Source organism: Marmota flaviventris, chromosome 3, assembly GCF_047511675.1.
Source record: "Marmota flaviventris isolate mMarFla1 chromosome 3, mMarFla1.hap1, whole genome shotgun sequence".
In the NCBI taxonomy this organism is placed as follows: Eukaryota; Metazoa; Chordata; class Mammalia; order Rodentia; family Sciuridae; genus Marmota; species Marmota flaviventris.
The window spans coordinates 46,517,541-46,589,629 of record NC_092500.1 but is presented as its reverse complement, the minus strand read 5'-3'; the positions used below and the strand labels follow the sequence as shown (position 1 = coordinate 46,589,629).

Sequence of the window (72,089 nt, the reverse complement as noted above, 5' to 3'; positions counted from 1 at the left end):
AGTTTGTTGTCTCAGTCCAGGTAAAGCAGTGTCTCAATAGATTAACTCACAGTCCAGGTAAATCACAGTCCAGGTAAGTTCTGCAGGCAGCTAGCTTAAATCACAGTCCAGGTAAGTTCTGCAGGCATCTAGCTTAAATCACAGTCCAGGTCAGTTCTGCAGGCAGCTAGCTTGATCTGAAGTTTCGTCCTTTTCTCAGCCGAAGTCTCGTCCGGTTTTTAGCAACACTGGAAATTCTTCCACCTTCGTCTTCACTGGCACTGGGACGAAGGCAGGAACTCCGGATGGCTAAAGAAAATCCTGTAGTATTCCACTAAGAAAACAACCTTTTGAACAATTTAGTACATTATCTCAAGGTTTTTTTTTACATTTGAAATAAGCCTTAATGGTGCTCATTACTCATCAGCTTCCAGGTGTGGGAGAACCATTGTAGCTTAGTTATTGGCATTGAAAATGACCAAACATCAGGGACACCAGTAGCGTCTTCTGCTGGCTGTAGAGCCTGGGCAGCCCCAGATGGCCCTGGGGAGTGTCCCGGACTCAAACTGCTACTGGGCACAGGGAGCAAGAGCCTGCGAGACTGTGCCTCCAGGTCAGGTCTAGATTTGGGCTCGCGGCAGTGGAAGAGCCAGCTGTCGCCACTTGGAAAATTCTTGCTGCGCCATGACCAGCTTCCACAATTGGCAGCCGTCTCGCCGCTTCACGCACCCTCCGGTAACGAAAAGTATTTAGTAATAGCCTTTTGCTGCAACTTTTTTCCTGATAATCCTTCTTCTTCTGAACTTTCTTTTTCTTTCTGACTAGAGTTCCTGGGCTTTTATCAACACATGCCCTAACTATTCTTGGTTCCACTGGGGTGCCTTCTTCCCTTAGTAATTTACTTCTCACCCCTTCCATATTTTCATCACAAAGACAATACAATACACTGAGACAAAACAAGACACAAACATACTGTATCAATCTTCTCCATTTTCTCGAAATGGTCATTTTTCCTCCCGTCCTATCTATGGACAGGCAGCTTTTTTTCGTCACTTACCCCCAAGTGTCCCGGGGCTCCCGGTACGGGCCACCATCTGCTGCAGTCCGGCTGCAGCAAAATAACCGGGGGGTGACGAATAACTTGTAAACGTTGATACAGCAGGAGTGGGAGCCGTTTATTGCAGGACAGGAGCAGTATTTATACATTCCGCACAGCTTATCTTAATTAGCATAAACTAGATACATCAGTCAACCAATAAGGAATCTCCACACTTAATGGCTTGTTTTTGTTACTTCTCAAACCACTCCCTCTGGCATTTTGCCAGGCACCATCCAGACTCGTTTACGAACTCTAACATTCCCCTGGCAAAATGCCAGGTGTTATTTTTGACTTGTTTACAGATTCTAACATCCTAGCTCTCATCACAGTGTTTTCACAAATTTCATTAGGTTTAGTCCTAGATATTTCATGTTTTTGATACTGCTGTAAAAGGTAGTTTACTATTTCATTCTATAGTAGTTGCTAGAATACAAAAAAATAAAATTACTGTTTATTATATTGTATTCATTAACCTTGATAAATTAATTTTATTAATTCTAATAGTTTATAGGTCCTATTTCTTTCTTTCTTTGTTTCTTTCTTTCCTTTTTTAGTAGCTTGATAAATGATTTCCAAGAAATGTGTTCTTTTTAATTGAGTAGTCAAATCTTCTCATAAAATTCTTTTTATCCCCTTAATAGCTAAAGGATCATTAATGCCATCTTCCTTTTTGTTCCTTATAGTGAAGTATTTTTCTCTCTTTTAACTTGATCAATACTGTTAGGAGGTTATAAATTTTGTTAATTCTTTCAAAATTCAACTTCTTTCTTGGTATTCTCTACTGAACACTACCTTTCTATTTTGTTGATTCTTTTCTTTTATCTTTTTTTATTGATTTAAAAAAATAAATGACAGTGGAATGTATTACAATTCTTATTACACATATACAGCACAATTTAGTTTATTACACATATACAGCACAATTTTTCATATCTCTGATTGTATATAAAGTATGTTGACACTAATTTGTGTCTTCATGCATGTACTTTGGATAATGATGTCTATCACATCCCACCATCCTTGCTAATCCCCTGCCACCTCCCTTTCCTTCCCACCCCTCTTCCCCATCTAGAATTCATCTATTCTTCCCATGCTCCCCCTCCCTACTCCACTATGAGTCAGCCTCCTTGTATCAGAGAAAACATTCAGCATTTGTTTTTTGGGGATTGGCTAACTTCACTTAGCACTATCTTTTCCAACGCCATCCATTTACCTGCAAATGCAATGATTTTATTCTCTTTTACTGTTGAGTAAACTGTGGAGCCAAACTTTTCTTTTATCTTTGATTTTTTTTTCTTTCTACTATAGGATTTGATTTTCTCTTTTTCTACAGCATATTGAAAGTGGAAAATTTCTCAGGAATTTGGCTGCATCTGATCAACTTTGACATATCATATTTTTATTTCCATTTTATTCAAAATATTTTCAACTGCTACATTAGTTTTCTGAATTATGAGTCATTTAGAATATTTTGCTTAATTTCCAAATATTCAGGAATTCTTTATGACTTTTGTTGTTGTTATTGATTTCTTGTTGAATTTCATTGTGATTAGAGAAGTTAACCAGTATGATTTCAATCTTTTAAAATTTATTAATATTTACTATGGATCCAAACATATGGTCTTTTTTGGCAAATGTTTCGTATTTGTCTGAAAAGAATGAGTATTCTGCAGTTGTTGGGGATGATGTTCTATAAATGTCAATTAAAGCAAGATGAGCAATAATGTTAGTCAAGTTTTCTATAAGTTTATTTTTTGTTGCATCTTTTGTTACTTAAAAATGTTTGTTAATATATATGCTCAACTTTGTGGTTTTATCTATACTTATTTTATGTTCTGCTGTTTTTTACTATTATAGGTACAAAGACATTTTGAATCCTTATGATATGTTGTTAAATTTTATTGTAAGACATAAAACAATAAAGAGAGAGAAGTGGGAAATTTTAATATAATAATGATATTAAAATATTTTTTTCCAAATTTATATATATATATGAAACAAGACCAAGCAAAATCCCAATGATACTCCTTTCTTGGAATTATAAAATTCATCTTATAATTCATACAAAAAGATTAAAAAACAAAAGCTAGATAAAACAATTTTGTGTAAGAATGTTGTGGGATTCTTACACAGAGACCGTACCAGGGCATTCAGCAGGAACAGCATTACAGGAACAGCATTACACTGACGCCAGCACTGGCCTGGCAAATTCGTATCCAAAGACTGAGCCCAGAATGCAGGAGGTGTTGTGGTATATACATCTTGTTAGTTCCTCTTTACTTGCTAGCTCTTTGTCTCCCCATAAGGTAATGTATCTTTTGATTAGACATTTTATTTCTATAGTATAGAGTTGCAACAGTGTTATAACAGAATTGTGGAATATGCACATTGATACTAATGGTGCCATGTTATTTTCCTTTGTTCTGAGAAAGTCTCTACCACAAAAATATAAAAAGAGAGGATTCATATTTTAATAATGTTATAATTACAAATACAGAAATTAAAACAGTAATACCATTATAGGAGAGCAATAAGAATCAAGTATATGAAAAAGTAAGCTTAGGAACATATCTATCTCATCTTTTTTCCATGTTACATTGCAAATTGGTAGGAAAATAATAGATTAATTATGAATGGCACTGGTACTTTTGGCTATTTATTTAAGAGGTGAAAACGTGTTTATTTTATGTACACACACTAAAAAAATACAATTGAACTAAAGATCTAGCTGAGATTCTGTGATTTATGGATTTGGAGAACTACAGACTAGATATTTTGAATTTAAATTTAATTTTTAAGAATCAACATAAGGGGCTAGGGTTGTGGCTCAGCAGTAGTAGAGTGCTCACCTAGAATGTGCAAGGCCCTGGGTTGGATCCTCAACACCAAATATAAATTAAAAAAAAAAATAAAGATATTGGCAACTACAACTAAAAAATAAATATTAAAATAAAAAAGAATAAACATGAGCCAGGCATAATGGCTCATGCCTGTAATCCCAACGACTCGGGAGACTGAGACAGGAGGATCGTGAGTTCAAAGCCAGCCTCAGCAATGGTGAGGCACTAAGCACGTCAGTGAGACCCTGTCTCTAAATAAATACAAAAAAGGGCTGGGGATGTGCCTTAGTGGTTGAGTGCCCCTGAGTTCAATTCCTGGTGCCAAAAAATAATAAACATAAATGTTAAAAATTATCTTGAAAGCTTTGTTAAACTGACCAACATCAACAACCAAAAAAAAAAAAAAAACAAGCAACACAGAGGGGAAAAATGATGGAATGCTAGAATCTGGTGATGCAATGAGCTCCAAAGCAAGCCTTAACCTGTGGGAGTTTGGCTGAATCCTAAGGACTTCGGGTTCTACTTGGATGGCTTCATGGACCAAAAAGGAGAGGAGATTGCCTAAAAGAATACTTCCACATTTAGTTAACATTCTAAAGGGCTTTACCCTTGATGTCAAAGTGAAGAAGAAGTAAACCCACTACCTTATTTCTACTAGTTATGTGAAAATACTTCCAACCCAGGACCACTTTAAATAAACAGAGAATGTTTCGGCCTTTCAGACCAGACAGACGACATACATTCAGACCTCCACATAACTAGTAGAAATACATAAAGCATCTTTGAGAAATTCAACTGCATTTCAGGCCCTTAAAGAGCTCAAAAATTAAATAATAAAATTGCAAGGACCCAAATCTTCACCATGTCGGTCTGGGATCTGACTTCCTTAACAAAACTCCTAAAGCACAAGAAGTAAAGTCAAGAATCAATAAATGAGATGGATTCAAACTAAAAAACTGCTTCTCAGCAAAGGAAACAATCAAAAATGTGAAGAGAGAGTCTACAGAATGGGAGAAAATTTTTACCACCTCACCTCAGAGAGCATTAATCTCCAGGATGTATAAATAACTAAAAAAACTTAACAGCAAAAGAAAATAATCAAGAATATAAGCAACAATAAATGTTGGCATGGATGTGGGGGAAAACGTACACTCATACATTGCTGATAGGACTGCAAATTGGTGCAACCATTATGGAAAGCAGTGTGAAAATTCCTCAGAAAACTTGGAGTGGAACCAACATTTGACCCAGTTATTTCACTTCTCAGTTTATACCCAAAGGACTTAAAATCAGTCTACTCCATTGACACAGCCACATCAATGTTTATAGCAGCTCAGTTCACAATATCTAAACTATTGTACCAGCCTAGATACCCTTCAACAGAAGAACGGATAAAGAAAATGTGGTGTGTGTGTGTGTGTGTGTGTGTGTGTGTATATATATATATATATATATATACACACACACACAATGGAATATTACTCAACCTTAAAGAAAAATGAAATTATGACATTTTCAGGTAAATGGACAGAGCTGGAGAATATTATGCTAAGTGAAATAAGCCAATTCCAAAGAAGCAAAGAAGGAATTTTTCTCTGATATGCGGATGGTAATTCACAATAAGTGGGCCAGCAGGACTAGGGAAGAATAGATGTACTTTGGATTAGACAGAGGTGAGTGAAAGGAGGGGTGGGGATTATAGGAATAGGAAGGATAGTAAAACGAATCAGATATTATAACCCTATGTACATATATGATTTCATGGTCAGAGTTTTTCTACATCATTTACAACCAGAAGAATGAGAAATTATACTCCATTTATGTACGATGTATCCAACGAAGCACATTCTACTGTCACGTATAACTAATTAGAAACATAAAATATAATAAAATTCCAAAGAAAAAAATCTAGTTATCAAAATACAAATCATTATTGGTGGGCAATGAACAAAACATGATTTTAAAAAGCAACTTATCAGGTTGGAGACAGGCATTCCTAAGTAGCTACCAGTTCCTCTCCTATTAAACTATCATTGTATTTCAGGAATGGCCAGGGTGGGGTGTGGATGGGAACCCTTGCTTACATTCCCAGTCCCTCAGGAGACTGAGGAAGGAGGATCTCGATTTCTAGGCCAGCCTGGGCAACTTAATACAATCCTATCTCAAAATAAGAAATAAACATTGTAACTCAGTGGTAAAGGGCCCCGGGTTTAATCTTCAGTACAACAACAACAAAAACTATTGTTTACATGAATGAGGAGGTGCGGATGTTTGTACAGATGTCCAATATAGCATATCAGTTATTCAAAAAAAAAAGGAGAAATAAGTGAGTTGTCCTTGGGGGAGTAAACTGTGGCCATTGAATTCAATGTCTTCTAACAGAATGAATTCGTTTTCCTTGAATATGTATCTCAAAGTCACAATGTGGAATTTTTCAAAAATTCATTGACAAAAGGATGTGGGTGGATTGACACCATTCACCTGTCTAAACCTCAAACTACATGGTTATGAATACATGTATTTAAAAACATAAGTGAGATCAATAACCTCTGGAGACAATTATTTCTGGGGAAGTAAGCAGGAGAGAAGTCGTGTGAGGCAGGGGAAATGAGACTGGAGCTCTGTGTGCAGTGCTTACATCTCTTCTTTTTTTTGTGTGTGTAAGGCAGATATTAATTGAATTATGCATTTTAATACTGGAAGGCTGTTTAACCCTATTTTCTTGTCTGTATGTTTGAAATGTTTTAATTGTACAATTTGAAACAAAATAATGTAAAGAATCAAAAACCCAACTCATGTTGATAAAAGATATCCATAATTAGTTGCCTTGCTGAATTTCACTGAGTAAAATTATAGGGAATTAAGAATATAATTAATGCCACATAATCATTTTTTAAATTCTCTTAATAAAGAATCCTAACTGGGAATGACTTTAAGGAGAAAAACTGAAATCTACTATCCAGTATGTTTCTCATTCACCACTGTAAATTCATTCAACTTTATATCAGCCTGTAATCTGGTATTATCATCCTTTAAAAATTATTTTCTCCAGGTGTATATTATGAAAATGTTCTAAAACTCACATTAAAAATTAAAATAGACATACAATAAACATGTTTTTGCCTTTAACCTAGAGGAAAGGTAAGAATGGTTCCAAAATATCATTTATATTTAATATCATCTAATAGTAATATATTCAATATTCAAATTTCCCTAACTGTGCCATAATGGGTTTTGTAGTTACTTCATTAGAATCAGGATACAGGTCTCATGCACTGCTTTTGTTGCCATTGCTGTTGTTTTTCTGTCTTTTAAAATCTTGAGCATCTTTCCTCTGTTTCTTTTTTTCCCTTCATGACCTTCTAAAGAGTCCAGGCCATCTGTATAGTAGAATGTTTGGCCCGACAGGGAAAAATTTAACAGCTGATTCTATTTTTACTTTAGCCTTGAGGATATGAGCATTTGACTCTTGATGTGATCTTCCTTTCAATGTTAACTCAGGAATTGTTGGTTCACCTATACCAGATCCAGATAAACGTGAATCCCATGGGAGAAAGACTGTGTGTAGTGTCCAGCACCTGTACTTCCTTTTCTAACCTATTTATCAAGGGATAAGAAACTGGTATGAAAAGATGTAACCACCCTGAAGAATTACCTGGGCTTGCACACCTTCCATTACCTGGGCTTGCACACCTCAAGTATATATGAAAGCTAGAGCTGTTGGTTTCCTAGAGCAGAGGCTGGTGGGAGCCAGCTCAGCCTCATCTCTGATGACCACACGTGTCTCAAATGCAGAGCAGCACATTGGAAGTTACAAGACCTTCACTATGTTATTGATATGCTGTTGTTGTTCACTATGTGTTGATATGTTGTTGATATTATATCCTTTTTTGTCCTGAACCTTCTCTTAAAGTTGAGTAAATTTGGTACTTGAGTGAGGTATACTGAGTATTGTGAGTCTGACTGTCGATGCGGAACAGTCATTATAGTACCACATTGTCCTTTTATCTGACTCCCCTCCCACCATAATTGTCATGTAACCTATTCCTCTATTCACTGAATAGTCTTTTTAAATATAGAGACGTGATGAGATTCTGATTGAGGAAATGCTTCCCCCTATGCCCTTTTTAGGTTTTTGGTCTCAGACTGTGAATTACATCTTTGGGGCGATCCTCAGGCCTCTGGATTTAGAATGAATTATACCATCAACTTTTCTGGTTCTCCAGGATATCATGGAATTCCCATAATGATATGAGCCAATTTCCATAATAACTCTCCTCCTATATGTCTATATATAGCCTATTGATTCTGTTTCTCTAGAAATTCCTAATACACTGTTGTTTATACATCAGTTTTAGCATTGATTTTATTGGGTTTTCCCATTAAGATATCAATCGTGAGGCTGACATATGCACTGAGAGAGTTCGCTTAGATTTTTTACTTTATTAGTTATTTTCTGTCTTGAGTATTTCATTTCATTCAAAGCATTTTTAGTATTTCTAGAGATAACTATATGATTCTCATTATTTCTCTTGTAGATTAAATATGTATATTTATGAGTGTATACAGTTTATGTGTAGATTAATATATGTGACAAAAATATATATAGATACACATTGTATATTTATAACTTTCACTTTATTACAAACACCCAAAAAATAATTGACCAAAATGAATATCAAAGTCAGGTCCTCTGAATCTAAAGCCAAAAGCAAACTTCTCCCTTTCCAGATGGAAAGCAAATGGTAGTTATAGACAACCAAAGAGTTTTTAAATAAAACTATATTTTTAAATGTAGCTTTAATAATAATTAAATAAATTCAGTGAATAATGTATGTTTTTGATAGGTAAATTTATATATGCATTTTATGTAATTTTATATGCACACTGGAAAATATATAGCAATGAAAATCAATTACATACAACTACCCTCAAGAGTATAGAATAATATGGATGCATTTTATAAGCATTAATGTTAAGTGAAAGAAGCCAGACATAAGTAGCAATGTTGTTAAATATAATTTACATAAAAGTGCCAATAAAAGGAGGAAAACCCCAAACCTGTTCTGTAAGAAGTCAGGTTTATAGTTACTATTCAGTGAAGCAGGTAGTGATTGTAAGAAAATATAAAGGGTCTTCTAAAGTCAAGTCACATTCTGTTTTTTGATCTGTGTTTAGTTTAGGTGTTTAGTTTCTGAAAATTCTGTATCTTTATACCTATTATACTAGTTATTGATGTTTTCTTGTCAAATTATACAGAATTTAGAGGCTTAAACATAATTAATTATTATATTAATTTTAGGTCCAGGAAATGGAGAGAGGTTTAGCTGGGTACTTCCCACTCAGGGTCTCTCAGGGATGGGGCTGCTGTCAACTGAAGACTGAACTGAGGCTGGAAGATCTGCTTCCAAGACGGTGCACTCATTAAGCTATTGGGAGAAAGCCTCATTCCCTCACTAGCTCTGGGCAAGGCCCTTAGTTCCTGACCCATCGCCATAGAGCTGCCTGAGTGTCCTCACAGCGAGGTGGCTGGCTTCCTCCAGAGCAAGTGGTTCAAGGACAAAGAGGAAAACACAATGCCTTTATGATTAGTTTGCAACTTACTGCCATTTCCACCACTTTTTATTCACTGAAGTAAATCGCTACATCTGACTCACCTCAGGAGGAGCAGAATTAAGCTTTACCTTTGAAGGTAGGAGTAGTAGAGAATTTGTGGACACATGTATATCATACTTCAATTAGAAGGTAAAATAATACAGTTATAAAACATTCTTTCAAATGAACATTATTATAGAAAAGTGTTTCTTCCCCATACTATTTCTTCAATGTCTAAGGAGTGTTAGTTTAGTTCTAAGCCTTACACACCTCACCCCAACACCAGCCTACCCTACTGCCCTCCCTGTCCTAGTCAAAGTGATTCACCTGGTAGTCAGTTGGGGATGAATAATTGAGAACTGCTTGGTTTCGCTTCTTCAATTCCTCCGTGGTCAGCATTTCTCTTGGAATAATTGTTCTATGGCAGGATTTTATAGTTTGAGGAGCAATATTTGAAGACATTTGATAGATGTGCTTTGAACACTGAGAAATAAAATTGGTAGTAGAATTTGTAGACCAAAATAACCTGTCAAGAGACAACTCACAGGGATTGGATTCATGACCATGAGCATGTGGGTAGGAAATGGCTCTCTTGTTGGTTGGTAAAATCTTCCTTTCACCTAAGGTTTTTATGATTGGGTGATTGACATTTTACTATTACAGCACTCTCTTGGCAAAGTGACTGCCGCTTATGGTTGTTTTGTCCACAGACATGTGGTTGTTTCATGGAGGCAGGACTATATATACGGGCAGTGTGATAGTCAGCTTTCTACTATTGTAAAAAACGAAACAAAAACAAATAGACAAAAAATAAACACTTGAAGTAATTTAAAAAGAGGAAAATTTTGTTTGAGCTTAGAGTTTTAAAAGTTTCAGTCTATGGTCGATTGACCCTAAGGCGTTTGGCCCTGTAGCAAAGCAGCATATCACTTTGGGACCATGTGGTAAAGGAAGCCTATTCTCCTCTCTAGCCAGGAATGAGAGAGAGAAGAAACCTGAGTCTCATAATCTCTCTGAGGGCATGCTCCAACTGTCCAAAAGACACCCCCAACCCAGGTCCCAGTTCTTAAAGATTCCACCACCTCCCAAAAGCACCACAGGTTGAGGACCAAGCATTTAACATGGAGTCCACTGGGCCACATGTATCCAAACCATAGTGGGCAGCTTCACTCAAATCATCTTTGGGCTGTGCAGGCTTCAGTAAAGGCATGAAAGAGAAACAGGAATAGGGGACAGGTGGTGGAGAGTTATAGTTCCAATACCAGGAAAGGTGTGCGCCACTAGACCATTCTAAGCAAATGTTAAAGGCTTTATTATTTAGACTGTTTCATCTTACTCCACAGGCACACCCAAAGCAAAGACTCAAGTCTAAGAAAGAGACAAACATTCCACATTAGATGTTGAAAGACAGAATGATTTCTGTTGCTTTAAATGAATCCCATATATACTCCAAGACACTGGAAAATAATAACTATAAGTTACCAGAGACAATCTCTAGAAAAGCAGCACTCAATAAGCTGCTCCAAATTCCACTCTGAAGTTAGAGCCAAGGAAGAACCTATGGAAAAACTAACCCTCCAATTGTGAGGTTTGCACACAGTTTCAAGAGTGAGAAAATATGTAACAGTGACTTGGTTTGCTTTGGAGTCACTATGTTAGTGTAGGTTGACATGCAGATATTCTAAGAGAACATGCCTTAGAATGGAATTCAGCAGCGCCAAAAAACAAAGGTAATAAAAAACAATAATGAGGTTTCGATGCTCCCCCGCCCCCTGCAAAAGTAGCAATTCTCAACCTCCGATATACATTGTAATCACAAATTAATTCAAAATCTCTAGAGTGGTATCCAGGTATTAATATTGTGATATTTCCTTGGGACAAAGTATGTGAAGAGCTAGCCTTGAGCCTGACCAATAATTGATATTTACTAAATAAATTTCCTCTCCTACATGGTGTAGTCTTTCACTTTATATAAGAAATTTAATTATCTTACCAACATTTTCACCCACAACAACAGGTAATCTTGTTACCATCCAGGGGTGCTGGGCTCATTGTCTCCATTCAGCAAAGAATTGAAGAATAAGACACAGAGATAGCAAGCAAGCAGCAGGTTTATTGCACAAGCGACAGAAATAGACTTCTCCAAAGAAAAGGGGCCCCAGAGGTGGGAATCCAGTGAGGGAGCTGGGGCCTGTTCTTTTTATAGTTTTTGGAATTTCCTCTTTTCCTTATCTCCTTCCCCTGTCCAGGCTGTCCTCACTATTATTGAATGGTGCCCGCTCTGTCCACACGTCTGTTTTTGTTTTTCTATTGGATCCTCCATTTAGGAGCATGAGTAGGAAGTGTCTGTCTCATTGGATCCCCTGCTTGTGTCCATGAGCACTTTCATTAACTGGGAAGCTGACTTCATCAGAAGACCCTCTCCATGTTTCTTTGTTCAGGCCCTGCCCCCACCTCCTCACTGGCCATCTTGCCTTGGCTGCCTAAACCCTTCTATATCTCTCTCAGTCCAACACTGCAATTTAATCTATGAACCTGAGAAAAGTATTATCCAAAGAGTCATTTTTCTTTGGAGACTTCATGGTCTCATAACCCTAACTACCTTTCCTTCATTTCCCCCTCTCCTGGCTGAGTATTTTGTTTCCCCATTCTTTAGCCTGGACAAGAATTGCTACCACTTGACCCTAAAGATACAGGATAATTACATGTAAGAGGAAGTTGAGTCGTAGGAAAAATAAAAGTCTACTTTACATTTCTCAAATATTTGATGTTTCCATGATATTTTTAGCCATTTTCTAGCTGGATGCTTCTCAGGGAAGAAAGTTGACTCTTCCTTCAGAAACTTGCTCATTCTATCTAAGGATTTTTATTTAGATCTTTAGATCTTTTGAAAAATGCTTTCCAACGTCAAGATCTTTGAGCTGCTGAGGGATAATTAAAGAGACAAAATATTGAAGAGTTAGCCACCGAGCCACACCCATGGCCTGATTTACAAGCCAGACTCCGGCTTCCAGACTCATGAGACTCTCCCACTCTTCATTCAATAAATACTGGCCACATTCTAATGCTCATTATGCACATTGGATTCTTATTTCTGAGTATTTAATAATTTATTTGACTTTCTTGTCTCCATATTAATCAGGGTTTTTATTTTGGTTACTAAAAAACATTTGATTGCCAATTATTATGGTTTTCTGTTATGAATATATTAGTGATTTCTTGCTTGTTTATCACATTCCTGATAACTTTCATCTCCAATTTTGACATGAACCTGTTTTCCAGATTCATTTGTTACTGCAGAGAACAACATGTTCTATTGGATTCACTTGAAATAGTGTCACAAATTACTCTTGTAAATATTGAGAGCCAGGTGCAAAGTCATGTTTCCCTCAGTTAGTTATTGCACTTGGCTTTGCCACAACTGTATTCAGTAGATGAGACTTATTTGGGTCTCACTGTGCCAGCAAAGCTGAGGGAGCTGACTTTCTGCTGGTCTTGATGGGTGCTGTTTAACATCATCACGATTCCTGATTACATCCCTTTTCACTTGCTGTGTGTCATTCTCTGCAGGGCTCAATTCTTGGCCCACTGTCCCTGTTCTCTTTTAGGTTCCATTACTTAACATGATAGCTGGATAGCAGCCTTGGAAAGAGATTCTAAGCTCAAGATTTATCATTCTGCAGAAGACCTATTGTCAAAACTTATTTCAAATCTCAGGGCTTTGAAGATAAAGTTGTTGATGACCTAAACTTTCTTTGAAGTGTAAAGAAGCTTCATAATCAAAACCAAACCTGATACATATGTTTTTAAATACAAATCCTCGGTGAAATTATTCTTATAATAGGGATGATGTTATACCTATTAACACTTATTGAGTACTAACTGTACTTATGTTCTAAATAATTTGCTTGTGTTGTCTCATTTAATCTCATAACAGCTCTATAGAGATTTATTTTTATTCTTGATTTTTGATAAGGCTCAGAGAAACTAAGTAATACGTCCAAGATCACTCAGCTACTAGATGGTGAAGCCATGATTTGAGTCCTACTAAATCTGATTCTAGATTCTATAGTTCTTAATCACCATTCATTGTATCAAAGAGAGATAAAATTGGTAACTAAACAAACTCATACTCTAATCTCATCTTTTGTAGTCAAGTTAATGGGTTGTAAGTGATACTTTATCAACTTTCAGTCATGGATGTAGCAATTTTAATGTCTTTTTAAAAAATCTAAACAGCATTTCTTCCTATTAATTCAGTAAGCATTGGTTGGACAAACATTTACCAATGAACATACTATGTATGAATAGACCACAAATGAAAAAAGCTATTTGTTCTTGTTTCAGATTGTTTCCAACCAGATGAAGGAGGCAGACATGGAAGAAAATATTTTAAATATAATGTGATAAACCTTCGGGATGGGGTAGACTAATGGTATGAGGGTGGGGGAAAGCAAACCACTTTGGATTTAAGGCAATATGTCACCAAATTCTCATTCATATAATGTTTCAGAGATTTAGCTACTCTAGAAAGAATCTAAAATTTTCTTAATCAAATCACTTATTCCCCCAAGAGATGCATTATAGCATAGTGGTTTAATAGTGTAACTTGTAGAGCCGGGTGCCTGAGTTTGAATCTTAACTCTAATTAATTTTTACCAACTTATTTAACCTCTCTGCATTTCAATTTCTTCATCTGAAAAATAATAATTTAATAATAGAATTGTTGTGAGAATTGAATGAGTTAATATATGTGAGTTCTTTAGAATAGTATCTGACATATATTAAGTAATAAATGTTTTAGTTATAATTTTTGTTATAAATAAATATATTGATCTTCAGTGGAAGAGATTCATAAGGATAGAATGGGTATTTCTCTTCAAATGGACCAGGTAATACGAATGATAATATATGCTTAGTGAGTTACTAATATATATGAGGTACCATGGTAGAGTCTGGGGCACAAATTCAATTCAGAAGCCCAAAATTACTCAGAGAGCTTATAATAAAATGCAGACCAAAAATACTAGCCAAAATATATTAGGATAAATGATGTTTAAATATGTTATAGGAAATGGCAGATGAATGAAAGAATTAACTTAGTCTCCTGATTATATCCCAAAATATTTAAGTTAGACCTTGAAGGAATCCAACCAAATGAATATGAAGGTCGTAAAGAGACAGAGAGTATAGCATGGAAACGATATGAAGAAATGATACAAGAGCAGAAAGCTGAAGGCTTTTGGATTTTTTATTAATATGCATTAATTGTACAAATTAATGGTTTTACTGTAACATTTTCACACATGCATGTAGCATACATTGTTCATGTTAAAGAATGGATTTGAAGAAGGAAAGCATAGGAAAGCTCATGAAGAGATTATTGAAGTACTAGGGGTATAACTCAATGGTAGAGCATTTACATATCCTGTGTGAGGCACTGGGTTCCATCCCAAGCACAGAAAAAAATTATTGCAATGATCCTGATCCTATCTCCTCAAAAGAGATTATGAAATATAAAAGCATATTAGTGACAGAGAAGCAAAGAAGGGCAGGTTTGAGAAGTGTATGCCAAGCTTTAATGTAAATTTAATATATCTAAATTAATAAAAGTATACAGTCTTAAACATAATGAGGATGAAACCTATATTTCTCTGAATTGGAAAAAATTCCATTTACATTGAATTATCAATTTGATGAGGATTTCCTTTTATTTTGTTTTTGTCAATTAATGAAATTTAGTATTTTTTTAATATTCTGGTTTGATCTTAGAAGGATGAAGGTAAAGAAGGAATTTATTCTTAAATCTGAATCTAATATCCTTCGAAAGAGTAAAATCTTCCATCATAATCACCTTTAGTACTAAAAGGTGAAATTAAAATCTAGATAACCATCATACAAAAATATTCATTTTTAAAGTGCTTTTAATTGTGCATTATAGTTATACATAATAGTGGGGCTCATTTTGACATACTCATACACGCATAGAATTTAACTTGCAGCATTTTAATCCCCAGTGCTTCCTCTTTCCCTCCCCTCCCCATATTCTCCTTCCTTTACTCTATTGGTCTTCTATATTTGTTTATTCTTTTTTTAAATTGATGCTTTACCTGTAAAGGTGGAATTCACCGTTGTACATTTATACTTATACATGGTGTTATTTTGTAAATTCATTTATTTCCTCCCTTTTCCATTTTTTCTCCCTTCCCTTCAATCTCCTTCCTCTACGCCACTGATCTTCCCTCTATGTTTGTGAGATCCAATCCTCCACCAAGTTATGGAACCAGTCCAGGTGCCTGTCAACAGATGAACGGATTAGGAAAAGGTGATGAGCTGGGGATGTGGCTCAAGCGGTAGCACGACTTGCCTGGCATGCGCGGGGCGTTGGGTTCAATCCTTAGCACCACATAAAAATAAAACAAAGATGTGTGTCCACCAAAAACTAAAAAATAAATATTAAAAAATTCTCTCTAAAAAAAAAAAGGTGGTGTGTCTCTCTCTCTCTCACACACACACACACACACACACACACACAATGGAGTTGTGCCATAGAGAAGAGTGAAATTATGGCATTTACCAATAAATGGAAGGAACTGGAGATTATCATCTAAGGCAGACTTAGAAAGTTAAGGGTCAAATGTTTTCTCTCATATGTAAAAACTACAGCAAAGTAAGGGAGAAAATAAATATTCTTATTTTTCAATTCCTAAAAAGGAAACTAAACACACTTCAGAAATTACTACACAGAGATTAACAAGTAATGGTAGGGAATCTAAAATATTTTCTTAATAAGATTTCTTATTTGAAGTAGAGGACACTCAAGTGACCTACAAAAGTCACAAAGTTCACATGCTGGTCCGTGAGTTCTGGCTCCTTCTAGTTCACCTTCCATAGTCATATGCATGGTGCTGTCTCCTGGGAAGGAATTGTTTCTATTCCTGTGTGATTCTCTATTCTTAGTTGTGGGGCACATTCCTGTGCATGGTAAGTTTGGCAGCATTTCTGGCTTGGCTCCACCAGGTACCAGTAATACCCACCTTGTAACAACCCAACCAAAAACTGTTTCCAGACATTATAAAATATTCCCAGCAGGACAAAAGACACCTTTTAGTCAACTATTCTAAAGCCTCTTTATCCCTAAAATGCCATGAATGTTACCCAAAAGAGGAATCATTCAAAAAATTTTGCACGATTTCTCATGAAAATTCTAAATCTCTTTTATACTTTCCACAATTTTCCTAACCATTTTCTCAAAAATTTCAACACCTATTTGCCTGTTTTCCTTTATGGTAAGTCTTCCCTCTGCTCCCTGTCTATCCCTTGTTATTCCCAGGTCTAGGAAACTGTGTTCCCAGGCTCTTTTGTCTTCTGGCTTCTAGCAGGGTGCAGCCATGGGAGTTCTGGAAAAAGATGCGAGTGGGGAAGAGGGAAGAAGCCAGGGCACTGCGCTCTCTCTCCTCTCTTCTTTTGGCAATATCTGCTAAGTTGCCATCCTGGCTCCTATTTCTACTAGGCAAGTCCTTCCTCTGAGGTCCCTGCCATGGCCCTATCTCCCACCAGGTGGCTCTGGATCCTGGGCTCTCATAGCACTTCAGATTCTCCAGATCTAAGGGTGGTAGTAACAACTTCCTACTTTGCTAATCTCTGGTTTACCTCACCAACCCATTTGGCTTCTCACTTTTTCCAACACCTGTGTAAGAAGTTGCTATAGAATGAGTTGTGTTTCCCTAAAATCCATATGTTGAAGCCCACCCCTATTGTGGAAGAATTTGGAATAAAGAAGTAATTAATTTTAAATAAGGTCATAAGGGTGGGATCTTGAGTTTATAGGATTACTATCCTTATAAGAGGACACCCTAGAGCATGCTCTTTCCCCTCCTTCCTTGTGTGGGGACACAGCAAGGAATTGTCTATGAATCAGAAAAAAAAAAGCCTCATCAGGAGCTAAATTTTCCTGCACCCTGATTTTGGAATTGTCAGCCTCTAAAATCCTACAGAAAAAAATTTTCTGTTGTTTAAGCCACTCAGTTAGCTGAGACTGTGTTCTAGCCACTCAATCTGACAGGACCTTGCATTAAAATTTCACTGTTTGAAATGGCCAGAGGATTTCTGTTTCCTGCCAATACCAACTGGCAAAGTTCTTTATACCATCGATACCACGTAATATTCATTGAGCTTCTAATGTGTCTGACATTGTGAAAAAGACAATTTTTTAAAATTTCTTACTTTCAACAACATTATAAGGCAGACAAAATGATAAGACATAAGAATCACAGGTTTTGAGTCACTTAGACTGAATCATAACTCCTTCCCTTATTAACTGCAGTATCGAAGAAAAGTGCATCTCTCCCTGACTTGGTTTCCTTGTCTCTAAAATGGGTCTAATAATAGCACTAATGTAAGAGGTTTATTCTGGACTAAATGAGTTGTTCCAAGTTCTTAGAATACTTTTAAACATATAGTAAGCTCTCAGTACATATTATTTTTAACTTCAATTTACAGAGTGCCAATTATAATTGTGCCAAGTGCTGTGCATGAAGACATAAACACAGATAAGAAATAATCTTCAAGGAGTTTCATTATATTAGAGGCAAACACATTTAAACAGGTAATTATAACAAAATATGGCAATTTTATTGACAGGTAGATTATGGAAAGCCAACATAATCAGCAATCAAGATTTAAAGCTTTCTTAAAGTTTAAATCCCAGTTCAGCCAGTTACTCTGTCTGGGTAAGTTACCTAACTTCTCTAAGCCTCAATGTTCTCACCTGCAAAATGGGGATAATAACAGTATTTATGTCATAAGGATGTGATGAGAAGAAATTAGGTCATAAAAACAGTTTCTGGTCTAGTTCCTGGAAGGTAGAATGTGATCATGGAAGCATTGTTATCTCTCATGATTAATAAAGAAGCACAGAAGAGAGGCCCTAACTCAGCAGGGCTCCCCCATATTACCTAGTTCTTGGCCATCACTCTAACCTGTTTGAGAATAATCCCTTAACATTTCACTTTTCTAGTATGAGTATAAATTATTACAACCACATTAGAAAATTTCATGGCAGAATCTATTAAAACTAAACACGTATAAAAAACAGTCCCACTCTTCATAAATATATCCAGAAATGCATATATGTATCAGAGGATATGTAAAAAATGTTTATAGAAGCTTTATTCATAATAGAGCAACCAAATGCCCAACAATAGAAAAATGGATAAATATATTGTGATGTATTCAGATACAATGGAATATTACACATAGCAATGAGAATGAACTATAGCTACATGCAATAATATAGATGAGTCTCAAAGACAAAATGCTGAGCAAAACAACCCAGAGTGTATGATTTATTATTCCCTTTAGAGAAGGTTTAAGAATTGGCAGTATGAATCTGTGGTAATGGTCCTCAGAAGAGTAGTTACTGTGGGGAAGCTATTTTCCAAGAGAAGGAGTATATAGATACGTTTACAACCACCTGTTAAAATAATAACAATAAGAGCCCAAATGTTATAGTATTTGCCAGTTTTCTTGGTGTTAATACTCCCATTATGGTGGGTTATGAGTTAACAAGGTGATGGCACTGAACCCAGACTTATTCAGACTTGAAGTACATATACGTACAATCTGCTCAAGCAAGTTGGCATAAGCCAGCTTCAGCACACCACTTGGATATGGCATGAAGGAGAAGCTGGGCTGTAAAAGTTTCACATCTGTATATGGATGGTGTCTACACAGGTATATACCTATTCACAGAGCTATGCACTTAAGATTCATATATATATAATATAGTATATATATTAAATATAATATATATACTATACGTTAATAACAAGTAAATTTTAAGAGTATCTCTGAGATCTTGAAAGAAAAGTATTTAAAACTGATGTACATGGGAGGAAGATCCAGAAAGATTCCAGAGATTCAAGGGTTGGGAGGGGAGCTCTCAGTTCTTGTCCCCACAATGTAGGCAGCAAAAGAGAGGCACTATTAGCAGTCAGTGACACATAGCGGAAAAGTGGTAGCAACTCAGCCAGAACACTCTCAATCATTTTAACTCCCAACTTAGTTCAATTTTGTCACTAATGCCTGCTACAGATCACAGAGTCTTGTTTCTATGGCCCCCGTCACTTGGAAATGAAGGTTATTCCACTGGGTGACTCCAGATGAACATTATAAGCATAGAGCCACCTGAACACCATGATCAGACACCCAAAAAAGCACCAACTAATGTAATTTTTATTTTGAGTAAAAATACAAATTAATATCATTTATCTTATGACCCTAAAATCTTAAATATATTCAATAAGTATGGAAGATATCTTTAGTTAAAGGAGGCATTTTAGTAAGACAGCTGCTCTGGACATATACAACACTCATATATTTAAAGTCACAAAGCCAAAGTAAAATTGCAAAAGGGTTTGAACTGATGGTAGCTTATCATATCCATGAACAAATTCATCTTTTTTCAATCTGGCAAAACAGGATCATAGAAAACACCATACCAAGTACCTAGAGAATAAAAGAAAAGATTAATGTGAAATTTTAAGGCAAAATTCTAGAGACATTATTAAATAAACAGAAAGAACATTATATTTGAAAAAATTCTGTCTTACTGAATCTCTGGGGAAATTAGACTCCAATGGGACAGGAGACTACTAAGAAAGTTCTGAGGTTTTGTTCCTGTCTTAAATAGGAGTTTTTACTATTCAGTCTTCAACAGCCCTATTTAGTTGTGCAGTAGTAACTACCACCAAAGGACCCCTTCCCCTTTCTCCAACATTCATGTCTTTCTGTAAAGCATTTTCCCTGTAACTTTGGGACCTGAGGCCTAAATATACCTATTGCTTACATAAAAAAAAAAAAAAAAAAAAAAAGCTATGGTCATCTGGTTTAGATTATCTGCATAAAAATCAAGAAGTCTAGAATTTCTCTCGCCATAGTTTTAGGCATTGCCTAGAAGAAGAAAAATGAAGAAACTTAAAAAAAAGATTTCTAAAATATGGGGAGAATCACTTAATTCAGGAATTTCCTTTGAAGTGCCAAAGCACAGCTGAAAATATGGGGCATAATTTCTATCTCATTATCTCTCCCAAGAATAAGGGACCCCAAAACTTGCTCTAAATTGGCTTTGCTGTTGGTGACTTGCATGTGGTGGCTTTGATGTAGAAATGACAGAAAGGACCTATGTGCATTGCAAATCGCAAATTTTCTCCCTACCAGTTCCCTTTGAAGGGTAGCAGAGAGGGCAAGGTGCCCTTATGCTGAGTCATCTCAAACACTCCTACTGTGTGACTTTTTGCTAACTAATACCTTAGTGGAAATGTAATTCAAAGGAGAACGGCTGCCTGGTATTTCTTCCTTCTTAGAAAGAAAACAGACATAAATTCTCTGAAGTAATGATTTTCAATGAGAATGTCATAAAATTCAGGACTAAATTCTTTTACCTGATCCGAAACTTTTAAGTCTGGAGGACAAGGATGTTTCTTGCATCTCACTGTCTCTGTAAAGAACTTTTATGATCTTTCCAAACAAATAGCAAACAAAAGAGATCCATCATTTTATACTGTATGCTCAGACTCATGACAAACTTCCCAAGTGGTATGCACAGGTTCCCATGTTCTGAAGCAGGCTAACCACTGTGATAAAATCATCATTTTTCTTTTAACCACTCTCTTCTTAGGACCTCCTGTTAGGATAACTTTCAATGTGATGACTGACAGTTTCAATGGCTTTTTATTTTTTTAAATGAAAGTGAAGAAAAAAGTGTTAATCTTTTTTTCTGGGCTTATAAATTGCTGTTATCATTTTTAAGGAGAGAGATAATCTGGTTATTTAAATCTAATGAGAAATTTTTTAAAAAAATGTTCAGGGATAATTTTTTTAATACAATAAAGCATTCTGTATAGATTCCTAGCATCCAATCTGAGAAGAACTCCTACTAGGGTATATTGTCTTAACAAAGTCTTTTATAATCCATGACCCACCCCATTAAATTCTATGCAGAAGTCTAAATGTGAGAAGGTTTTGGCTGTTTGTCCCCATATTTCCCCATGGAAATGGTCTGAATTTATTTTCTGCAGGGAGATAATCGCTTTGTTTCATTTAAAAGATTTAGTAGAAGAAAATTTCTATGTATTTTTGTGTCTTTTTAAATTTGAATTTGAAAAACAGAGAAGCAGGGGGCAGTGCACCTAAGTGATAGGCAATTAGCCCTAATGACTAAGAACATAGGACATTTTAGGATACATGTTTTTTTACAGACTGGATAACAAAAGGCTATTTTTAAAGCTTCTTTTTTAATAAAATGGAGAAAGTATATAAAATGAGTTTTGTTTTCTTTAAAACAAAAGAGGGAAGGCAGGCTTTAGATTGAGAAACTATACAAAATGACAATAGCAGCAAAAGAGTTGCAAAACATTCTTTGAATCAAACATTTGCCATATTTATAGATAGTCTGGAAATCATACTTAATTTAACTGATCTAACTAAAAATGAATAAATAGTCATATTTTGGGACAGCACCATATATAAACTCTGTTATGGTTTGGATGTGAGGTGTTTCCCAAAAGCTCATGTGTCAGAAAAATGCAATAAAATTCCTAGAAGAAATGATTGGGTTGTGAAAACCTTAACCCAATCAGTGAATTAATCCCAATGAGAATAACTGAGTGGTAACTGGAAAAGGTGGGCATTGGGGGTGTGGCCTTGGGGTATATTTGTATCTGACTAGTGGAATCTCTCTCTCTCTCTCTCTCTGTTTTCTGATCATCATGTGAGCTGCTTCTCTCTGCCATACCCTCTCCATGATGTTCATCCTCACCCTGAGCCTGGAGGAATGGAGTCTGCTGTCTATGGACTGAGACTTCTGAAACTGTGAGCCCCTAAATAAACTTTTCCTCCCATACAGTTGTTCTGTTTGGGTCCTTTTAGTCACAGCAGCAAAAAAGCTGACTAAAACAAACTCTATACCTATAAATTACTGTATTGAAGGTTTTTATTAAGGTATTTTCCTGTACAGAAAAACCCATGAAATATCTAAACATGTAACAAGTACATGGATTACACCAATTTCATAAAATATTGAAATGCTCTCTTCCTCTTGTAATTTTATTTTTCCACTAGATGCATCTAAAGTCTTGGCAATGCTTTGGATATGGGAGACATCAATCTTCACAATCGACTATGTCCATATTTTATTTATTCTATTTTTGGCTTTGCTTTCAAGAATCTTCTTAAAAGCATCTGTGACCTGTAGCCAGTCTTAGTCAATTGTCTGAAGTTGGGTCTAACATGAAATTTAATAATAGGGCCAATATTCAATATTCAATATTCAATACCTTATAATAAGCCTGTACTCCCAATCATTCATTCATGTATTTATTCATTTACCTACTTTTGGTGCTAGTATTGAACTCAGGGCCTGGCACATGTTAGGCATATGCTCTACCACCAAGCAACATCCCAGTCTCCAATCATGCATTTAATTCTATTCTATTAAGATATATGTGCATGTTGCTGCTTGTTTATACAAGTGTATCAATGTGTCTTCACTCACCTCTATAGACATTAGCTTTTATTTCTAAATTAACATAAACCCAGAATATAGAGCAAGGAAACCAAAGGCAGAATCACAAGAAATAGACCTAATGCATATTGCCACTTGACTTTGATAACACATCAGACACAAATAAAGAGGATGCCTCACTTTTAGATCTACTCATTTGCTTTGTAAGAAAGTAATAGTCAACAGTCCAATTTGCTGCTAATAATACCTACCCTTTGTCTAATAGTTGGCTGAGAAATTCTACCTATAACCTAAACGACCATGTAAGACACTAAATCGTTTTAATCTCAACTAAAATTCCTATCCGACAGTGATGTGGCATGGGAAAGAGGTGGAGAGTATCACAAAGTCTAAAGGGATGCTGCAGGATATTTCTTAAGCGTGAAGCAAATAGCACTTGGTGGAGCTCAGACCTCAGAGGCATTCACCAGGAGATACCTTACATTGCTTAAATTCTTGCTAATGCTCTGAAATAGGACTGTGTGTGAATTTGACTCACTTGATATCTAAATTACCTAAGATCTGGATAATTCCAAAAATGCTTCTCCAGAAACAGTTTAATTTCATCCTGTTGGCAAAGATTTTTAGGACATGAAAAAGCATTCCTTGGGTTCTAAAAGTCCATGCCAAGAAAATCCATCAAGATAAGTCTTCTACACAGAATATTTTTTTCAACATCAATAATTAAATTGCTGAGAGTAATACCTAGGCCCCAGTCAGAGCTTCCTTGAAAACTTCTCCAAGTGAATTTATAGTACTGAGGCTAAGAAAAATCAGAGGCAATTTCCCCTGGTCTTTAGAACTTACTGGTTTCCCTAGAATAGAATAACAGGAGAACAGCTCTCCACACTTGATTTCAGTTTTTATTTTGTTTCAAAATCATGATGAGAAATCAGAAGTTATAAAGGTTAGTTCTTTGTTTTATCCTGGTGGTTTTTCCTTCTCACTTCAGGAAATTTTAACCCTTATGCTGTTTTTCAAACGGGAAAGGTTATCTAAGACCAAGAATCCCATAAAAATTAATTCTACTTTTTCCTCAATAGAGAGATCATTCAGAAATAGCAGCCTTGGCCCTGCTCTAATCCACCCCCATCAGACTCAAGGCTGATTTAGGGAGATGCTGGCCCTTGGGCACTTGGTACCCCATGCTTTCCTAAAGCATCTGGGTTTTTTATTTTATTTTATTTTATTTTATTTTTAGTTTGGCTTGCCATAAATATCTGTTGGAAGAACTAATGGACAAGCAATAGATTGGAGAGTAAATCATGCAAGATTATACTGTACCTCGACAGCTGCCAATCCGAATGATAGTCCAATAACTATATCAAGGTGGTTTGAAACCGAGGCTCTTATAACTGGTTCACATGTCTGTTCAAAAAAAAAAAGTTACCTTTTGTTAAAATGTAGACCTTAATTAATAATTATTTATTTAAGATTTTTATTCATTTGGTCAACTTTTTATATTGCTCCCAAGGATCACACTCAACTTAAAGCAACTTGATTATTGTTTCCCTCCCTGCTAACCCCCTTGCTTTGGAAGGTTACAACTCCTGTGATTTGTTCATCTACTAAAAAGCATCTGAGTAGCAAAATTCTGCTCAATTTTGTAATTACTGAATCAAGGATCTTTTATTATAAATAACAACTTTTTATACTAATATATTCCTAAATTATAAAGAATTTGAGGAGCAAACTTTGCTTCAACTTTTGAGTTGCTGAACCTAAGGGTCAATAATTATAAACCATGTGTGTTTTTTTTTTCACAAATATCTCCCCAAATTATAATTTTTAAAACTTAAACATGATAAATAATGAATTTTATCCTAACTTCAGATATTTTAGAGATTTTTGTTGTTGTTGTTGTTGTTGTTACCAGAGATATTGAACTCAGGAATATTAAACTCACTGAGCCACAACTCCAGCCCTATTTTGTATTTTATTTAGAGACAGGGTTCTCACTGAGTTGCTTAGTGCCTCATTTTTGCTAAGGCTGGCTTTAAACTGGCGATTCTCCTTCCTCTGCCTCCTGAATCACTGGGATTACAGTTGTATGCCACCACACCTGGCTATTTTAGGTTTTTAATCAGCAGCAGAGAGGTACTTGGGTGAAGTTGTAGCTAATCATGTTTTTTAAAACAAAAAATTTAAAATCCTTTGATATCTCCTAGAAGGTAAAAATTATGTCTGCCATTATGCTATTATGTTAGATAAGACATTTAGAAAGTGATCTCTCTGCTATATTTTTAAAAATATTTTTTAGTTGTCAATGGACCTTTATTTTATCTATTGATATGTGGTGCTGAGAATCGAACCCAGTGCCTCACACATGCTAAGCAAGCGCTCTGCCACTAAGCCCCTGCCCCAGCCCTCTGCTGTATTTTTGATGCTTATTCAAACTAACATGCAATTCTAATTTCAAATAATTTCAGACCACATTTAAAAATTTCAACAATTATAAACCATAAGGATAATTTTTAAAATGGAAAAATACTACACAGTGTAGTAGAGGTATTGCCTGTATTGTCATAAAATGTATCATCCCTATGATAGTCATATGCGTACAAAAGGCTCATAAAATATTACTGCTTATAAAATAAAAGTTCTCCAATGGGCTTTTATCTTTTTCCTTCATCCTGAATTTAGTGGGTTTCTCTATGCACATCCAATCCAAAGCAGTAGGCATTTGAGGAGATTATCATGTCATTTAGGGTTAACTGAGAGATTAATGATAGTATCTACTGAGTCACACTTATTATAATTGAGGGTTTTTCTTTCCCTTTTCCCCAAGATAAGGAAGCTATCTTGGCAAACAGGAAGGAAAAAAGAATTATGAATCATGGACATTCCAGATTTCATATTTTTCCAGACTTCTTACAAATGACACGCGACAGATGCAAGTATTTTATGAATTTCTGACCTTCCTTTTGGGAACCTGGGGCAGCTATCAACCTACATTCAGATGAATGTTGTGTGAATTTACAGGGACTATCTTTCTTTTTTCTCCTGATAATACTTTTCAAAAATAGGCTTTTCAAAACCCTGAGGCAAAATATCTTTGAGTTTAATATTTAATAGGAGACAGTAATCTGCAATTGAATTTAGTCATTTCCTCATTATCCTAAGTGGAAACTACATTCATTTGCACTATATTTATTTCCTACTCTTTGAAGATATTGTGCCTCTAAAATTAGGTAGGGAATAAAGGACAGAATAAAGGAAGAACAAAAAATACGAAATTTGTAAGCAATATTACTTTGATGATGAAAAGACATAGTAATATGGTAGTCTGGCAAATAATTTCTCCCCCATCAGTTACTTTGAAATATTAGTACTGGCAATTCTTCAGAACAGTCTCTATTATTCTAATAAGATCAGTGACACAGATCAGTAGTAGAAGGAGAAAATTTTTCTGAGATACTTCATTTCCTTGAATATATTAATCTCAGGAGCTATCACTAAGCCCAAACAATACCAGACTGAAAATAATTTTCAGATATTATAGACATTAACTCATTGTGAATCATAATAATTATATATCTCTCTCCCCAAATGATTATAACTTGCTAGAGGATCCTGAAGCATTTCTGATTTTAGCAAGGGTCTATTTGACATATAATAGGCAGTGAAGAATAACAGCAAATAAATGAAACACTAATATCAACGTTACTTTTTTATGCATTCCTTCCAAACAGAGGGACAGTTTATGAAAAGCCCTTTGGTGAGGGACAGATGTCACATCCTTTTGTGAAACATATTCTGAACTTCAAATGTTAACTTAGTTTGGGTCCATAATACCCAAATTTTCCTCTATCCCCACAATACCAACAGTCCCTCAAATGGAAATTGCCTGATTACATTTCTCTCTTCCTAATTTGAGCATCCATGTGTATAACATTGTACCCTGTTCAAGCATAGATTTCAACTGGCTGGCAGAAAGGCTAGCACATAGGTAGTCTGTAAATATTTGATGAATTGATTCAGAAAAGAAATATGACAAATACATATTAATAGCCACAAGTCACATAGATATGGCATCTAAAACACATTTTTTTAAAAAATCGTCTTTTAAGTTAACTTTAAATATCCGAAGCAACTCCTCAATTGCAATAGGTAAATTTGTAGGTACATTAAACATTCAGAACCTAAACCCTTAAATGTCACATCCTTTCTTTACACATGTACAATTTCTTGAGAAAAGAAACCTTTGATTTGGGAGGGTGGGGGGAGGCCTGATTTTACAAGCTGAAGTGAAAATATTTATTTCTGGAACTTAGTCTACAATAGGGGGAAAAAAGAGAATAATGATTAAGGTCACCAAAGACAGGCCAAAATAAACTTTTATGTTAGTTTGTACTTTGCTTTCACGTGTAAAATGTTACTTTGACCTACTAAAGTTGGGTTTAAATAATACCAAACCCATAGAAGAAATTAATGAAATACTTTAATTTTTTAAATATATGTTTCTTTCTATGTTTTTTTCTTTTTTTTTTTTTCTTTTGTACTAGAGATTGAACCCAGGGACAGAGCACATTCCCAGCCATTTTTAAATTTTTGTTTTTAATTTTGAGACAGGGTCTCACTAAGTTACATAGAGCCTCACTAAATAGTTGAAGTTGGCCTTGAACTTGTGATCCTCCTGTCTCAGTGTCCCAAGCCACTGGGATTACAGGCATGCACTATTGAGTCCAGCTCTGCTCTTATTTTTCAGTAAGTATTTCCTTTTTATTTGAGTAATTCCTGAGATTTTCATATCATGATTTCCATTGTACTTGCTGCGTTTCAAATTTTTGTAGAGATTTTCATTGGGAAAATAAAATAACAGAACCACTTATTGTGATAAGTTTGATTTAGTTCCCACCTGTTTATAAACATATCTTCCTGTATAAGTTATACAAGAATCTGATGGACTTGAACATTTACATGACTCATAAGCTTCTTCAAAATTACGTCCCCAATCAGCAGCTCCACTGATCAAACCACAGCATTTAAACTGTTCAATGAAAAGTAGAATAAAAACAGTCATTGAGAGATTAAAAACATTTTTAATACATTGAATTATATTCTTCTGAATATCATTATGAACATGTTTCTTATGCTAAAATATAAAGTAAGTCAACTCGCCCAGTTCTCTGAATATAGAAGCAGAAATAAAGGAATCTTTCATTTTGGTCTTAATAGTTATTAATTAAGTAATAACAGGAAAATTTGAGCTAAGATGCAAAAGTCTAAGGAACTTAGAAAACTGATTTTTAAAAAGTAAAGACTTCCCTTCTAGTTTTTTTTTTTTTTTTCTAGACAGAAAAGAGAGCAGAGTTAGGTCTAGGTATCCTAGATTTTTAGCAAAGAAGTTTCCAAGTTTTCACAAGAGAGTTAAGGTCTCATTAAAGAACTGTTGCTCAAAAGAGATAAGAAGTGTTAAAATTATGATTTTTATCCCATGATTTCTGATCACTTTTGATAGGAGGAAAAGGACGAGAGGTATTTCAAAGACCAATGAGCATGCTCCAGGGGCCCTCGCTGAGATGAACTTGCATAGGCGTCTTTTAAATATTTGAGGGAAGTACAAATGCAAGCTGGAGCTCTTAGAATAATGTCAGTAAGCTTCAGGCCCAACATAGACAGACACATGACAAAACACCAAAGACAAGGCAGCATCAAGTTTGGCCAAGTTTGAGGAAGAAAAAAAGGGAAGTGATAAGCCCAATCACTCAGGGCATATGGCACATAATATTACTAAATGAAAAAGATAAAAGACATTATCCTTCATCTTGCTCCTAACTGATCTATTAGGGAGAAGAATCTTCATGCAGAAATGGCAAGGAAAAAAAATTGACTAAAGAAACTAGAACCTTCACTGTCTGATCTTCCAGACTTTGAGGCATTGAAATGGCCAGATTATTGAAAGCACTCTCATTTAATGGGTAGGTGATCATGTTACCCATGTTATTTAAACCTCTCTATGTCATAGATTCTTCATTTGAAAATTCAGATAAGAACAATTCCTAATAAAAACATCTAATTCATAAATTGTAGAAAATCCATATGAAGATATGAAGTGGTGTTAGCTCAGTGCCTGGCTTATAGAATGCTCTTAATAATATGGATTAGCTGCTATAATTTTATTTTTGTCATCTGTTGATGTGTCTGTTATGCTTTCACCTAAATGTGATCTGTTCAACATTGTTATCAAAGATTTGGATAAAGACATAGAAAGCATTTCTTCAATACTATGGTTGATATAGAGATGGGAGTGATGATTAACATGCTGGAAGACTGAATCAATTTCAAATTTGATTCAAAAAATGGATTTAAACTAACAAATTCAACTGAGGCAAATATAAAGCCTTGTAATTTGGCCCAAAGACTGAATTGTACAAACACATGACTCAGATGATGTTCCTATGACAAAGAGCTAGCAATTTCAGGTGGTTCTAAGGTCAAAATTAGCAAAGAGGATACTCTTGGGCAGGGGGGTGGGGCACACTTTCCTGTTCCCATGGTAGACATGACTAATTGCTTATGCTTTCTGATCTCATAATCTTGAATAGCATTAATTGATATGGACACTACATGTCTCACCATGTGATCTCTTCTGTATATGCTCCTACCAGTGTAGCAACCAACTTTTATGAAGCCCTCACCAGAGATGAGCAGATGAGGTTGCCATACTTTTGAACCTTCAGAACCATGAGCTAAATACATCTTCTTTTATACAGTATTCAGCCTCAAGTATTTTGTTATAGCAACACAAAACATTCTAAAACACCATCTCCTGGGGTTGTTGTATTGTTTGCTACTAAATATAATATCTGATACAAAGTAAATATCAGTGAAAATGTTAGCTATGATCATTTTATGGAGGAAGAGAGAGTGAGAAATATCCCAGATATGCTACTGTTTAAAAGAATTACGGTTTTTACCCAATCAAGGGTCATAAACTGTCATAATCTGCCATAAACCTATCTTCCTAATCTGTGTCCTAAACTACTTCAAAACTTCATAAGAATCTGGGAAAAAAATAAATACAAATATGCTTGAATTTTTCTTTTTGCAAGGTGACAAGAATGATCAGCTAAAATCTGCAAAAAAAAAAAAAAAAGGTATTCAATCCTTAAGAAATACACCTTAAAAAGTGAAACCAACATTGAATAACTATGCCCAGCTGCCCAGATGACATATGAATTCTAATTACCTCTTTTTGGAATGTAACCATGGTTTTCTGAAATTTTCTTCCTTCTTCATTTGTTTGACTCAAGAGCTGTGCACTTTCGCGGAGAGTTGCCTTCAGAGCACGCTCAGTCTGAAAATTGAGAAGTACTGTTAGATTATTCGCATCAGAGATAGTGTTTCAAATTTTTAGACTTTTCCAAAATTATCAAATATTCTCTGTGTACACACCTCAGGTTTGAATTTCGCTGCTAGGATACCTGCTGTCAACTGCATGAGCAGGATCAGAAACAAACCTATGAAAAACTGGAGAGAAGAAAAGAAAAAAGTAATATCTGTTTCCTTCAGTGTATCTAGTAACATCTAGGACATTTCAGCATGACACACTCTTGACAACTTGGATCAGATAGCAGTTGAAATATTAGCCACAATCTTTATTTCCTCCACCCTTTGTATCAAGCTCCCAATTTGGGGTCCATTACTACTCAGGAACATTTGCTTCAAAGACTGATCAAAGAAAGTGGTTCAAACAAAACTACTTTATAGGACAATTGGTATCCGCATGATATTAAAGGAAGGAAAATTTGAAAACATAAGTGAATTTGTTAGACTATTATTTCTCCTTTGCTTTCTTCATCAATTACAAACACATGCAGAGCTGGCTTCAGAACAGTATTGCCACCACCATCACAATTACATGGCATCTTGTTTTATATGTAGATTCCTGAAATCTGCCTTAGATCTGCTGAATCATAATTTTGAAGGATACAGGCTCCCAGATTAATGTTTTGTTTTTTCTCAAACAAGCTTCTCAAGTAATTAAAGTCCCCAAATTGCAAATAAGGCCTTATTAGTTAAAACAACACTGAGATGCTCTTAGAGTTCTATTAAACTCTGTCTCTGTTTCCCCTCACAATAAACAGTTAAAAGTATGGTTTCAAGGACTGACACCATACTTATTTTATTAGAAAAATAAGTTTTAAGTTCTCTTTGATAAATGCTTATATCAGATTTATATATGATAAACAATTGATTTCTTTAAACATTTTTACCATACTCATCCATTATTTTCTACTATATATGTTTAAAGTGAATGCGTAGCCAGGCATAGGGGCACATGCCTATAATCACAGTAACTTGGGAGTCTGATACAGGAGGATGGCAAGTTTGAGGTCAGCCTCAGTAATTTATCAAGACCCTGTCTTAAAATACAAAAGAATATAAAAAGTTGGGGAGGTAGCTCAGTGATAAAGCATCCTAGTAGTTCAATCCCCAGTATTCCCCCCCCACACACACACACAGACAAGTGAATGCCTATCAGTTATCACAACCCATTCTATCCTCCTGGAAATTTTCTAAGTGACAAAGTTGATTCTCTCCCTTAAGATTTTTGTAGCTTGGCATGTGGGCATTTTAATAAGATTTGGCCATAATTCACACTCAGAGTCATTTCCTATCATTGACTGAAAATAGCCTCTGCCACTCTCCCGCCACACCCAAAGCCTTTCAGTTGCCCAAACCTGTCAGCTCTGGACTGCCAGGCTGTCTTCCTGGAAACGTCATCACCCTGTCACCATACCATCACCTCTGCCTCTGGCTTGAAAACTCCCTCTTATATCCTTGCCCTTCCGACCATTCCCACACTACAGCTCTTTGTTTACTGACTACTCTTCCCCAATGGGTTTTAATTATCCTTAGATCTCATATGTCATTTAGCACACTTTCTGGCACATACAGCTATGCAGTCGTGTTGCATGAATAAACAAAGTGAACGAATGAATGGATGGATGATTAAAATATACCCCCTCTCAGAATGTCCTCTAATCTAAACCAGGCTAAGCCAAATCTAAACCACGCTAAGCCAAATCTAAACCACATTAGTGTCTACAATCAAACCTCAAAACAGAAGTTAAAGTTGCATCAATCTTGGCAAGTCTTTTTTGACAGAGAATGGGGACAGGAGATCATCCTCAAGAATCTGAGAGTTGGAATGTCTGGAGAACTCACCAAAAGAAGCATACAGCGATTCTCTTTTAGAGCACCATAACATCCCAGGAAACTCATAACTACAGTGATGGCACCTACAGCAATCAACATATTCACAGAAGAATGGGAGTGAGCCCCATTGTCCCCAGAACTAATAGCCTGGAAATTAAAAACAAAGAGAGAGAGAGAGAGAAATTAATGACAGAAACTCTTTTCCTCGATGTTCATGTTCATTCAATAAATATCTATTGAGTACCAACTATGTACAAGACCCATTTGGGGGCCCTTGAAACATTTCCATAATCTAAACAAACAAAACTCAACCCTTATACATTTCGTGAAGCTACCACTTTTCTGAATAATGTTTCCAACCTTATCTTTTTCTAATAATGTTAAAAGTTGGGTGGAAGAAATGTAATGGTTTTTAAAAACTGTTTTTCAAAGCTTAGAAGACCAGCTACTTTTCACTCTTTTTTGATTCACATATTTTGCATTTTATACATAAACTAGCATGTGTTTAGGGGAATTTAATTATTTTAATTCAAAAAGCCCATGTTCTTCAAATCACTGATATACACAATGATAGGAATGAATCTCAGACTCATTGTGTTGAGTGGGGGGGGTCCTTTATTAAGAGTAAATACTGTTTTGGTTCCATACATACAAAGTTCAAAAACAAGCAAATCCATGGTGATGAAAATCAGAACCTTGTATTCCTTTGAGCAAAGAAGGAAGGGGACATAAGGGACTTTTTCAGGTTAATAAAAATGCTTTGCATCTTGATTTAAAAAAAAAGTCCAGTACTTGATATTCCATTATCAATTCTATCTTCTCTTTCCTAGAAGGCATATTCTAGAAACTCTATTTTACCTACTACTGTTAAGTATTCAGATGAGAGGCAAACATCCTAGGGCCTTTCATGGTAGGTGGGCTACATATCTGCCATAACTCAGTTCACCTGGCAGGCAGCACAGCACCCTCTTCTTCACCACTCTCATTACTCCTAGCCTCAGTCTACCAATGTCCTCCAGGTATATGTCCAGTAGCCCATCACAATTAGAGTGACAGCTTACACCAGATGTTAACATTTTTTAGGCGGGTAGCCCATCTGTTTCCTATAATGACCACCACGGCTGCTGTCTGCTAGATGGTCTCTAGGAAGGGCACTAGTCCCTCCACCCACTCAAAGACTCTGCCTCCCAGAATCTGCCATGCAGCCCAGAGGTCACCTCCCTTAACAGTCAGTACAAAAATAACTGTTGCCACTACTAATAATTCTTTTGTTTTAAAGACTTAATTTTTAAGCCTAGAGAAAACCTTTATTCAACAATGAATAGGAAGAAATGTGTAGAAATGATAAAAGTATTAAAATGAAGCTCTATATTCCCATCAGAGGCCTAGGAAATAACTAGGTTTGCAACCCTAGGATGGTCAACTAACTCATTGGGCCCAGTTTTCCATTTATAAAAGGGAAGTGGGTCAGGTCTGTGATTTCCAAAGACTCTTTTGTCTCCAAAAGTCTATGCTTACAAATAATGTTTCAATTTACATATTTTGAAAGTTTGGTTATGTCCTAAAGATTTCTGTTTGCTTTGGGGGTTTTCTGTTTGATTGTTATGATTTGGAGCTAGGAAAATCATTTTTGTTAATTAAACAGGCATGACATCTGGGTCAAAATAGATGGGACAAAAAAGCAGCCTTAAGGAAGAAAAACATAAGTAGCTATATATGAATTCACTATCAAATATTGCTCTTCAGAACACTGCAGCCAGTACAGGCAAACCTAAGGCACACGGAAGGATGGAGACTCTCTAGCTGGGTTATTAGAACTTAGGATACATAGCCCAGAGTTAGAAAGAATAGGCCAAATACCTAACACCTGTACTGGAACTTCTGGGGACAGACCATGCAGAGTGAACCACAGCCAGTTGAGAAAAAAAAAAAAAACCGCTGTGTTGACTGCCTGTCAGTCACTATTCCAAGTCCAGCCCAATAAGTGGCTATTGTTATAAAGAATGAAGTAGAAACCCCAGTTGAGATGCTTGCTCCCACAGAGACAGACACAGCAGCTTTTTAAAAGCTGCAGTGCCTTGGGTGAGCACTGAGTCTATGTGTATCTTAAGACAAGGGGAGGCTTTCTACAGGAAATGGGATGGCTGGGCCTGAAAGAGGAGCATTTGGGTGTCATCTTTAGAGAAGAAGGGATCTGCTGGAAAAAGATGGCTACCAGCACGCTTTGCCTCGTGGTGCAAAATTTATCCTGAGGAAACCAGGTCCCTCTGAGACACTTGAGCAGAAAGAGATGCCACCTCCCTGACAATCTTGGTTTTTTTTTTTGTTTTAAGCCCATGTTTTCTCTTCTAAAATGGCTGCCTCTGTTTTTCCAGTAATAAATCAAATCTTCTCTCAGTCCCGATTCTTTGTCACTGCCTTCAGATTAATGTGAATCAAAACAATTTCCCATGTCAGGCGGGTTAATGTTGTTCTGGCCAATTGAGACTTTTGTTCAGGGTAAGAGGCCGACAGCATAAGAGTCAAAATGTAACTAAAGATGCTGTCGAGCCCCATTAGTACATTCTCCTCCCCAGATGTGGAGTCACACCCTCTCAAGGACAACAGTTCTCCTTTAACACGTTCAATGTGTGCAGTTCCTTTACAGACTAAACACCACGTTTGTTTACCAGAAACAGTTGGGAGAAAGAGACTGTCAACCAGAAACATGAAAATGAAATAAAATAAAATGCAGACTGCACACACATCTTTAAAGGACCAAAAGCACCCTCAAATGGCTGTTAGTCTCTGTGCCCAATTGTGAGCTCCAAAGTCAAACCGATTCTGCACACTTTCCAGTATTCTCCTTGGACCCAAACATCAGAGACCCAGGCCATTAGGCAGTCAGAGTTGCATTTATCTGAATAAGTAATAAATGAAAATGATAAATTTGGGAGTTACCGACTACTTGCCACAACCACCCCACCACCCAGTTTCTTCACGGAGGCGAAGCCCAGAATGAGGAAGCAGCTAATTGCCACAATGATTCCCTAGGTTCTCAGGGTAGAAAGAAAATTACAAAAAAAAAAAAGAGGAAAAAAAAGAGAAAGAAGAAATACTAAATAAATTTTCAGAAAACCCAACCACTCAACCACTTTAGGAAAGGAAGCAAAACAGATGTTAATTTGCTTTTTTTTCCACCAGGCTGTGTCCAAAGGCATTTAGCTGCACCACATAATAAATTCTAATAGAAAATGCATTGTCTTAATTACTGGCTTCATATTATCTTTGTAGCTATCAAATAGACATCAAATTGCCTCGTAAGAGGAAGACTTTTGAAAAGACATTGCAATCGTGAATAGTGACAGTAGCGTAAAAACCAAGAAGAACAAGTCAACTGCTTTACATCGGGTAAGAATAATAAATTAAGGAAAGGATTGCTCCTGACAGGAGGGAGGAAGGAAAAGAAAACTGGGAACAGGGGACCCAGGAGATAGTGCCAGGGTAGCATTGTAAGTATTATATTGGGGGAACTGACAAAACAATCTTCCCACACTCTCACCTCCACCCTCCTCCTTCCACACTATGAGTCTATGATATGAAGCAGAAATAGCACATGTGGAGTCCAAAGGCTGGAGCCAGAATCAACCCTCAGAACTAACCTTCCTTCAAACCTGTGGAAATGTTAGTAAGAGCTTTGCCCAAGGGATAGAAAGGCTTGCAGTGATGGGAAGTGGTCATGTTGATCCTGCATAAATAGCAAGAAGCTGGGCATGTGCAGCCACCTGCAGAGTCGCACTAGCATGATCAGCCCCCTGTTATAAGGGGTGGCCCTCGATGCTAGCTGTGACAGATCTGCTACCTTTACAACACTGATGTACATTCTTCTCCAAGAGTACTTCTCATGTTCTTTCCTTTGGGGCCAGTCACCTGGGAATCAGCTAAATATTGTCAATACCTGGTGCCATATAAATTGTTCTTCTGGGTGGGGAGGAGGAGCAGTGGTCTACATCCCCAAGCTGTGTCAAGCCAACCATAAACAAATACTGAAGGAGTCAAATTTCCACGTTGGCCCCTTTCTACCTCCACTTCCACTGAACTCTTCCTAATTGTGGGATAACACCTCTTCCACTCTCCAGAAGGTTATTCTATGCATAGTGATTACTTTCTTTGTTCCATGCACAGTGCCAGGAACATAGTAAGTAATTTTGATTGAATTATAAAATCAAATTATCAGTACAATTACATGAGGCAATTAAGAAAAACCTACAGAAATATTTACTATTATTAATATTGCCATTGCTTTCATTATTATACGAGAAATTATTTGGGGGCAAGATTACATTGTATTTATTTTTATATTACCCCTTGTCCATCTTTGCTTGCTCGGATCCATATTGCTATTGACAGGATCAAGATACCACATAGCTGCAGGAAAAAACAAAGAGTGTTACAATTAAGATAAAATGAAACACTATTTCCAAACACCCTATCCATCTGGTTGCAATAGTTTGTCATTAATTGTACATTACAGCCTGACAGACACAACTGTCATACTAAGGCATATTCATATAGATAATTGCTAAAGTATTATAATACACAAGTTTGACAAGAGTAACTCTGCTTCCCATTCCTAGTCCACTCATAGATCTATAGCCAAGAAGTCATCTCTACTAAGAAGGGAAAAACTATTTTTCATGATTTAATTCTAATCATACATTTTTTGCTTAGATAATTGCACAAAAAAGATAAGTCACAACAGTTTAAACATAAAAGATCCTTAGAGTGCCTGTGGGTTTATTCCTGGAAAGCTATCTTAGAAAAAGATGGGAATAACTAATTACCAAATATTCATTCAAAATGTAAGAGGGAGGTTGAAGTTGGAATCAAAAGGAAACAGTAGAATATTTAACAAAATGCCCAGTTAAGCAACAAAGATGTATATCAACCAATACTTTTTGAACCTCAATAAACTCTTTAAAAATACGCATTTTTAGGTAGTAAAGCTTAGCCAGAGAAAAGGAACAATGGAGAACAGTACTTAAAGTCTTAAATTCCTTTAATGACTTTACCAGATTATTTAATTTGGAGCAAAGCCAACACATAAAATGGAAAACACATTTTATTTTAGTGTTAAGGAAAACCCTTGTCTTTCAGAGTTTAAGAAATAAAGATATATATTGTGGATTCAAAAAAATCAAAGATTTATTATTAGATAGATATGTTGAGAGCAGCTCTGGTAACATACCAGACTTGGAGGACTTTCTAGACTTTCTTACCTTTCCGTGCTTTGACAAAGGAACGTCTGAGTTCTCCAAAACCCACTGACCTTGGAGCGTCCTTGTTTTCATGTATGGGTGAGCCATATGCCTGGAACCTCCAGCAGCACTGTTAATGGTTTCTTATTAAGTTTGCAATGGAAATAAGGTCAAGGGCCTTGTTACCAAGTAGGGAGGTTCAATGAGCAGCTGAATGTAATCTGTGCTCCCTAAATGACCTCAAAAATTATCCACGTCCAAAATCTTCATTTTGGTTAAAGAAACTGAAATCCTGAGAGATAACAGGCATGTGGTAAAACTTCAAGGCAACTCATAACCAATCTACCCCTACTGCATGTTTCAACTTCTATAAAATAATTGAAATTATTCTAATGAGATTGAAAGGTAAAGCTCTTTATCACCTACCAATGCAATTATTTTACACCCTAAAATACAAACTATCCAAAAACAAAAATAGCTTTGGAACTTAAAAAATCTCCCTTACTTCCCCCATGCCCCACCTCCTTCCACAAAATTCTAATTTCATTTGTTAATGGAAATAAGTGCTCTTGTTAGCAGTTATTTGCTAATAAAGCTGTGCGAATTTGTGTTAAATGATAATGAGACCCTCTGAGATTTTCAGTAATTTTATACCACTGGATTTTTTGTTGTTGTTGTTGTTTGATTTGCTAACTGATATTTGCTTTTTCTTTTACAAATAGACTTATATTGATTGATTGTCTTGATAGTCTCTCTAGCTTTTAGCTTTGATTAAAATTAATATTAATTATCCTAGTAGCTAATTGTGATCACCGTGCTTACTGGTATTTACTAAACTGTCATATAGAAAACTTTAAGAATGCTTACAGAATAAGAGTGTGACGTTTTTTGAAATACCAGCTCTCTTTGTGTTACTGTTTACTTCACTTTAGCAAAGTTGTTAGAAAGTAAATCACATATATAAATTTTATTAAATCAACCAAATGTGCCAATTAAGTGGTAACATTTAGTCTTCTCAGCCACTGAACTTTGTCAGTAACATCAGCATGGAAAAGGAGTATCAAATGATTTCAGAAGTCAAGAACATTTTGCCCAAATTCAATCTTCACAATTAGACAAAATTCTTTCAGAGATTTTGAAATTGAATAAACTCTCATCTCTCTCTCTCTCTCTCTTTCAAACTTTATTTTTTTAAAAAAAGATATCATTCTCATCTTATTTGGAGAAATTCACATGTAAAGATCACAGTCTATTACCACAAAATTATTTATAAATGCTTTGACTGACTTTAAAAGTAAATTTATTTTCTATCAAAAATGATCATTCCAGAGTTATGATTAATACTAAATTATTTCATCTCCTCTCTTTGAGCATCAATCATAATGGTTCTTTGAGCCCTTTCCCTAGTATGGCCTTCAGGGTTTGTCCCCTGATCTTTTTATACTGATTTAAACAACAAAAACTATGAATTAAGAAAAAAGTATCTACTCCCTAGAAGATGGAGTAGTAAATGCTATATTTGTCCTTGGGTTAAGCTCCAGTAATTGTTACTAAATTGTTATTTTTTTCTATGGTATCTTTTCTCTTTCAAAACTATTTCCTAAATTTGCACTCCATAATAAAAATACTGCTATTTAGAAAAGTGACTTGTTTCTTTTCAGCCACTGGGCTGTTACACCTTTTGTCATCATCCCAGTTCAACCAAGGCTAAATGTATAATGTCAGGCAATCACTGTTTTTACAAAGGTCACACATTTCAGCCATTTTTAAGTCTTTGTCTTGGGGCATCTTCAACTGATAGAATAAAATATAATTGTGTCTGATTATTTTTAAGGTACCCCTATCTTAGAGTTATATTTACTTTGCTTCCAGATTTTTAAATATTCTGAGCACATTCAATTTAGGGGCCCAGGCAAAGCACACACACACAATGATAGACAATGAAATGCTGGTTCCCAGATTCACTCCAAAACTCAGCTCAAAATGGATCAAGGACTTAGGTATACAACCAGAAACCCTGCATCTAAGAAAAAGGAGGACCTAATCTCCATCAGGTAGGATTAAGGCCTCAACTTCCTTAATAAGACTCCTGTGGCACAAGAATTAAAATCAAGAATCAATAAATGGGATGGATTCAAACTAAAAAGTTTCTTCTCAGCAAAAACAATCTGTGAGGTAAGCCTACATCTTGGGAGCAAATCTGTAAGCCTACATCTTGAGAGCAAATCTTTACTCCTCACACATCAGATAGAGTACTAATGTCTAGGGTATACATAGAACTCAAAAAGCTAAACACCAAAAAAACAAATAACCCAATCAATAAATGGGCCAAGAACATGATGAGATACTTCTCAGAAAAGGATATGCAATCAATCAACAAATACATGAAAAAATGTTCATCATCACTAGCAATTAGAGAAATGTAAATCAAAACCACTCTAAGATTTCATCTCACTCCTGTCAGAATGGCAGCTATTATGGATAGAAACAACAATAAAAGTGTTGGCGAGGATATGGGGAAAAAGGTACACTCATACACTGCTGGTGGGACTGCAAATTGGTGCAGCCAATATGGAAAGCAGTATGGAGATTTCTTGGAAAATTGGGAATGGAATCACCATTTGACCCAGCTGTCCCTCTCCTCAGTCTACACCCAAGGAACTTGAAAACAGCATACTACAGGAACACAGCCACCTCAATGTTTATAGTAGCACAATTCACAATAGCTAAACCATGGAACCAACCTAGATGCCCTTCAATAGATGAATGGATAAAAATAAATGTGGCAAATATACACAATGGAATATTACTCAGCAATAAAAGAGAATAAAATCATGGCATTTGCAGGTAAATGGATGGCATTGGAGAAAATAATGCTAAGTGAAGTTAGCCAATCCCAAAAAACCAAATACCAGATGTTTTCTTTGATATAAGGAGGCTGATTCATAGTGGGATAGGGAGCAGAAGCATGGGAGGTACAGACGAACTCTAAATAAGGCAGAGGGGTTGAAGGGGAAGGGAGAGAGCAGGGATAATTAATGATGGTGGAATGTGATGATCATTACTATCCAAAGTACAGGTATGAAGACACGAATTGGTGTGAATATACTATGTATACAACCAGAGATATGAAAAATTGTGCTCTATACATGTAATAAGAATTATAATGCATTCTGGAAAAAAACAAATAAATAAAATAAAGTTATTGTGTCCATCTTAAAAAAAAAAAAAGAATCTTTTGCTGTCTCCAAGGCTCCTCATGCTTTGGCTTCTTTCAGTTGCTAATACCTTTGCCTGTACAGCTTGGCTCCTTCTTCTCATCTTGCCTCTCTTACCTCATCCTATTTCCCCTCATTAAGAACTGTCCACTCAGTCCCCAGTCATATTTTACTGTGTCTTCAAGCAAAAAGCCCCATATTCCATATTTACTCCAAACCCTAAGAAAGTTTAAAGATCTACCATACTCCAAGGCCTGAACTTTCTGAGAAAAGCAAAATAAGTTTGGGCATTTCATCCATTTTTAATATAAGACTCAGAGAAATAGGTTTTGTACCTATAACTTCTCTATCATCTATAGCACCTCAAACTCTCTAATTTGCAGCAAACTTTAGAATGAATGGTTAGGAATGATTTTTGCATTTACATATTTCTCTTCAATTAGTATTTCTAACAAACAGAAATTCCTGCATTTCTATATGGCATATTTCAAGTTCTCTCCCAAAAGAAACCAGTATGATTAGTTTAAATGACCATATGCATATCTTAGAGATATTTCAACATCTGGCCCTACTTTGCAAAAAATTAATTTTGAAAGTTACATCAGAAAAGAATGCATTTGAAAACATAAGGTCATCGGCATCTACAAGAAAACCACATCAGTGGGACCGTTAAAATTTTTAACTTAAGTAAACATTAGGAATGTGACAAATTGCTAATTTCCGATGAAGGAACATAAAATTCCAACCATGAACTCTGGGTTGAGGGTAGATGGAGGAGTAGAGACAAGAACATTCCCTAACCTCAAACCACCCCTCCTACTGCCTAGATTTTGATTTAAAATACTGGTGTCACGTGTTGGCTAAGAAATAACCAATGATCTTTAAAACCATTGCTTTCAATTTTCTTGCTGAAAGACTCCATTTCAAGATTTCTTTCATAGAGATTATAAAACCCAAGACACGTGCTGCCAGGAAGAGCCCCTGAAGGAAGTTAGAATTGTCTACCTGAAATCCACAATGTGGGAAAGACTTTGTGTTATCAGAGAAACAAATAGATATGGCAACCATAAAACCATCGGAGCTCCTCCAGGAAATTGGTGACAATGTGGTATAGACCTCTTACAATTGACCTTGAACCTCAGTCTTAAATATATAATCCCAGATCTATGATAAACTCTTATCCTAGATTGTCTTTATTATTTGAGTTTAAAATTCAGATCTAGGGGCTGGGGATGTGGCTCAAGCGGTAGCGTGCTCGCCTGGCATGCGTGCGGCCGGGTTCAATCCTCAGCACCACATACAAAACAAAGATGTTGTGTCCGCCAAAAAATAAACATTTAAAAAAAATTCTCTCTCTCTCTCTCTCTCTCTCTCTCTCTCTCTCTCTCTCTTTAAAAAAATTCAGATCTATTGCAAATTCCTGTTATTTAAAAAGGAGGAATTAACAACCACTACCAACTTTGCATACTGCTTTTATGCAAGAAAGACATATTTTTTACTGTTTTGGAATTTGAAGATTATTATTGGTTTTGGTGCTTTGGGACATCTTACTACAATGGGAGCCATACATTTATTAATATATTGATAGTTGGTTTGTTTAAAAGGACCACATATATTCTGTATCATAGAAAGAAGACAACAACTGCAGTTTTCAGAACTTCCTGAAGAAATAACTGATTACAAGTCAGGGCAGGAAAAAGCATCTTGGAACATGTTGATATACCACATAATGAAGAAGTTGCCAAAGTTATTAGAATCGTGTCAAATAGACTCAGAAGTCAACCTGAAGAAGCTCCTAATGGTCAAACACGGAACAAATGGCACATCAATAAGGATAAGAACTATAATGAAATTTACCTATTATTTCATAAGGATACTTAAAGACAAGCTTATCACTGTTGAAAACTGGTTAACTGAAGATTAAGAAAGAAGTATTTATGCTACTTTTTATTTAATTATGTATGATATACACATAATTAAATTAAATTTCAAACACACACACACACACACACACATACTGAGTACCATTGGTAATCAAAAAGTAAATCAGTAAATGAGAATATTCTCCTTATAGAAAATTTTCCAGGTAATATGTGAAGAAAACTTGATAGAATTGGAATATCAGCAATTTTAATCTCTTAATGAACTAAAAAATGGAGCACTTGAGCATCATTACAAAAATGTGACACATCTTTCTGATGAAAGAATACATTATCACTTATGAGGTAGTTATACAAAGAAAAAAAAACAAATCTAAAACTTATCAAACCATCTCATGCAAAAATTAACTTACAGATTGTACACAAAGACATATTAAATTACACTTTAAGTACACAAATAGAAAAACTCAGACCATAGAAAAATGTGATAAGCCAAACAGCACATATCACTATATAAAATTTGAAGGGGGAGAAAAAAGATGATGTGGGAGGGATAATCTACAGATTAACTACAAATGACATGAAAAAATATCAATCAATCACAATGTGTGGACTTTATTTGGATCAGAATCCTAACAAACATTTCTGAGGCAACTGGAAATTTGAGCCCTAGATAGATATTTCAGAATTGATTGAGAAATTCTCATAAAGTTTTTAAAGTATGATAATTATGTTATGGCTACACTTTTCAAAGAAGTATTTTCTTTCAAAGATATGTACTAAAATATTGATAAATGAAGTGGCATATATTTAAGATATGCTTCAAAATAGCAGGGGACGGGGAAATGAATGAGTATGAATGGAGAAAGATTGGCTGTGGATTCAAGGCTGTTGGGGCTGGGTGATGGGGTCACTTAGCCTAGTTTATCTTTTGTGAATGTTGGAAACTCTCCATAAAAATCAGCTAAAAACAAAACACTAAGCCAAAGAACATAAGCATTTGCTTCTTTATATTCTACTCCCAATGTTTTAAATATTTCAAGGAAAGAAATTTATCAGAACTAATGTTAAAAAGTGCATACGTGGGCTGGGGATGTGGCTCAAGCGGTAGTGCGCTCGCCTGGCATGCGTGCGGCCCGGGTTCGATCCTCAGCACCACATACAAAGATGTTGTGTCCGCCGAGAACTAAAAAATAAATATTAAAAAAAAAAAAAAGTGCATACGTGCATGAGCTTCATTTAATATTTTCAGAAGCAGCCCATTTTTTGAGGGAAAGAAGAAAGAAGAAACCTTCTTTTTATTTTATTTACTTACATACTCATTTATTTAATTTACCAGTATGTCATCTGTATTCATTAGGGCTACTGACCATTAAATGGAAAGTTATTCTATGCAATAAAGCTGTACTCATGTAGTTAAGTTTAATAAAGTTCATCATTATTTTAATAGGGTATAAATTTACCAACACATAGATACTGGCTTTCTGCTTATTAAAGACAACCAAATTCAAAAGCAAAAACAGTTCTATTCTCATTGTACCATATGATCTATTTTTCAATTCAGAATACAACATGATTTTTCTTATTTAAGCACTTTGGATATTCTACTAATTTACTTCTGGACAGTTTTAAAGCTGTATTATACATAGTAAAAATGATAAGGTCAATTATCAGCATCTCAGCCTACCCTTTCACACGTGTTTTTCCATTTTCCAATGTTAGATGCTACTTACAACTTACTTATTACAACTTAGTCTACCTCAATAGGCTTTCAAGAGAAATATAATTTGCTAAATACAAACCCTGCCACTTAAAAGTAGGTTGATGACACATCAAAATTCTAACTTTTAAAATCCTCAAACATATCCACTAGCCTAGTTTAATCTTCTTGTGATTAAATAATTTTATTGTTTTCCCCTAAATTTTTTCAAGATCCATTGTTTTTCCTTGAGGCTCTTAAAATTATCCTCTTCTCCTGTCTCTCTCATCCCACATCTAGTTAGTCACCTGTTTCAAACCCAAATGTTAAAGGAAAAAAATCAGGAGACAGGCTCTCGGTGAATAAAAGCACATTTTCTCCAAAGAGTCCTAAACAGAAAAGCCCTGATTGATACATAACTAAGAATAATTTTCCTTTAATTAAGGGGTATTTTTCCTCTGATTGTTTTTGCAATGATATCAAAACATTTAAGCAGTGTTTATCCTTACAGATCCTGAAGTGCACTTTTTTTTAAGTCATTGGCTTATTTTCAATTGCTGAAATAACCAAAGAAAGAACAATCCAAACAAATACATGGAAAATACATTTTCCTCCTCATCCTATTTCTCTAGTATAGAGTCTCTTCTTATTTATGATATTTATATCAGGATCCCCTTTCTTGCATAAAATTGATAATTAAAAGAAAAACACTTACCAAGAACACGAAGTTGAAGATAAACATAGAATATTTTACACAGGGATTCGCACCTGCCATTTCGAAAAAGAAGCAGGAATCCAGATACACAGTGAAATTAATTATTCGTTAGAAGATTGTCCTTCAGTATGCTCTGGAACTATTTGCCTGCAGACAGTCCTGTGCCCACAGCCTCAGAGCATAAATAGAAAGCAAAGAAGTAGACAGGGGGGAAAAAAGAGAGAAAACTAGTTATTAAAATGGATACAAAATTAACCCACACATTTAAATATCCCAAAGGCTATATCCAGGCCAGTTTGTGCTTTTGCTTGTCATGGCTCCTGAGGCACTGGGCCAGGATAGTTATGATCCTTTCTCAAAAACTGCCTCCTCTAAAGTAAACAGATATCAAGTTAAGGGAGGGTTGTTGGAGCAGAGGGGAGAATGGCACAGCAAGATAGTAGGTGGTTAGACTTCAGCCTTATTTTCCTGCCTTCTGTTTGGACCATAGGGAAATAGGTCGTTTTGCTCTCACGTAAAGGGACATTGTGTCTCAACTCATTTTTGCATTGTATTTTGTCAAAAATACATTTTTTCCCCCAAATGCAGTAAAATGTGTGCTAAAATTCCAAGCTTAGGTAACCTTTTATCATTAATCTCAGAATTGTGAAACAACCATTACATGTATCTCTGCCTTCCAAAGCTTCTGACTTTTTCAAAACAATCCCAGGTAGCTGCTTTAACTGCATCTCAGTGGCACGAGGTGGAGGGGGAGAGGCAATCTTGCCTTTAATGTAAGATCATTCCGTTTTCATCTTTATTTCTTTACAATGCAAAAAATAATAGTAATAAATAAAGTTCCCAAAAGCTACTCTCTGACTGCTCCATTGTTTCTTGTTATAATGTATATCCTGTCTTGATAGCTTGGTTTCTTTTAAAGGCGGACACTGTGTTTTCTTTCTTCTGATAGATTATGTGTAGCAATAGCTCCATCCCACTAACTCAGTTTCTGGATTCTGGATTCTCTTGGACCAAAAAAATCAATTAATTAATTAAAAATTAAATGGAAAGGCAGCCATGGATCTGTTGAATGTAGATTCCACAGTTTATTTCTAATGCTAATACAAAGCAACTGTATTCAGATAAAGGCAAAAAATCTCTGATCTAATCAGGGAGGTTTAGACCACTTTGCATAAACAACCTGGGTCACACCAGTTTCCATACCCTGACTCTCAAAGGGAGTTCCCCAAATAAAAAAAAAATTAAAAAAATAAACTTTATATTTCAAAAAATCATTGAGGAAATAATTCCTTAAACTCTTTATAAATTCTATACAATAAGCAAGCATGAACTTCTTTTTTATGGTTAAATTTTTTCTAAATATTTATTTTTTAGTAATACCTTTGTTTTATTTATTTATTTTTATGTGGTGCTGGGGATTGAACCCAGGGCCTCGCATGTGCCAGGCAAGCACTCTACCATTGAGCCACAACCCCAGCCCAAGCATGGACTTCTTCCAAAAGAAAAATATTTTTCTAATTTTCAATAACATAAAATTCTATTCTCTAACAATAAGAGAATATATTTCAATGCATTATTGGCAATAATATTTAGTGTTAAAGGCCAAATTTAGAACTAGTTCTAAAAATAACAATGACTTAATATTTAAATCATCACTAACACTGCCCATGTTCTGTGCTGCTTCCTCCTAGGAAATTGAAATAATTTTATACACTTCTTAGTGCATATGAGATAATCCATGAGTGAAAAAAAGAGTTTTCAGTTGAAAACCAAAAGAATCTGTAGTCCCCAAACAATTAGATATCACATAGAGATAAAATTAAAAGAAAAACATTTTAAATGTTATTTTGTTGACAAAAATATAATGAGTACCTACTTATCTTTGGTTTGGAATAGATTTCCTGGTGAACGCAAAATCTCCTTAAAGAGAATACAGTCTGTAGTTAAATCATTCTTGAATGCTGAAATGCAATCAGTGGGTGTGCTTTTACAGGAAAATGACTCTGTGGAATAGAACTCCCAGTCCAATTCAAAACCAATATGGCACAGTTCCTCCTTGTAACTTTCCTACCCAGTGAATGTTCAAATCACATGGTACTTGCCCAAGCTAAATACTGTAGCGTCAATTTGTATTCTTCTTTCTTTCTTACCTCACATCAATAATTCCCCGTAGTCTGTCATGCTCCTAAATTTCCCTCATCCCTGTTTCCTGCATCTCACCCTTTAGCCAATGTCTTTATCCATCTCTGGGTCTTCTTCTCTTATCCCTTCCATAGAATCATAATCAGTTTCCCTGACAGCTCTGCCCCACCAGCCCTAGCACGCCAGAATTCATCTTATCAAAAGCCAATCTAAGAATGGTTTCTTGTTACTTATGGGAAAAATTTCAAACTCCTTGGGATGCACTCGAAGCACATGGCACCCAACTTGCAGAACTCTTTCCTGCTGCCTCCACTCCCAGCACCTCCATAAACACAGAATTAGTTCAGTGCCCTCTAGCATACTATGGTCTTTTTTGCCTCCATGTCATGCTGTTCTCTCTTTCTGGAATACCCTTTTCTACCGACTCTACCTAGTGAATTATCACAAACACCTTTTTGGTGCTCAGTTCCACTGGCACCTTGCCTGCAGAGGCTTCCCTTCCTCATCTGCTGCCCTGGCTCTGACCTATCAGTCCTCACACTAAAGTGATTTGAACAGACCTTGACTCTGCGGTTGCCATCCTATATTCATTTATTTGTGTCTCTCTCCTATTTGATCCCTTATGCCTGAAAGTCAGAGATCCTTCTTTATGAAGCCACAGAAGCTAGCATTGGAAATGAAAGGGTGTGTAACAGTGCCCAGCTCTCCTGGAAGTTCAGCTAGTGATTCCCTCACTAGCTCATAGTTCTCTAGGGAGGAAATCATCATTAAACTAGGTTTAGTTAGCAGCATGGACACTTTGGCAGAGAAAAGAGAAAGAGAGATCCTTTATGCTCAGGGTATAAGAGACAATATGAAGAGGACCATCAGATGCCCTATAAAATTATGGTACTTTCTTTAGGTCACCAGACAAATCAGACTTACATTTGGGACTTGTTTGAATTCACCCCCAAAGTTCATCTGTTGGAAACTTAATCCTCAATGCCACAGGGTTGAGAGGTGGCTCTTTAAAAGATAACTAGGTCATGAAGGCTTTACCAGCATTATTGTGGGATTGGGTTTGTTAGAAAAAGGAATTCAGCCTCCCTCTCATACTATTTCTTCATCCTCCCCACCCTCCTGTGTGCACAGTCTCTCCCCCCCTCATCTCTCTCTCTCTCTCTCTCTCTCTCTCTCTCTCTCTCTCTCTCTCTCTCTCATACACATACACACACACACACACACACACACACACACACACACACACACACATTCTTATCCATCTGCCTTCCACTGTGGGATGATGTATCAGGAAGGCCCTCATCAGATGTGGACCCCTTGACCTTGAATTTCCCAGCCTCCAGAAAGAAATCTATCCTTTATAAATTATCCAGTCTCAGGGGTTTTTGTTATAGAAGCGCAAAACAGAGTGAAACAGAATTTGATCCAAAAAATAAGCATAGATAGTTGGTTCATACTTTCTTCATGGTATTATCTTCCCCTCTATAAGATAAACTCAAAGCTTCATTCAACAAATGATATTTCAAATGCTATATTAGGTGCAGAGACATAGCAGTTTATAAAACAAGATAAAAATCCCTGCTGTGACAATGCCTGCTGTGAGATGATAATTTCTCTTTGTGTTTTAGTTTCCAAAATCTAGTAACCCAAAGTACTTTTCAACAGAATAGGTAGTTTAAAAAGCAAATCATGTGTTTTAGAGAAAAGATACCTTTCTCTTTTATATTATAATTCCTCCCATCATAACTGTCACTTTATACTATATGTTTTAATGGCATTGTGAATTATCAATTCATTTTCTCAAAGGTTGGTAACAGTAGGAACAAAATAATATTAAAATTCCCTACAACTGTACTTGGGGGTGTAGAAAGAGCATCAGGTCCTGCATTCTAAATAGAGTGAAGAGTTCTCTTTTAGTATTTCTTATTTTGGGAATCCTTTTTTCTTATTTCTGGAAAACTAAAGTCGCCCACTTCTGGGCTTTGTGGTATTCTCATGGGAGCAGAGCCTTGGCTTCTGCTGTCTTCTAATCTGATTCCAGCCTTCCTGAGATCAACATTCTGCTTTCCTGTGAGCTTACTGCTCTGCATAACCTAACCAGTGTATTTCACGGCCCTGCTTATAAAAACTCTTCATACATTTCCACTCAGCATGGGAAGCATCTGGCATAAGAATGGTCCCCCTTCTTCTTGTGCAGGACATTTTAAAACAGCAAACTGTACTCCTAATATTAATTCCAGCTCAGAAATAAAGTGTGACTTAGAGTTGCAAGTATCCACTATCTAATAGCCAACATTCTTTCTTTCCTATAGATATTTTTATTCTAATATTCATTATTCATACCTACATATAAAGCTACCATTTAGGTCTCATAAGGAAAAACATGAAACTGTGGATTTAGAAAAACAAATTCTAGATCACCAAAACTGGTTGGTGTTTATGAGTAAAAATTGAGGCAAAATAGAGCAGTGATTAAAAATGCAGCTTTAGACCATAATGAATTAGAGTTACCTGTGCATTCTTACTAGGCCTCACTACAGTGATTATATTCCTTTTATATTTACCATAGTTTTGGGAAGTTGAGGTAAAAAAGCCAGAGATGCTGGGTGAGGGTTGGGGTCAGGTCCTTATTTTGACAGTCCCCAAAGCTCAGCTTAGCCACCCTTTCCATGGGTGATCTGCTTGTTTGGAAAGGTTCATCTTAAATGCTTTTCCAGGAGCCAGAATGTCAATTTCTTAGTTTTTTTCATGAGAAAAGTATCCAAAACTTATCCAGCGTAAGATAGTGCCCTGTTCAGAAAATCCTATCCCTATGACACAGTGTCACAGAGGCCAGAGCATGCACAGGTAGTGTCTGGGGGATGAATTCAGTTCAGGGTCAGTAGATGTTTTGCAGAGATTGGATAAGCTGTTGAGTCTAGAACCATCCCAAAATCCAATAGTCAAACCCTCCCATGGAAGCTCTCAGTGGTCTTAGCATCCTCTTCCTGCATATTGCTGAGATACCCCCTCCCCCAAGTCTTCCTTCTCAAGGTCACCTTGTCTATACTCCACTCAGCTCTTCCTCTCTGTGATCACAGTCTATCCCTAGACAAGGTCACATGATAACTTACAAGGTTTTCCTTTACCAAGCTGTGATTGCAATTGAGCCCGCCCTCCAAGATCACCTTTTAATTGCATTTTTAATACTTCTAAAATTCTTTAATTATGATTGATTGATTTCTTAGTCCTGCTCTATTATTTTGTTAGCTGATTTCTCAGAGGTCAGTTTTATTTTTTCTTCTCTTCAAATTAGGACTTGTGCCCAGTGACTACAACACCCAACAAGAGAATAAAGAATACAAAACAGGGCCTTGTGATCACCAGCCCAGGAGTCTTGAATAGTCTATTTTTGTGCCAAATTTTTGCCTGGGTATTTGCTTTGTAAGTTTGAAGTTTAAATACCAACCTGTTTTTCTGTGAGCTGTCTGAATTGGTCCTTTGTTTAGCAAGTTCACAAGGTACACATTAGTGTCTGGATGTGATTAGTTTCTAAGTTAACAGTGATTAAGAGGTAGGGAAATGAGTAGGGGCCACCAACACAGAATTTAAAAGTGAAATAATAACAATAATAGAGTAAGGTGGCGAAATTTAACGCTTGTATGGGACACCAAGTTCTCAAACTGAAAGAACCCAAACAAAATGTTACACTGTTACACAGGCTTCTCTCATGACTAGTCAGAAATAAACAGACATTGTACACATAACATAAATTAGGATTCACAAGTGACTAATTCCAAATTAGAGAGATTTATTCAGCCTCACATGGTGAGAATGTATCACACAGCTTTTCTGGTTCCCAGAGGACAATAAAATAACAGGAAGTCATTATAAAGGTCACTTATGAGAAAATCCCAAACCTCCATTTTACACCTTTGTAAGAAACAACAAAATATATTCCATATAAATTCAGGTAGAAAATAATTCATTCTCTGGTTTAAATAAACATTTTTTCAAACCACAAAGAATCCTATTTTAAGTTTTTCTTGAGTACTGAGAAAACTTGATTTTCTCTTAATGTGAGAAGATAAAAGATGTACCAGGAAACCCATGGCTGAACACTTAACCATTATTCTGAGGACAGAGGACAATAGCCTGGTTTACCTTCACTTCCTCTAAATACACTACCCCAATTTCAGTCATATCAAGTCAAAGTTCATGTCTTTAAGAACACAATCTCCAAATAACAGTTTTTTTAGAAATCAGTAGTAGAAAGACTGTTTCTCCCAGAACTCTCTCTTAGCTTCTTTCTCCATTTATGGTTAGACATTTAATGCTTACTTCTCTGAACTTCTCAGTAATTCTCTTACTTATTAACACTCTACTTGATTCAGAAAGTGCCTCTCCAGAAGTCAACCATGTGAGGAAGTCAGAATTTTTTTGTTTTTAAATAGCTACTCTTGGGAGTCTTTTGAATGCCCAGGGGTAGAACCAATCCCAGAGATTGTTTTGCTGTACAGAATCACATTGATCTCTAATTTGTTTGGCCTACATAAATCATTAAACCTTCAGAAAATATTCCAAAGGAGTCCCCTTCCTTATTTTGTTGTGTTTTGTTTTTACACATTGTAGAAAGGACCCAAACTCTTTCTGAATACCAATTTATCATTCCATGTTCTTACTTGAAGCTTCAGAGAGCCAGGAAATTCCTGTGAGTACTGTGCTCTTTTTTTTTTTTTTTTCTCTTTGTTCATGAGTGCAGAAAGGTATTAAGCCAGATGGACTGGCCTGGCCAAGACCCTCCAAATGGAACGTGCAAATATGGGAACATATTCCAGGATTTCTGTGCTGGTAGCATAGGACCTGATGCATAAGTATTATCAGCCAGAAATGTCAAGTTTCTCGAGAATCACTGTATTTTCAGCCAATACCCTGGGAGCTTTCTGAGAAGAAAAGAGTTCATAAAGCAATTCTCTGTGCAGCAAAAGATTATGTCACTCCCCAGCTTTGAACTCTCTAATGGATTCCCATCACTGTTAGAATAAAATCCAAAACCACTTAAAATGGGCCCTTGGCTGCCTTTCCCACTGTGCTCACTCCCAATTTCTTCCCTCTCATGCTGCTGCTGCCCCAGTGGACTCTTTGACTTTCTAAATGTATTCCTCTCTCAGGGCTCTCCCATTTCTTCTTTTCCCTCTTCTGCAGTGACACATGTTTTATCCTTGTTAGATTACATGTTGGTTTACCTATTATTTTCCTTTGGATTTCATTTCTGGAATTCAAACATCAGGTCCAGGGTATTTTCTCTGTTGTTCACTGCCATGTCTTGAGAGCCTGGAATATAGTCAGCACTTAAATATTTCTTCAATGAACAGATAAATACCAAAATTATCTAAATACATGAATTGATTTTGAATAATAATAATAATAATAATAAGCATCTATTTGTATGTACCACTGTATTCCTACTTCTAACATAGTGACTGGCAGATTATAATCACCACTATGTGCTTCTGCATTGCAAGAGAAAAATAAAACCTACACCACACTAACAGACCATATATTCTATCGACTTGAGACAGCAAACAAACAATACACAAATAATTATACAAGGAATCACCTTGTAATAGCAGGATCCTGTGTTACTAGGTAACTGCAGGAACTCCTTCCCATCAGGCAGAACCTCTCAGAGGTGACATTTAAACTGAAGCTGCCTGATAAAAAAGTCACAAGACATGCTCAGACCTAGGGCAGCATCATAGACAGACACAGGTGACAGCACAAAGGCTCTAAGGTGAGCACAAATGTGTCAGGCTAGAGAAAGATGGTCAATGTTGGTGTAGAGTAGGAAATTGGTATGAGTTCAAAGAGGAAGGCCTTCAGTCCAGATCCTGCAGAGTTGTAAGCCAGAGAAAAAAGAATGAAGTTTATAGAAGAATTATTGGATATGAATGCAGATCTGGAGCAATAAAGTGATACGTTGCAGTGATTCAGGAAGGAGATGACAATGGCTGGTTGGGATGAGAATAGCGAAGAGGAAGAAATGGATTTAGGATAAGCTTTAGAGATGAAATCAGCATTGATAGTGATGGAAAGTGGGGAACACAGATGCCACCCAGATTTTAACTTGAACCACTTGGTTGACATGGATGCCACCAAAATAGAAAACTAGGGAAGGAGCAGAGGTTCTGTTTTGAACATCATAGATTTGAGAAGCCCATCGGATGTCCAAGTGCAGATGTCAAGTGGCCTGCTCAATATATGAATGCAAAACTTAGGAAAAATTTCAGGATTAGAGATGTAGATTTGGGCAACCATGGGCAACCAAGCCATATGGTTGATATTCAGAAGCAAAGTATTGGATTAAAATTACCTAAGGAGAAGTCCTGGATAGATGACGTCAGAACTCTGACTTTTCCCCTACAGCATACCAATATCTAAAGTTGTCCAAAAGAGGAAGATTAAATGCATAAGATTGAAAAGCAGTTAACAACGAATTAAGAGGAAAAACAGCAGCACGGTAACCCAAAAGCAAGAAATAGAAAGTGTCTTAAGGAAAAATGGGCAGTTGCCACGTCTTAAGGAAAGTATCTTAAGGAAAGTATCTTAAGGAAATATGGGCAGCTGCTGAGCTAAAGAGAAAGAAGTCTGGTAAGATGAGACTTGTTGGGGCTGCATGGGAATTACTGCTGTGTTTGAGAGTAGACCAGTTTTAGCCACATAGTGGGGACAAAGCCTAAATGGAAAGGATTGAAGAAGGAATGAGAAGTATGAAAGTGAAATTATTTACTTGAAACAATCATTGCTGTAAAGGGAAGTGCCAAATAAACGAAATCTGGGATAATATTAGTTTATACAGTTCCACTGTCCACTGGGAATTTCAAAAAGAAGTGAACATTTTTCCCATATAAAAGGAAGGGAAGAATTTCTTACCCTATGTACAATTAATATTATAATGTTGTATCATAAATTTAAACTTTTCTTTGAGAAAAGAAAGCCTATAAGAAATCATAAATGCAGTTACCAGCTTAGATTTTAGTGCAATGTAGAAAAATATAAATACGGAGTTACTTGGATAATAACCTCCTGTATTGACACTTATATAAGTCTCAAATGCCATAGTAACTAGGAATTTTGTATGTTCTGAAACAACCAGGTGACATGTTGTTCTAAGACTCAAGAAAACAGATCCAGGATCACATAGAGTGCAATTTATTGAGGGACTTACTGATAGAAATATTTACTGATAGCAGCAACACCAAGCGGATCCCCACAATTTGGGTCAGGAGGCGGAGCCTATAGATGGGTCAGGGCAAAAGTGACTTCATCCTAGATGGAATGTAACCTAAGTTACAACAGAGAGTCAGACACATTTCTGGCACCAGGATCCCATTTGAATGTTCAACGTACCACTTTAATGATTTTATTTCTGGTTTGCTGAGAAACTATGCAAGAAAAACCAGCTAGTGTCACTCTGGAGCAATCATAGTAATTATGATTCAAGATGGCTGTAGTCATGTCAACTTGAATCCATATCTTACATAATAGTTATGTAAGTTATCAGTAAGAAATGGCATGTATCAACTGAATTCATAAATCCAATCAAAATTTAAAAGTATGGAGTGATAAATCAAGGGGAAACTATGATGAGGATCTTAAAAGTTATGCTGTATTCCAGAAAGAGTGTGGGAGAAGGAGAAGGCTTAGATAGATGGCATCAACAGCTTAAGCAGCTTAAAAGAGTGGAAGCATATATACATATATGTATATATTGGGATACTGGTCACTGATTTCATATACATATATATGAAATATGGGCAGCTTCTGAGCTATAGAGAAAGAAGTCTGGCAAGATGAGATTTTATATATATATATAAAAATTTTATATATCAAAATATATATAAAATTTATATATATATAATTTATATATATAAAAATTATATATATAATTTATATAAATTTATATATATGATTTATATATAAATTATATATATATATATATATATATAAATTTTATATATATATATAAAATCAGAGATCAGGATCCCAATCAAACATTTAGGAGAATTTTCAGATTAGGGGAATTGACCACGATTTTTATGGATGTAATACCAGGTAGATACATATGAGAACAATGTTCTGTGAGCATCCTTTCTAGGATGAGTTTCTTTGCTGTGTTTTCATTTTACAATTCCTTCATTTTACAATCAGTAAAAAGACCAAATTGGAACATGTTAGACTATTCTTCAGAAGGAAAAAAAACAAAGACATGGATTCTGCTAAAGCTAAGAAGTTAATGATAAGAGCCAAGGAAGATGGATGGTTACTCACAGGGATCCCCAGGGTCAAAGCCTCAGCTCTATTGTGTTTTTCCCAAGGTATATCCACCAGATAGAAGTGATACTTCAAATGTGAACAGCCCTGAGAATCCCACCAGCTTTGATTACTGCTTTCTATTTTGATGCTGATGTGTCCAATTATTTTTCCCTGGGGGGTCATAGGGAAGCCTTCCTAGTGGGTCCTTTTTTTTCCCAAACAGTAAACCTATTTATATGCCATCTATGTATCTTTACATTTCTCAAGACTTACAACTCAAGATTTTATCAAAGTAAACTAATTTGGCCCTCCAAACAACAAACAATCATTTGTTGTCTTCTTTTCTTAATTAATAGACTCAATTTTTTTTAGAATAGTGGTAGATTTACCAAAAAAAAAAAAAAGTTGAATGGAAAGTAGAAAATTCTCGAAAGCTCTCTACTCCAACCCCCACCACATTTTCTCCCATCTCGCATTGATGTGGTACATTTGTTACAGTTGATGAGACAGTATTGGCACATTACTATCAAAGTCCATAGTTTACCTGAGAGTTCAGTCTTTGTATGGATACTTAAAAATGTACAATAACATGCATTCACCAATTCAATGTCATTCAGAGTAGCTGCACTACCCTAAAATTCCCCAGTGGTCTACTGAATAAGCTTTTTCCTCCCACCCCAGCAACCACTGATCTTTTATTCATCCATAGTTTCACCCTTTCCAGAACCCATACCGTTGGAATTACAGAGCTTTTACCTTTTCAGATTGGCTTCTTTCACTTAGAAATATGCATTTAAATTCATGCCTGCGATGGTGTGCAAGACCATGCCTGAGGTCAGTGCAGGCCTGGAACTTGAGACTCTGATCACTACATTAAGAATGGCTTCGTAGATCACTTTTTTAAATGCTGAATAATATTTCTTTCTTTTTTTTTGTTTGTTTTTTGGGGTTTTTTGTTTGTTTGTTGGAACTGGGGATTGAACTCAGGGGTACTTGACCACTGAACCACATCCCCAGCCATATTTTGTATTTTATTAGAAACAGGGTCTTACTGAGTTGCTTAGCACCTCGCCATTGCTGAGGCTGGCTTTGAACTTGCGTGATTCTCCTATGTCAGCCTCGCAAACCACTGGGATTATAGGTGTGCGCCACTGCACCCAGCTTGAATAATATTCCATTGTAGAGATACACCAGAGTTTCTTTCTCTCTTCACCTCTTTCTAGACAGATTGGTTGCTTCCATGTGTTATCAAATATGAATGAAGCTGCTGTAAACATTCATGTTAAAGTTTTTATATGGAGAGTTTTTTTTAACTCACTTAGGTAAATACCAAAGAATACAAGTACCAGTATTGTACATAGTGCCCCAGGCTGGGGACCAAGCCTTCAACACATCTTCTTTAGGGAATGTTTATGATCCAAACAATAACATCCCCATAGTTCAATTTAAGCACTCTCTATTACATTTGTTGCCTATTTATATTTTCTCTTCTAGCATGAAGTCAACAAGGGACTACATTTCTTCAATGTTGTGTCTCTATATGCAGACACTGAATGAATGAAAGAAAAAATTAAATGTGATTTTTTTTTATTTTCCTAAGGAATTTCTAAAGAGATAAAAGAAAATAATTTTAAAAAACAATCATCCTTTAACAAAACCTGTTCCCCAACTCACCAACTTTTTTGTATCATCACCATATTTTTCAGACTTTCTAGATATTTTGGCACAAAAGCCAGTGCTTCCTTTTATTAAACCTGCTGTTGTATTGTAACCTAACATGAAAGTAGCAAAGCAAAACCAAAGACTGCATTCTAACTTGTCAGCATCCCTCTTTCTTATCCCTTTTATCTCCACTAAAATCCTTCTCCGGCTTTCCTAACCATTTGACATCCTTTGAATGCTTTAATGTTAGCATTGTTCATTATGAAGTCACCTTGCACAAGGCAGCCCTCCCAAGAGGAGGGCAGGTTCTAATTAAGCTAACAGACAGCAGGGTGAAAACATTGTCCACTGAAATCAGAATAACACAATGTTTGCAAGAATCGAAGGCTCTGCTTTTTCCTGAAGCAGTGACGTGCCAGGCAGCTCCTCTTGCAGGCAAGACAACCTGCTCCATCAGAGAGACTGTGAGATGAAGGTTCAAACAGAGGAGGCAGTGAGCTACCCAGAGAAGTACAAACCAAAGCCTCTGTCTTCAGAAAGTTCTGGATTTGAAAGTAAGAATCTTACCAGCTCGGAGAACTTTGTTTTTTTGTCTGTTCAACAAATATATTTTAAGTGCTGGGTATATAATAGACCAAATATAATCTCAGCCTTTCAGTAGATTGTACAGTGTAGTATGGCCTAGATAAAAAGCAAATAAACCAGCGGATCAATTTATACTTGCGAGTTATGATAAGTGCCCTATAGGAAAAACACAAGATGTCAAGAAAGTAGGTGGTTGTAAGAACCTACTTTGATCTCCTGGTCTAGAAGGCCTCCTGTCAGGAGTAATGTTTTATTTGATATGAAAATATAAAGAGCCTCCCATAAAAGGAGTATGGGGGAAATACATTGATGGGGATAGTAAAGATATTCTACCTCATCCATAAAATGGGCGCATGTATAAAGGTTTATGTATAAAGTATTTAGCACAGGGCTGGCACTTTTTACATTGCTTAGCAAGTAATTATTCTTGTTATTATTATGGCTGTTGACCTCACATACTTTGTAACTGACTTATAAAAGCTTAGGATCACAATCTTTTATATCTTAAAAGATACATAATAAGCATCAGCAGTTACATCTTTAAAGAAGAAGAAGGATACAGGACATTTTATTAAACATAGAGAAAAATCTCATATGAAACTCAACCTCTTTTCTTAGATAAATCCCTCATCTGGATTTCTGTGTTTTGGCAAAACCTGACTAATTCAATCTGAAAATTAAGTATTTTACATTTGTTCTGTGAAGCAAGAGAATAACATAATCAAAATGTAAGGAGGCAGAATTTTTAATTTAATTAAAGAAAATCTGTTGCTTCAGAGAGCTTTAACCACACATTTGCATATAATTAATGTGTTGATTACAAATTACTTGATTTTCCTCATTAAAGCAAGACAACTAAAGTCTTACTCTGTAACATAACCTTTGTAAACTAATTCTTGACAAAGTTTGCTCTAAGTACATTATGCTGCTAATTTAGACTGGTTTTTCTCTTCAGTTAGCCCAAATTAGAGTTTTCTGTATGACCAGTCTGAAGTTGACCTGTTGCCTTTAGAAGCTTTTGATAGTTTGTACTTTGTCATTTTCCAGAAAGTAGTGGATTCAGTTAAGGTAGACTCTTTTATGGTTAAATGATATTTGCAATATTTATAATTTGATAAAGGTTGAAAGGGTGTTCAAGATGTAATTTTCCTTCCTTTATTATTCTGCCAAATCTTCCTTTCTATAATCCTCAAGACTATTTTCACATCTCTGATTCCATATGCTAGAGCCCATAAGGGACCCATATGATTCTCTAAATACTTTTTAAAAACTGTCTTTGTTCTCTGCCTCATGGGAGGAGATGAGTCTTCAGAAGATGTGTACAAGTTTTAGTTCACACACCCAGAAGCCAGGCCTCCCCTTAGACAAAAGTTCCCAAACTTTCCTTGAATGAATGGTATATTGTATTAATGACAAATGATAATCTTGATGTCACATAGGAAAGATGGTTTCAGATCATTGCTACAATGTGTCCTTTTCAGACCATCTTACAAAATATTTTAAAAATGTCCAAGATCATCATTAGACAAGTTTGGGGCAATGATAAAGGGATAATTTTTAAGAAAAGAAGATAATGACATGATTCTTGTGTTCTAATGTGGGTACTAAGTAAGATGTGTAAGAGATTTCATTTAACTCATCATTAGTGAGAGAATTGGTAAGACACTACAAACAAGTGAAACAAGAATTCAAAAACAATTGGTAGGTCAACGATATTGAAATAAATGTGCAAACGGAGGCACAACAATCCCTACTTCCATAGTGGGGAGAGAAGTCGTTCGAATCTCTATTGAACTGAATCTTTTTTACAATTGCAAAACAATAATTATTATTCTTTGCTGCCAGTTAGCTATAATTTATGGAATTGTAAAGTAACTCAAAGGGAATGATAGTCCAGAGCCTTTATTAATCAAAATCAGATAACTAAGAAAAGGTTTCTCTCATAAAGCACAGTTTTCCATTGAAGAATAAAATTTTGTACTGCAGCATAATGGGGCATAAACATAGCATATCATTCTTAAACTCATTCACCCACAAATGTATATTGAAATACTCCTGTATGCCAGAGGGCTAGTCTCTGGGGACCAAAAGAGAATCATGCATATTACTTTTCCTCAGAAAACCTAAAATATCATAGGAAGAGACATGGGCAAATAAATGAGGGCAAAAAGTACCAGAGAGTTTATATTTATGGTTTATATAGAACACAGTTAGGGAAGAAATAAAGAGTAACTTTCTGTGTTTCTGTGCCCATACTTATTCTAATGCTTTTCACATGATTGTTCCCTTTAAACCTCTTAGCTCCATAAGGTAAATACAATTATTAATTGTATTTACTAATCAGATGAGGTAACTGAGGCACAAAAGAATTAAAGAGATATATCCATGAAGCCAGGTTCAGTGGTTCATGTCTGCAGACCCAACTGCCCAGGAAACTGAGGCAGGAGGATTATTTGAGTTCATGAGTTCTAGACTAGCCTAGGCAACAGAGTAAGACCTTGTCAAAAAGAAAGAAGGAAGGAAGAGGGAAAAGGAAAGAAGTAGGGAGGAAGGAAGGGGAAAGGGAGGGAAGGAAGGAAGGAATAAGGCAAGGAAGAAAGAGAAAGAAAGAAAGAAAGAAAGGAAGGAAGGAAGGAAGGAAGGAAGGAAGGAGAGAGAGAGGGTAGAAGAAAGGAAGGAAGGAAGGAAGGAAGGAAGGAAGGGAGGAAGGGAGGGAGGGAAGGAGGGAAGGAGGGAAGGAGGGAAGGAAGGTTGGTTTCCAAGAGCCCACAGGTCATGAGTGGTAGTGGCTCTAATCTAGACCTAGGTATGACTCCAGAGTACTTATTCTAGTCTTTATACTATACAATCTTCCCACAAAGGACAGAAGACTTAATTCTACTTTGGTAAAGGTGAGAGGTGGGAGTGGGAAACTGGAGGAAAGAACTGAGCTGAATTTTGAAAGATGACTCAGGTGCATCCATAGGTTGGAGCAGGGGATTTCTGGAAAGAAAATCAAATGAGTCCATGTACCAAAGCGTGTAGACAAGGCCACATGATGGAGCACCTTTTGGGCCTAATTAAAAAAATGTTCATATTTATGATGAATGGAGAACTGGCATATATGTTTAAAGTGGGGAAAAGCCATGATCTGTTTTGCTCTTTATAAAGAATCATGGTCTTTATTCTTTGGATGACAATACAGAGGCTGGATTGGAGACTAGGACAATAATTAAGAAACTGTAGAAATATGGAAAGCAAGAAACAATGAACACCTACACAAAAGCAGCAGTCCTGGAAGGCAGGGATGAATATACATACACATACATCCCCAGACACAAACCATGTAGGAAGTTGAGTTGACAGAATTCAGATACAAGGTGTCAGAGACCAATGACTTTAAGATGACCTATTATGATGTTTCTATTAAAAGTTACTGGTGAGATATGGCATCATTTACTGAAGTAGAAAAAAGTGAAAAGAAACAGATTTGGAGGAAGGATGAGCTTAGTTATGGACATGTTGAATTTGAAGTGAAAACGTCTAGAGGAAAGTTGGATACCATAGACAGGTGCTCACAGGAAAAGTCTAAACAGTGATGAAGATGCGTGAATCTTGCACTGCAAAGGACAGCTAAAAACCATGAAATGGCATAAAGTTATCCTGGGTATACATAAAAGTCAGAAGAGAAGGAGAGGGAAAAGAAGATAGGGGCAGGCGGGGCTTGGCTCAGCGGTAGAGCACTTGCCTTGTACGTATGAGGCCCTGGGTTTGATCCTCAGCACAACATAGAAATAAACAAATAAAATAAAGGCATACTATCCATCTACAACTACAAAAAAAAATTTTAAAAAAATAATACCGGGGCATACCAATCAAAGTAGATCAAGAAAAAGGATCCATGAAGTGAAAGGAAGAAAGTAGGGGATTCAGGAATGAGTAAGGTACAATCCTATGAGAGAGGGCAGTTTTCAAGGATGAAAGAAATGGTCAATTTCAAACCACAGGTAAGACAAGCCCTACCAAGGCCCAAGTCATGTGTTCTCTCTCTAGAGCAGTTTTTCAGCAGTGTGGAACCATAGTTGGAAAAGTCACTTAAAAAGTTAGTAACCTAGCTGGTCCGTGGTGGTGCATGCCTGTAATCCCAGCAGCTCAGGAAGCTGAGGCAGGAGGATCGCGAGTTCAAAGCCAGCCTCAGCAACAGTGAGGGGCTAAGCAACTCAATGAGACCCTGTATTTAAATAAAATACAAAATAGGGCTGGGGTTGTGGCTCAGTGGTTGAGTGTCTCTGAGTTCAATCCCTGGAACCAAAATAAAAAATAGTGAGTAACCTAAGCAACCAACTGGCAGCCCAGATCATGTACCACAAATAATGTGGAAAGAGCAGCAGCAGATGCTTATATCACTGTAAGTTTGACTGAAGGCAGGTTTTTAAAATAGGTTATAAATAATGTTGGTAAAAAAAGTTCTCAGATTCCACAACAGCCTCCATTCTCTTGCAGACAGGTTTCACCACCTTATGGAAGCCCAGAAATTTATAGTATGCTGAGAGTGAATTAAAGTTCTTACATTAGAAGATACCAACATCATCATTAGTGATGTGTCATTCTAAATTCCGGGGGGGGGGGGGGGGCGGTTAAAGGAAATTTAGCCCTCTTTCTCAACTCTACCCCCAGAAAATTGGTAGTCAGAATTTTCCTTCCAGGCAGCACACTAGAGCAGTCTTCACCAGAGACTATAACCAGCGTAGGGAGAAAGACCTAAAAATACTGCCATCTGGCAGCCCCAAGGAACAAATCCAAACAGCCACAACACTATAGTCAAACCCACAGCTAACAACAGAACCATCTCAACCTTCCACAGCTTTCCATCAGCTTCTCAGTACTACAACCTGAGACATGAGCGGAGGGTTGTGTACCCCCATAAAAAACAGAAAATGAAGTAAAAATCATTAGTATATTCAGAAGGTTTATTACCCTTGAAATATGAGACGAAGCAATAAGTAAATAAAGGGAATGATCAAAGAATAACAGAATGCCCATAAAAATAAAAATATGTTTGCAGAAATGAAAATCCTAGAAAAGGAGTTAAAATATTGAGGAACTCTTCTATAAAATAGAGAAAAAGATAAATGTAAAAAATAACAAAGAGAAAAAAATTAGAGAATCAGAGTCCAACAATAAAATAATGGAAGTTTCAGAAAGAATGAATAGAAAATATGGAGGTAAAATCATTAAATAACAAACGTAAGAACATTTCCTATGTTGAAAGCATTCACTGATAAAAATATGCATACAGCAAAGAAAGGACCCATATAGTCCTAAAAATCAATCAAAGAAAAAATAAAATAAAATGAAAATATAAGTAAATTTAAGCCACATATAAAAGACTGGCTTTGGATATTTCCCCAATTTATTGAAATATATTTGACAAATAAAAATTAAATATATTTAAGATGTAAAATGTGATATTTCGACATACACATACATTATTAAATGAATACTATACTCAAACTAATTAGCATATCCATTATCTTACACAGTTACAATTTTGTGTGTGGTGAGAACACTTGACATCAAGTCTCCATGGATTTCAAGTACACGATATGGTATTATTAACTGTAGTCACTAGACTGTATATTAGATCTCCAGAATTTATTTATCCCACATGAATGAATCTTTGTTCTCTTTGACCACAATCTCCCATTTTTACCCACCCAACCCCCAGATCCTGGATGCCATCACTCTACTCTCTGTCTTGATGAGTTCAACTTTTTTGGATTCCACATGAAAGTGAGATCATGCAGTATTTGTCTTTCTGTGTCTGGCTTATTTCACTTAGCATAATGTCCTCCAGGTTCATCTATGTTGTCTCAAATAACGGGATTCCTTCCTTTAAAAGACTGAATAATGTTCTATTGCAATGGTTTGAATATGGGTACTCTCCCTAAAAGTTCATGTGTTTAAGCCTTATTCCTCAGTTAGAACTCTTAGAAGATAATCAAATCTTGGAGTACATTCTCAACAGACATTGTTAATCCTCTGTTTTTTCCCCTTTCTCTCTTCTGCTTTCTAGCTGATAACATAAACAGTTTGCTCTGCCACACACTCTTACCATGATGTGCTGCCTTCACTAGACACCCAAAGTATGGGACCACCCAGTCTTGGATTGGAATCTACAAAATCATGAGCCAAAATAAGCTTTTTTCTTTTCAAGTTAACAGCCTCAGGTATTCATTATAGAGCTACAAAGCTGATCAATATATCTAATACACAAGCGCGCGCGCACACACACACACACACACACACATATCACATTTTCTTTGTTCATTCATCCACAAGTGGACATTAATTAGGGTGATTCCATATCTTGATATTGTGAATAATGATGTAATGAACATAGGGTACAGATATCTCTTAGACATACTGACTTCATTTTCTTTGGATTTATGCCTAAAAGTGAGGTTGCTATATACACATAGTACTATATTTTTAATTTTGGAGGAATTTCCAAACTATTTTCAACACTGTACCAATTTATACTCACATGAACAGTGTAAAGGGGTTTCCTTTGCTCAACATCCTCAGTAACTATTATCTTTTGTCTTTTTTGATAATATTCATTCTAACAGAAATAAGATAAGATCTCATTGTGGTTTTGATTAGCATTTCCCTAATGTTTAGTGATATTGGGCACCTTTTTATATAACTGTTGGCCATTTGTATATCTTCTCTGAAGAAATGTCTTTTCAGTTCCTTTGCCATTTTAAAATTTTGTTTCTTCTTATTATTATTGCCATTATTATTATTTGCTATTGGGTTGTTGAATTCATTATATATTTTGAATATTAATCACTTACTAAGAGTACAGCCTCCAAACATATTCTCTTTTTAAATTTTTTATTTGTTTTAATTAGTTATTACATGACAGTAGAATGCACTTATATACTTTGATATATCATACATAGATGGGATATAATTTCTCATTTTTCTGAGTATACAAATTGTAGAATCATATTGGTCATGTGGTCACATATATACATAAAGTAATAATGTCTGTTTCATTCTACTATCTTTCTTATCCCCACATCCCCTGCCTTCCCCTCCTTACACTTCCCTCTACCTAATCTAAGGTAACACTATTCTTTATTTTTTTTACATTACAATTCTTAATACACATATGTACCACAATTTTTGTATCTGTTTGTATATAAAGTATGTTGACACCAATTCAAGTCTTTATACATGTACTTTGTATGATTAATATTATCAAGTGACCATACTACCAAAAGCACTATACAAATTTAATGCAATTTCAATCAAAACCCCAATGGCATTCTTCATAGAAATAGAAAAAGCAATCATGAAATTCATCTGGAAAAATAAGAGACCTAGAATAGATAAAGCAATCCTAAGCAGGAAGAATGAAGCAGGTAATATCACTATACCAGACCTTAAACTATACTGCAGAGCAATAGTAACAAAAATAGCATGGTATTGGCACCAAAATAGGCCAGTAGACCAATGGTACAGAATAGAGGACACAGAGACTAACCCACAAAATTACAATTATATTAGACAAAGGTGCCAAAAACATTCACTGGAGGAAAGACAGCATTTTCAACAAATGATGCTGGGAAAACTGTAAATCCATATGCAACAAAATGAAATTAAACCCCTATCTCTCACCATGCACAAAACTTAACTCAAAATGGATCAAGGACTAGGAATTACACCAGAGACTCTGCGTCTAACATAAGAAAAATTAGGCCCTAATCTTCATCATGTGGGATTAGGCCTTAATAAAACTCCTATAGCACAACTTCCTTAATAAAACTCCTATAGCACAAGAATTAAAACCAAGAATCAATAAATGGGATGGAATCAAACTAAAAAGTTTCTTTTCAGCAAAATAAACAATCTTTGAGGTGAACAGAGAGCCTACATCCTAGGAGCAAATTTTTTACCCCTCACACATCAGATAGAGCACTAATCTCTAGGATATATAAAGAACTCAAAAAACTAAACACCAAAAAAACAAATAACCCACATGGGCCAAGGACCTGAACAGACACTTCTCAGAAGAGGATGTTCAATCAATCATATTCTCTTATCTCATAGGTTGGCTTTTCATTTAATTTTATGGATTTCATTTCATTTTAATGGATGCAATCTCATTTATTTTTGCTTTCTTGCTTGTACTTTTGATGTATTATGAAAAAGAAAATCACTTGCCAAACTGTTTTAATCAGCTTTTTCACCACTGTGACCAAAAGACCTAATACGAACAATTTTAAGAAGGAAAATTTATTTGGGGGCTTGTGATTTCAGAGGTCTCAGTTCATAAACGGCTGACTCCATTGCTCTGGGCCACAGGTGAGAGAGAAGGTCATGGTGGAGGAAAGTGGCAGAGGACATTGTACCTGGAAACAGAGAGCCTAAGCTCAGTTCACCAAATATATATCCCACTGACACACCCCCAGTGACCCACCTCTTTCAGCCACACCTTACCAGCTTATAGTCACCAGTTAATCCATATCAGGAGATTAACATACTGATCAGGTTAAGGTTCTCATAACCCAATCATTTCACCTCTAAACCTTCTTGCATTGTCTCATGCATGAGTGTTTGGGGGACACCTAATATCGATCTAAGCCTTAACAGACCAAGGTCAAGAAGCTTTTCCCTTACATTTTCTTCTAGGATTTTACAGTGTCATGTCTGACACTTAAATCTTCATTCCATTTTGAGTTGATTTTTGTGATGGCAATAAGGTTCACTTTCACTCTTTTACATATGGATATCCAGCTTTTCCAACAACAATATTGAAGAAACTATTCTTTTCCTGTTGTGTATTTTTAGCATTATTAGTTGACCATCAATGCAAGGGTTTATTTCTGCCCCTTGGTCTATATGTCTGTTTGTATGACAGTATCATATAGTTTTAATTTCTGTATCTTTGCTCTTTTGTTGTTGTTGTTGTTGAGATTGATTTGGCTATTTATGGTCTTTTAGGATTACATGTGAATTTTAGGGTTTTTTTTTTTTTCCTCTTTCTGGAAAGAATGAACTTGAGATTTTGATAAGGATTGCATTAAATCTACAAATTACTTTGGGTAAAATGGACATTTTACAAATATCAATTCTTCCAATCCATAAACACAAGGCATCTATTTATCTTTGTCTCCTTTAATTTCCTCCCTTACTCGTAATTTTCAGCTTATGAGTTTTTCACCTCTTTGATTAAGTTTATTCTTAAGTGCTTTATTCTTTTTTGTTTCCATGAATAGAATTAATTTATTTTTTAAATATAGTTCATTTATTACAAAACACCTTTAAATTTGTATGTTGATCTGGTATACAAAAAGTCTTTAAATTTGTTTATTATTTCTAAAAGTTTTTATATAAGTTTTCTACATATATAATAATGTCATTTGCAGAGATAATTTTACTTCTTTTCCAGTGTGGTTGCCTTTTATTTATTTTTCTTTTCTAATTACTCACTACTACTTAAATAGAAGTGGTAAGAGTGGGCACCCTTCCCTTACACTAGAACTGTCTTTTCACATATGAAAATATCTAAACATACATGTTCAGATAATTTCTATCTATGTCTATTTTGTTGAGAGCTTTATCATGAATGCTGGTAAACATTATGAAATGTGTTTTCTACATCTATTGAAATGATTATGTGGGTTGGCTTTCTTTCATTTTCTTAATGTGGTGTATCACATTGGTTAATTTGCATATGTTGAACCATAATTGCATACCAGGGAGAAATCCCATTTAGTTATGCCGTAAATTTCTTTTAACATGCTGTTGAGTTCAGTTATCTCATTTTATTGAGGATGTTGCCATCAATGTTTATCAAGAATATTGGTCCATGTTTTTCTTTTTTTGTGGTATCTTTGTCTGGCTTTGAGATCAATGTAATGCTGTCCTTATAAAATGAGTTTGGAAGTGTAACCTCTTCATTCCTTCTGGGATAGCTTAAGAAGGTATTAATTTTTCTTTTGAACACTTGGTAGAATTCACTGGTGAAGTCATCTGACCTTAAGTTTTTCTTTGTTGGGAAGTTTTTTGTCAATTATTCAATTTCACCATTATTAGTCTCTTCGAGTTTCTACTTCTACCTGGAATTGAATTGATTTATTTCTATTTACCAGTTTTCTAGTGCATAATTGTCCGATAGTACTTTATGATCATTTTTATTTCTGAGTCACTCATTGTAATTTCTCTTCTTTCATTTCTGAGTCTTCTCTCTTGTTAATTTAGCTAAGTGATTATTATTTTTTATTTGTTTTGTTAATTTCTATTTTTTCTTTCTTTTTTTCTCTTTTTTCCTATTCTCTATTTCTGTTCTTTTCTCTATTATATTCTTCCTTCTGCTGGCTTTGGGCTTAGCTTGTTGTTTTCTAGTTTCTTAAAGTTTAAAGTTACTTGTTTGAATCTTTCTTAGTCTAGGTATTTAGCTGCATCCCATAAGTTCTATGTGGTTTTTTTTTCCATTTTTTGTTTGCCACAAGATAATTTTTTATTTCCCTTTGATTTCTTTTTCAACTCTTTGGTTTTTCAGCATTGCTTAATTGCCATATATTTGTGAATTTTCCAATTTTCTTCATGTTGCATATTATGCATTTTTGTGAATTTTGCTTATGTGTATGGATGATATCCCATAAACTGTAGTTTCAGTCTTTTCCAATGTTTTTCTTTTTATTCCTCTAATAAGCATTTTCATATGACCTATTTTTTATAGTCATGGATATCTTCTGTTTAATTGGGACTATTAAAACTCGCCCCCACCCCTTTCTCTATCTGTCTCCCCACTACCCCTTCTCCAGGTTTCATTTTGGTTCTTCTATCTCTTTGTTGAGCTTCTCACTTTATTCAAGTATTATTTTCTTGACTTTATTAAACTATCTACCTGTATCTCTTGGAGCATGCTGAACCTCCTTAAAATAATTACTTTGAATTCTTCATCTGATGATTCATAGATATTTATCTTTGAGGCTAGTTACTGGAGCTCTACTAGTTTCCTTTGGCAATATCATGTAAGCCTGATCCTTCAACATCTGTCTAGACTTGGATTGCTGTCTCTATATTTTAAGAAGCAAATATCTCTATCTTTTGTGATTGTTTTGGCAAAGTATCAACTTTTTTTCTGCCAGATTCTCAGACTGTCTCCAGGAACACAGTTGAACAGGTCTGGAACCAGGTTTGGGCACTGCTGGGTCCATCCACAGTTGGTTTTAGTTTACAGATCTGTTAGTGGGGAATGTGAACAGGCTAGTTTGCTGCCATGTCCTCAGGTAGATGGGACTATGTCTGGAACCATAGCGGAATATGGCTAGATCCAAATCAGAAGTTGCTTTCAGTTCTGTTGTCAGATGAGAAGACAAGTGGGCCTGTGATCAGAGGCATGAGTTTGAGTACCTCCTGCCAAGAACTGTGGTATGATTGCATCTGGGAACCATATTAGCGCGGGATTGAGACAGGTCATAAGGCTGCTTCAGGTGCTGCTTTTGGGTGGAAATCTGGGGGCCTCAAACTGTGAGCAGAAACAGATGTAAATCCAGTCAGTTCTTCTGAAAGGCAGGACTGACTGATATTAGAATACAGCTAGAACCTGGTCACAGGGCCACATCAGGATCCATTCAGGACCAGGGTCAGTCCACCTGTTCTCAGAGATATCCATGGGCATGGCTCCTTTCAGGTCCTTTGTTAGATCAGGCTGGATTCCAGACCATGGCTAAGTGCAGCTGGAAGCCCAATCCATAAAGGGATGGGTCTGCTCATGGTATGCAGTCAGTACGTAGGTGTGTCTTATCAAAGTGACTCTCCTCAGTCTTGAGTTTCACTGGGGGTTTTGCAACCTTTCACTTGGATCCCAAAGCTCAAACAAAACCCTTTTATGTATTGATAAACTGTCATGTTGTTATTTGTTGGGGGAAAACATGAACTAGATTTCTAGCCTGACTTTTCCCTGACCTGAATTTTTTAACAATACTGTAATAGCAGAACGGCCTCAAAATTTGGAGGGAAAGCAAGAAAATCTTGAGTAATGAAGAGAGATCCCAGTATGACAGCTGTAAGCCAGGTCTGGGTAAAAACCCACCTTATCTGAAGCAGGTCAGTAGCTCCAGGCAAGATGTCTGCAAAAGATGAAACTGATAGAATTGGTGTGTTTGAACACAAGAAGAGCACTTTTAGACAATTGAGAGGGGTTAAATAAGTACATAGAAAAACTCAGCAGATGAGAGAAAGGAAAACTGCTAACTCAGGGTATACAAGGGATGAAAAGAAATGTAATCCTGTGACTTACCAGTGATTGCATTAAAAAGTCATAATCATATTATATCAAAATTAATGTAGAACTATCTTGGAAAGAAAGTCTGGGGAAATTTGTGTAAAGGGAAGTATTAGTAAGAGACAAATCCTTATCTTTCCTAGCCAAAGTCAATAGATATCCTAGAATGGAAAAATCAAAGTGTAGTGTGTTATGTAGAGATATGAAGAACACAAAGGAAATTAAACTATATCGTGTATGGCCTGTCAGAGAGGCAATACTTGGGAAACTGCTGGTCTGTGTTACAAGCCTTAAAGAACTATTTGAATCATTAAAATGAGATTTTTTTAAAATCAAACTTTACTTTTGATAAAAATTTAAGCTAAATTTATAAAAATTGAATGGGAGTTAAGGGTGTAAAGAGAAACATACTTTAGAATAAATTTGATGGGGAAGGAAAAACCAGTGACAGGAGGTAGATAAAGAAGGACTCAGGAGATTTTGTTTTGTCCTGTTTTTTCTTTTCTTTTTTTTTTTTTTTTAGGTATAAATGAGATGCTTACTTAAGTATGTGTTACAGCAACAATAAGAAAACCAAGAGAGGTTAAAACACAGATGAGAGAGGAAATGAAGAAGGCAAGCTCCTAGCCCCCTTGGGATGGGTAGAACTCACTAGAGAGCACGCCTGGAGTCAGGGGAGCCTATTCTTCTCGAGTGTGAAGAAAGGAAGGCGCAGTGTAGTGAATGCAGAGCAAAGTGAGGTGGTGCTGGCAGGGAGGAGAAGGGAATACTCAATATTCTAATGCTGAACCCTCAAACCCAGAGAATTGCAGAATGTGAATCATCAGTAGACACATATATTACCTGAGCTCTAGTTCTTAGTTTCCAAAACTAGTCTTCACTGTTGTTTTTTTATATTTTGTACAGTCAACATACTTGCTGATCCCTGGTTTATTTTCTAGCTCCTTTTCAAGTCACTCTTACAATAGAAAATGTGGGCATTGCTCATATACACATGTGTGAACATATATATATATATATACACAGCCCTTTCACTCACAGATAGGCATCTGCTTCCTGAGACTATCTTTTCCATAAAAATTTTTCTGATAGCATAGCAAATAGAATTTTAGTATTCTTTTAAAATTAAATAAATTTGTCTATATGCATCCTCTCAAGGAGATTAAGGCAATAGCAATTTTCAGTGATAGCTGCCAGCTCAGCTCCTAGAGACTCTGTACTTCACTTTGGGACTGAAGTTCAATGTTAATCAAGGTATGTTTTTCATATATTTCTAGTGCTACTTTGACTTGAGATGCTACCAACAATGTCCTATAAGGTCACATCTTCCAAATGATAAAACATAGACCTAGAGCAACATGTGAGCAATTATCTCTACTCTTCTCAATGGTGTTTAATATTCAATTCAGTTGTGTTAATGTTAACATACTTATTATTATGTCACTCATGATCACAAATAACTGGTATGAATAGAGACTACACAGTGTGTGACCCTGTGCTAAGCTTTAAGCATTCATTGCTTTATGTCATTCTTCTGACAGCCACTCTTAATCATAAGTATGGTAAGTATTGAGTTCACTTTGAGGAATTTGAACTGACCAAGATAGCATGCAAACATAGGTATTTCTCTAGCTAGAGTAGAGTATCAGTTGGTATTGCCTCTCTAGCTAGCATGGTCCAGGGGTAAAATAGTAAACCTAGGCAATGACCTTGGAAAAGATACCATCTCCTTTTCAGTCCACAGAACATCTGATGCAAATCCCCAATACTGACATCTACTAAAGGTATAATATAAACCCTCCCTCCTTTTATAAGTATTCTTCTTGGATATTTGTGTGTGTGTGTGTGTGTGTGTGTGTGTGTGAGAGAGAGAGAGAGAGAGAAAGAGAGTGTGTGTGTGTGTGCGCACACACACACACACACACCGCACACACACACACACTCACAGGCCAGAAACTACTTACACATTATCTTATCAACTCTAACAACAATATGAACCGTATATTATCATCCCTGTTTTACAGAAGAGCAAACTGAGATTCAGAATGACTGAGTGACATGACCTTGAGAGTGTCAGGCCTTAGAGTTTGGGGAAAAGTGCAGCCATAGAATCATCTTCTGAACCAAG

General features: G+C 36.0%; 1 protein-coding gene across 1 annotated transcript; it reads right to left on the bottom strand.

Moving 5' to 3' along the window:
- Positions 1 to 19,968: 19,968 nt before the first annotated feature.
- Tspan8 (tetraspanin 8) lies at positions 19,969 to 37,587 on the bottom strand. The gene is made up of 8 exons (XM_027927311.1): positions 37,501 to 37,587; positions 36,587 to 36,649; positions 32,252 to 32,389; positions 30,476 to 30,550; positions 30,270 to 30,377; positions 27,936 to 28,067; positions 24,362 to 24,445; positions 19,969 to 20,022 (listed from the first exon to the last, which is right to left on the bottom strand). Exons 1-8 carry the CDS (start codon positions 37,585 to 37,587, stop codon positions 19,969 to 19,971), a joined length of 741 nt encoding a protein of 246 aa, XP_027783112.1.
- Between the last annotated feature and the right edge of the window lie 34,502 nt (positions 37,588 to 72,089).

What these genes read in the sequence shown, in the direction of transcription:
- Tspan8 (XM_027927311.1), bottom strand. Translation starts at nt 37,587, where the DNA reads ATGGCTCACCCATACATGAAAACAAGGACGCTCCAAGGTCAGTGGGTT. An exon ending in CAAGCAAAGATGGACAAGGG is followed by an intron (nt 32,390 to 36,586) that starts GTAATATAAAAA and finishes TTTAATTTCCAG; the next exon opens with GCTATTAGTTCTGGGGACAA. An exon ending in ATCGCTGTATGCTTCTTTTG is followed by an intron (nt 30,551 to 32,251) that starts GTGAGTTCTCCA and finishes TCTTCTCTCCAG; the next exon opens with TTTTTCATAGGTTTGTTTCT.